The 72,089-nt window shown below is 46.3% G+C and overlaps 2 protein-coding genes and 3 non-coding genes across 5 annotated transcripts; 1 reads left to right on the forward strand and 4 right to left on the reverse strand.

Annotated features, from left to right (window-relative positions):
- The first annotated feature begins 31,205 nt into the window (after positions 1–31,205).
- TRNAS-AGA (transfer RNA serine (anticodon AGA)) lies at positions 31,206–31,287 on the forward strand. The gene has a single exon. It is a non-coding gene; the product is annotated as a tRNA-Ser (tRNA).
- Positions 31,288–31,730: 443 nt separating this feature from the next.
- On the reverse strand, positions 31,731–35,019 carry LOC123122590 (cleavage and polyadenylation specificity factor subunit 3-I). Its single transcript, XM_044542810.1, has 5 exons — positions 34,819–35,019; positions 34,636–34,733; positions 34,506–34,551; positions 34,251–34,400; positions 31,731–33,548 (listed from the first exon to the last, which is right to left on the reverse strand). Exons 1-5 carry the CDS (start codon positions 34,966–34,968, stop codon positions 31,911–31,913), a joined length of 2,082 nt encoding a protein of 693 aa, XP_044398745.1. The 5' UTR covers positions 34,969–35,019; the 3' UTR covers positions 31,731–31,910.
- A 14,579-nt stretch (positions 35,020–49,598) lies between these two features.
- Positions 49,599–49,680, reverse strand: TRNAS-AGA (transfer RNA serine (anticodon AGA)). The gene has a single exon. It is a non-coding gene; the product is annotated as a tRNA-Ser (tRNA).
- A 2,229-nt stretch (positions 49,681–51,909) lies between these two features.
- On the reverse strand, positions 51,910–51,991 carry TRNAS-AGA (transfer RNA serine (anticodon AGA)). The gene has a single exon. It is a non-coding gene; the product is annotated as a tRNA-Ser (tRNA).
- Positions 51,992–53,229: 1,238 nt separating this feature from the next.
- Positions 53,230–55,263, reverse strand: LOC123125424 (probable purine permease 5). Its single transcript, XM_044545919.1, has 2 exons — positions 55,002–55,263; positions 53,230–54,564 (listed from the first exon to the last, which is right to left on the reverse strand). Exons 1-2 carry the CDS (start codon positions 55,063–55,065, stop codon positions 53,369–53,371), a joined length of 1,260 nt encoding a protein of 419 aa, XP_044401854.1. The 5' UTR covers positions 55,066–55,263; the 3' UTR covers positions 53,230–53,368.
- Between the last annotated feature and the right edge of the window lie 16,826 nt (positions 55,264–72,089).

Here is a 72,089-nt window from a genome sequence, read left to right on the forward strand (position 1 = left end):
AAACAATTTAGTATTCAAATTACAATGCATGGATGCAATCAATAAGGAAAAACTGAATCATATAGTACATAATATGCATCGTCTCGAATAATATATAATCTCGAATACATCGTCTCGAATAATATATATAATCTCGAATACATCGTCTCGAATATTATATATTGAATACATCACTGGCTAGGTACCTAATAAAGATCAAATACTACAGAAGAATCTAGGCCACTCGCGGTTCCTGGGACGCGGGCGGTGGACACCCAAAGAGAAGGAACCATCACAGGATCATATCTCCGGTCATCTGCCCAAAGAACCTGCCAGGTATTGGAGAACCTGACGTCCATAGCAGCCATGTAGCGATGGACGTGCTCGTCCTCCTCCCTGACACGGCGACACACCACCTCCGGCAGGGTCGGCTCCCTCTGCACCGAATGTGGCCCACGCGAACGCCATCAAAGGAGATCAGGGTCGACGACGGGACCCGAGGCCGGGTTCCTCACCAAGCGGCGCGCCCCTCCAGGTAGCACCTCCCAGTGCCAGCCCGGCGGAGCCCAGTCCCGGACATGGGTCAGCCGGACGTCGTCGCGAACGGGTCGACGGCGAGGATGCGGGCCGGGCATCGTCGAGAACAAATACTATATGCCCGCAAAAAGTAACATTTTTTAAATGATTGGATGGTGATAACTAAAATTCTATATGGAAATTCTAACAATTTGACATTAATCAAATTCATGTAACTAAAACTAATTCAAAAATTTCTAACATTTCTATATATATAACTAACATTTCTAATATTTCTATAACTAAAAAACAGAAAAATTGCTAACATTTCTATAAATATTTCTATAACTAAAAACAGAAAAAAATTATAACATTTCTAATATTTCTATAACTCAAAAACAGAAAAATTTCTATAACTAAAAAACTAATGTGTGTGTGTGTGTGTGGACATGGCGGCCGTGGCAGGAGCTCACCGGCGAGGCGCGGCGACGGGGGGCGGCGACGGGGACGGAGACGGGCGGTGACGACGGGGATGGGGACGGGGCGGCGACGACGGGGACAGGCCGAGCGGGGACGACGGGGTGGGGCGCGGCGACGGGGCGGGGCGCGGCGACGGGGACGACTGGGACGGGGACGGCCGGGGCGGCGACGGGGACGGCGACGGGGACGGCGACGGGGGCGGCGATGACGGGGTAGAGGAGAAAGAAGCAGAGGGAGAGATGAGAAACTGAATTTTTTTGAAGTGCTTTCTTATATAGAACACACCTTTAGTACCGGTTGGAGCCACCAACCAGTACTAAAGGTCTGTTTTGGCCAAGCCAAGCGGCGGGAAGCGCCCCCCCTTTAGTACCGGGTGGTGGCAGCAACCGGTACTAAAGACCCACCCTTTAGTACCGGGTGGTGGCACCAACCGGTACTAAAGGGTGTGTGCTGCCAGGCGAGGGGCGCAGAAGTTTAGTCCCACCTCGCTAGTTGAGGAGCGCCAAGACTAGTTTATAAGCCCCGGCGCGGGCACTGCATTGAGCTCCTCTCAAAAGCAGGCCTTCTGGGCCTACCTCTCCTACTCTGCCTGTGGGCCTACTAGGCTTGCGGGCCTGCATCCTGGCCCAACTACAGGTTGGGTTTCTAGTCGTATGCAGGCCGCTCTGGCCCTGTAGGTGGGCTTTTTTATTTTCTTATTTTTTTTGCTTTATTTGTTTTTGGTTTATTTATTTATTTAGTTATTTTTTGCTGTATTTAGAGTTTCTTTGTGAATATTTTTTCTTTAGGTACAAAATATTACAAACTTTCTGTTAATGCCGGTAGTTTTCAAATTTGAATAGTTTAAATTTTGAATTATTTGAAATTTGTGTGAATCACTAGTTTGTGAATAACTTAACTTTGAAAATAGATTTTTCAATGATTCTTTTTTCTTATGTTTAATATTAGTGTGTTTTATCATTATATTCAATTTGGTAATGCTTAGGTTATTTAAAAAATGAAATGCCTTTGTAACAGATGAGTTTTCATCCGAAACTCTGATACTTCGAAAGAGATTGTCCATTTTGTACACGAAGTGCATCAAGTTTTTGCGGTAACCCTCTCTACTTTTCTGCACATGCTATGTGGGTGAAATTATGATACCATGCCAACTTTCAACCTTTTCTGAGTTCATTTGAAATGCTTTTCAATTTCAGGGTCATTTAGCTGAAAAAATCAGTAAATGCATGAAAGAATTTGTTTGAACATAAAATTTCTTCGCGTTTCAAATGCCAAAACATATAACTACCCTAACTATTACAAAGATTCCCTCCTGGGTGTGAAACATAGAAGAAAGTGATGATAGTGAAGCCGATCCCGTCCCAGATCTTTGGGTGTGAAACTTTTTCTTCACGTGTATCCCTTTGCGCCGTAGCCATGGAAAATCTTCATCATTTAACAGGATGCTCGGGTCAATATTCACTGTGAATGGAGCAATTTCATCAAACTTTTCATAATCTTCTCACATGTCTATCTTGTCATCCACTCCCACGATGTTTCTCTTCCCAGAAAGAACTATGTGGCGCTTTGGCTCATCGTATGATGCATTCGCTTCCTTATCTTTTCTTTTTCTCGGCTTGGTAGACATGTCCTTCACATAGAAAACCTGTGCCACATCATTGGCTAGGACGAATGGTTCGTCTGCATACGCAAGATTTTTGAGATCCACTGTTGTCATTCCGTACTGCGGGTCTTCCGTTACCCCGTCTCGTGTCATATTGACCCATTTGCACCGAAACAAAGGGACCTTCAAACCACGTCCATAGTCAAATTCTCATATGTCCTCTATGTAACCATAATATGTTTCCTTTCCCGCCTTGGTTGTTGCATCAAAGCAGACACCACTATTTTGGTTGGTGCTCTTCTTATCTTGGGCGATCGTGTAAAATGTATTGCCATTTATCTTGTACCCTTTGAAAGTCATTATATTCGAAGATGGTAACTGGGACAGCGAGTACATGTCATCTTCAATAGAGGCGTCATGCATGGTACGTGTCTGCAACCAGCCGGCGAAACTCCTGGTTTGTTCACGTGTAATCCAGTCATTAGACCGCTCCGGGTGTTTGGAGCATAGAAAATTCTTGTGTTCGTCCATATACGGAGCCACCAAGGAGGAATTCTGTAGAATTGTGTAGTGTGCTTCAGTGAGAGAATGTCCGTCCATACATATTATTTGATTCCCTCCTAGTGTGCCTTTTCCATCCAGTCTGCCCATATGCCGCGATTCAGGAACACCAATCGGCTTAAGGTCAGGAATAAAGTCAATACAAAACTCAATGACCTCTTCATTTTCATGGCCCTTGGAGATGCTTCCTTCTGGCCTAGCACGGTTATGAACATATTTCTTTAAGACTCCCATGAACCTCTCAAAGGGAAACAGCCTTCTTTGCTTCGTACGTACTCTCGGGAAATGCATGTACGTACTCTCGGGAAATGCATGTACGTACTCTGGCCTAGCATGTTAGAGGATGCAGTCATTAGGGCATGCATGTATCTTCTACACCTCTAACCCTAGAGGGCAGACAGCCTTCTTTGCTTCGTACGTACTCTCGGGAAATTCGTTGTCCTTTGGAAGCATATTCTTTATCATTACTAGCAACTTTCCAAATCCCTTGTCAGATACACCCTTCTCTGCCTTCCATTGCAGTAATTCCAGTGTGGTGCCCAACTTTTTCTTGTCAGCTTCGCAATTCGGGTACAACAATTTCTTGTGATCCTCTAACATGCACTGCAACTTCTTCTTGTCCAAATCACTTGCGCAGTTTCTCTTTGCATCGGCATTGGCCTGACCTAGATTATCAGCAGGCTCATCTGATGCCTCTTCTTCAGCTTCTTCCCGCATTGCCGGCTCAGCTTCTTCCCCCATTGTTGTATCATCGTATTCAGGGAACCCATGGCCAGGATAGCTGTCGTCGTCCTCTTCTTCTTCATTGTCTTCCATCATAACCCCTCTTTCTCCGTGCTTGGTCCAAACATTATAGTGGGGCATGAAACCGGACTTAAACATGTGGACGTGAATGGTTCTTGACGTAGAGTAATTGTGATCATTCTTACAGACAGCACATGGACAAGGCATAAAACCATCCGCCCGCTTGTTTGCCTCAGCCGCAAGCAGAAAAGTATGCACGCCATTAATGAACTCGGGAGAGCATCGGTCATCATACATCCATTGCCGGCTCATCTTCATTACACAACACCGAAAAGACCAAATTAATACAAGTTCATACATATATATAGTTCATACAACACTTAAATGCAACAAACAAATAACTCTCTAGCTAAAGCATTTAAATGCAACAACAAATGCGATCAAGATCGCAAACTAAGGTAACAATTGATCCAACAGCATAATGATACCAAGCCTCACTATCAATGGCATATTTTCTAATCTTTCTAATCTTCAAGCGCATTTTCTCCATCTTGATCTTGTGATCATCGACGACATCGGCAACATGCAACTCCAATTCCATCTTCTCCCCCTCAATTCTTTTCAATTTTTCTTTCAAATACTCGTTTTCTCTTTCAACTAAATTTAACCTCTCGACAATAGGGTCGGTTGGAATTTCCGGTTCACATACCTCCTAGATAAAAATATCTATGTCAACTTGATGGGCATAATTTGTCATAAACACGAAATGCAACAACTAGTTTTAAAAGAGAATATACCACATCCGAATCATAACAAGGACGAGGGCCGACGGGGACGGATATCAAAACCATGGCACTATGTATAACAAACAACGTACGGGTAAGATAATTATACGAGTAACTATATATCCAAATCACACAAACATCAATTTGGTAATGTAAAACATTCATGAACAAGAGGCTCACCACAAGCTAGGTGGTGCCGGCGACGGGACGGTGCGGGCGATCGACGGTGGTTACGATGGAGATTTAGAAGGCACTAAGTAAACCACACCTACATATGCAAACTAAGTGTTATTTTTGACCTCAAATTGCATATAAATCAAATACTAGCACATTTAATTCCTCCCAAATTACTAAACTCACAAATTAATCACTATACAAAGCATTGCAAGAGCTAATCTAGCAATGAGAGATGAAAGGACAAAGTTGCTAACCTTTGTGATCATTTGAATGGATGGGGGCCTTCAAATCTTGACAAATTTTGGGCAAAATGTGTGATGAGCTCGAGAGGAAGAGGGGAAGAACAGAGAGGAGAGGGGAAGGGGGAAGAACAGAGCGAGCTTGGGTGGATGAAGGGTTTATGTAGGACGACCTTTAGTATCGGTTCGTGACACAAACCGGTACTAAAGGTGCTGGAGGGGCCCCAGACTGACAACATCCTGCCACCACTCACTTTAGTATCGGTTCGTGTCACGAACCGATGCTGAAGGATCGCCACGAACTGGTACTAATGAGAGCGGCCGGCTAGCCGTTGGAACCGGCACTAATGGACACATTAGTGCCGGCTCAAAATCAAACCGGCACTAATGTGCTTCACATTTGACCCTTTTTCTACTAGTGAGCACACCTCCCCTAAGCTCTCTCTCTCTCTCTCTCTCTCTCTCTACGTGCGTGTGTGTGTGTGTGTGTGTGAAGATTTTGGGAGCTTACTTGTAGCAACATCGTGGCTAAGGCGTATGGTGGCGATGGTGTAGGCCACAACAGTGGTGCAGAAGGCGGCAACGGTGGTGCATGAGCCTATTTGAACTATGATGGCATTTGATCCACCATGTGTTGGTGGTTTTTTAAATGAACTAGCTCATTCCGTGGTTTTGGGGGGAAAAATATGGTTATGTCCAATGAGTTTGATGAACTATAATTATGCCCGTAGTTCAATTGTGATGTGATCCATTCAAATGCTCTATGTTTATGTTGAAATGTGATCAATTTATTAGAATATCAGCAATAGTCTTCAAAATTTGTGAAACCAAGACTTATAGTATAAGGGAAGTTATAGCCACCAACAGTAACTTTACTAAAAGAATTAGTAAAGTGATATACGGAGTACTTTTGTATATTTCAATATAGACTCACGCCTGAGGCAGGCATGTGAGGTTCCGCCTCTTTTTTTGGAAAAATTTCGATGTATTTATTTTCAATCATGACAGTACAACAAACACTAGAAATAATAAAAATTATTTCCAGATCCGTAAACCACCTAGTGACGATTACAAGCACCGAAGCGAGCCAAAGGCATGTCATCGTCATCGCCCCTCCCTTACCGGAGTCGAGGAAAACTTATTGTAATAGACAGTCGAGAAGTTATCGTGCTAAGGCCCCATAGGACAATTGCACCAGAACAGCAGGCACCGTCGAAGAAGAATAGCGTTGATCGGAAGGATCCAACCTAAAGACACACCGACGTAGATGAACGACACCTCCACACACCCATCGAGCAAATGCGTCAATGGAGACTCGCTGGGCACGTCCACACGTCCACCGACGATGCTAGACACATCATCGGAATGGGGGCTTTGCAGGGAGAACCTTATTGCATCTTTAGGGAGCCTCCACAGTCTCGCTTTTCTGAGCGGAACAAAACCCTAACAAAATTTGAAAAAACATCTAAAAACGAAGCTCTCCCACCAGTAACGGTTGGGATCCACCACGCTCACATGGCCCTAACACCACCGGAGATGAGGCGGGCCAACGGCGGCATCAGCGAGAGGCAGAGAAAACTTAATTTTCGTTTAGAGATGAGGAATTCCTGCCTGTGATCGATTGTTCTCTGGCCGACGTTTTTGGCCTGAAACAACCTGCATGTGTTCTAAAAGTTGAACGATCCTTGGTTATGCATCATTATGCACACAGTCACATGAGCAATATGTATTTATACATAAAGGAAATAAGAGCATCTATAGCCCGGCTTCACCAATTCGGCACCCGACCCCTCAAACGTCTGCCGGCGCGTCCGGTCAATATCCGGCTATGTCCGTTTTGAGCCCTACGTGTTTGTGTATGTAGCCATCTTTCTCATTTTCTTCTTAGGGCATTTCTAATGTGGACTCTCAAATCGTAGGTAAACGTCCGGACCGAGCTATTCAGACACATTTTGCCATCCAACATAGATCCGTAAATATCCGTGGACGCGTCCATTTATCCGAAGTCCTGTAAACCAGAAGCAAACTTGTGGGGCGTTTGTGGACGTATGGACATCCGGCTAGCCAATCAAAAGGCACCACATACCTCTCATCTTCGTCCGGACGGCGGAATCACTTCTATTTAATACCGCCACTAGTAGAAAAAGAGGCTTCCATACGCCCCCATTAGTCCCCAAAACAATCGAACCGCGACAAAAGGGGTCTTTAGTCGCGGTTCGGGAGGAGACCCGCGACCAACTATCTGGGCCCAGCGCGCTCGGTCGACAGCTGGCGGACGGGAGGGGCTTTAGTCCCGGTTGGCCTGGCCAACCGGGACTAAAGGTCCCCGAAGGCCTTTAGTCGCGGTTGGCCAGGCCAACCGGGACTAAAGGCCCATCCAGCTGGCGGACGGGAGGGGCTTTAGTCCCGGTTGGCCTGGCCAACCGGGACTAAAGGTCCCCGAAGGCCTTTAGTCGCGGTTGGCCAGGCCAACCGGGACTAAAGGCCCATCCCTATATATAGGACTCAGCTCACTTCACTTCACTCAGCTCACTTCACAATTTTCAGAAGGGGGTGGTGGGTTTGCTTTTGGTTCCTCCTATGCACACAAGGTGTTCGATGAAATGCCCGAGAGCCTGAAACAAACATGATATGAAGTGTCCGAGCCACACTTGAGCTTTCTCATTTATTTTTCCTCCGCGATCGCGGTTAGCAACTTGAACCTTTCATGTGTCATTGATAAAATATGCATGTGTGTAGTTCATTGTTTAATTTGTATTATTTCTAGCTAGTTAGTTTAACAAATGCATGATGGTTAATTATATACTTTATATAATAATAATGCAGATGAATCGGCAATGGATGTACGGTCCCCGACTCTCCGGCGAGTTCACTACGGGTTTGAAAGATTTCCTCGTAGTGGCAAATGCGAACAAGCAGCAAGGTTTTATTATCTGTCCATGTGCTGTCTGTAAGAATCAGAAGGGTTACTCCTCCTCAAGAGACGTTCACATGCACCTGCTTCGGCACGGTTTCATGCGAAGCTATAATTGTTGGACCAAGCATGGAGAAAGAGGGGTTAGAATGGAAGAAGATGAAGAAGGGGATGATATCGATGACAACTATCATGATCATTTCGGTGATACTTTCATGGAGGATGATGCTGAAGGTGGGGAAGGGTTAGGTGAAGGTGAAGAAGAGGCACATGATGAGCCCGCTGATGATCTTGGTCGGACCATTGCTGATGCACGGAGACGCTGCGAAACTGACAAGGATAGGGAGAATTTGGATCGCATGTTAGAGGATCACAAAAAGTCGTTGTATCCAGGATGCGATAATAGTCTGAAAAAGCTGGGCTGCACACTGGATTTGCTAAAATGGAAGGCACAGGAAGGTGTAGGTGACTCATCATTTGAAAATTTGCTGAAAATGTTGAAGAATATGTTTCCGAAGAATAACGAGTTGCCCGCCAGTACGTACGAAGCAAAGAAGGTTGTCTGCCCTCTAGGTTTAGAGGTTCTGAAGATACATGCATGCATTAACGACTGCATCCTCTACCGCGGTGAATACGAGAATTTGAATGAATGCCCTGTATGCACTGCATTGCGTTATAAGATCAGAGGCGATGACCCTGGTGACGATGTTGAGGGCGAGAAACCCAGGAAGAGGGTTCCCGCCAAGGTGATGTGGTATGCTCCTATAATACCACGGTTGAAACGTCTGTTCATGAACAAAAAGCATGCCAAGTCGTTGCGATGGCACAAAGAGGACCGTAAGTCCGACGGGGAGTTGAGACACACCGCTGATGGAACGCAATGGAGAAAGATCGACAGAGTGTTCAAAGATTTTGCAGCTGACGCAAGGAACATAAGATTTGGTCTAAGTACTGATGGCATGAATCCTTTTGGCGAGCAGAGCTCCAGCCATAGCACCTGGCCCGTGACTCTATGCATCTACAACCTTCCTCCTTGGTTGTGCATGAAGCGGAAGTTCATTATGATGCCAGTGCTCATCCAAGGTCCAAAGCAACCCGGGAACGACATCGATGTGTACCTAAGGCCATTAGTTGATGAACTTTTACAGTTGTGGGCCAGACCTGGTGTACGTGTCTGGGATGAGCACAAAGGAGAGGAATTTGACCTACGAGCGTTGCTTTTTGTAACCATCAACGATTGGCCTGCTCTCAGTAACCTTTCGGGACAGACAAATAAGGGATACAATGCATGCACGCACTGCTTACATGAGACTGAAAGTGTACGTTTGGTTAATTGTAAGAAGAACGTGTACCTGGGTCATCGTCGATTTCTTCCCCGAAATCATAACGTAAGAAAGAAAGGCAAGCATTTCAACGGCAAGGCAGATCACCGGCCGAAGCCTGCGGAACGTACTGGTGCTGAGATATTTGATATGGTCAAGGATTTGAAAGTCATCTTTGGAAAGGGTCCTGGCGGACAATCAGTTCCGCGGGGAGTTGACGGGCACGCACCCATCTGGAAGAAGAAATCTATATTTTGGGAGCTAGAATATTGGAAAGTCCTAGATGTCCGCTCTGCAATCGACGTGATGCATGTTACGAAGAATATTTGCGTGAACCTGCTAAGCTTCTTGGGCGTGTATGGGAAGACAAATGATACAAAGGAAGCACGGCAGGACCAGCAACTTTTGAAAGACCCAGATGACCGGCATCCGGAATGGTTTCAAGGTCGTGCCAGCTACGCTCTTACCAAAGAAGAGAAGGTCATTTTTTTTGAATGCCTGAGCAGTATGAAGGTCCCGTCTGGCTTCTCGTCGAATATAAAGGGAATAATAAACATGGCGGAGAAAAAGTTCCAAAACCTGAAGTCTCACGACTGCCACGTGATTATGACGCAATTGCTTCCGATTGCTTTGAGGGGGCTCCTACCGGAAAATGTTCGAGTAGCCATTGTGAAGCTATGTGCATTCCTCAATGCAATCTCTCAGAAGGTAATCAATCCAGAAGATCTACCACGGTTACAGAACGATGTGGTCCAATGCCTTGTCAGTTTCGAGTTGGTGTTCCCACCATCCTTCTTCGATATTATGACGCACCTCCTGCTCCACCTAGTCGAAGAGATTTCCATTCTCGGTCCTGTATTTCTACACAATATGTTCCCCTTTGAGAGGTTCATGGGAGTATTAAAGAAATATGTTCGTAACCGTGCTAGGCCAGAAGGAAGCATCGTCAAGGGCTATGGAAATGAGGAGGTAATTGAGTTCTGTATTGACTATGTTCCTGACCTTAAGCCGATTGGTATTCCTCAATCGCGGCACGAGGGGAGACTAAGTGGAAAAGGCAAGATCGGAAGGAAATCCACGATATGTATGGACGGTCATTCTATGACTGAAGCACACCACACAGTTCTGCAAAATTCCAGCTTGGTGGCTCCGTACTTCGAGCAACACAAGAATATTTTACGCTCGGACAACCCGGGGAAGCCTGAATCCTGGATTAGAAAGGCCCACATGGAGACTTTCGGCAGTTGGTTGCGAAAACATTTAATGAATGACAATGATGATGTTGGAGATCAGCTGTACATGTTGGCCAAGAAACCATCTTCGACTATAACGATTTTCCAAGGGTACGAGATAAATGGGAATACATTTTACACCATCGCCCAAGATAAAAAGAGCACCAACCAAAACAGTGGTGTCCGCTTTGATGCAGCAACCGAGAATGGGCGAAAGGTCACATATTATGGTTACATAGAGGAGATATGGGAACTTGACTATGGACCCTCCTTTAAGGTCCCTTTGTTCCGGTGCAAATGGTTCAAGCTAACAGGAGGTGGGGTAAAGGTGGACGAGCAATACGGAATGACAATGGTGGATTTCAACAATCTTGGTTACCTTGACGAACCATTCGTCCTTGCCAAAGATGTCGCTCAGGTTTTTTATTTGAAGGACATGAGTAGCAAACCGAGGAAACGGAAAGATAAGAAAACGATCAGTACATCATGCGATGATCCAAAGCGCACATTGTTCTTTCAGGGAAAAGAAACATCGTGGGAGTGGAGGACAAGACAGACATGTCAGAAGAATATAATATGTTTGGTGAAATTCCGCCCTTCAAAGTGAACACTGACCCAAGCATTAAGTTAAATGATGAGGATGCTCCATGGATACGGCACAATCGTAAGCAAGCAGGGACACAAGGAAAGAATTGATGTGTAATAATTTATTGTACCAAACTTTGTTGAATGGATCATGTGAATTTTTTTGATATATTATTTGTATTTTTAAGATTTTAAAATGAATTAGTTTTATTTTTCTGATTTTTTTGATATATTATTTGTATTTTCAAAATTTTAAAATGAATTAGTTTTATTTTTCTGATTTTTTTGATATATTATTTGTATTTTCAAGATTTTAAAATGAATTAGTTTTATTTTTCAGATTTTTTTGATATATAATTGTATTTTTAAGATTTTAAAATGAATTAGTTTTATTTTTGTGATTTTTTTGATATATTATTTGTATTTTCAAGATTTTAAAATGAATTAGTTTTATTTTTCTGATTTTTTTATATATAATTGTATTTTTAAGATTTTAAAATGAATCAGTTTTATTTTTCTGATTTTTTTGATACATAATTGTATTTTGAAGATTTTAAAATGAATTAGTTTTATTTTTCTGATTTTTTTGATATATTATTTGTATTTTCAAGATTTTAAAATGAATTAGTTTTATTTTCCTGATTTTTTTGATATATTATTTGTATTTTCAAGATTTTAAAATGAATTAGTTTTATTTTCCTGATTTTTTTGATATATTATTTGTATTTTCAAGATTTTAAAATGAATTAGTTTTATTTTTCTGATTTTTTTGATATATTATTTGTATTTTCAAGATTTTAAAATGAATTAGTTTTATTTTTCTGATTTTTTTGATATATAATTGTATTTTTAAGATTTTAAAATGAATTAGTTTTATTTTATATGAAAAAGGACCTTTAGTCACGGTTGGGGAGGCGGGCCGCGACTAAAGGTACCCTTTAGTCGCGGTTGGTGTCCCCAACCGCGACTAAAGGCTCTTTCTGCGCGGGAACGAAAGCGGCGCCAAAACCCTTTAGTCCCGGTTGGGGAGGCGGATCGCGGTCCGCCTCCCCAACCGCAACTAAAGGTCTGTCTATATATACTGCACTTAGCAATTTCCGCCACCTCCCATTCTCCTCTCGACGCCGAAGCCCTGCCCCGACGCCGATCGACGCCGAAGCCCTGCCCCGACGCCGATCGACGTCGACGCCGACGCCCTGCCCCGCCGCCGACGCCCTGCCCCCAGTGAGCTCCGCCGCCCCCACTTCCCCTGCCCTGCGCGCTGCCACCCCGCCCCCAGTGAGCGCTGCCGCCGCCCCTGCCCTGCCTAGCGCGCCGCCGCCGCCGCCCTGCCCTGCCCTGCCCGCGCCGCCGCCTGGCCCTGCCCTGCTCGCCGCGCCGCCCCTGCCCTGCCGCCGCCGCGCGCCCGCCGCCCGCTGCCCCTGCCTGCCGTCCTCCGCCTCCCGCCGCCGGAAAAGGAAGAAGAAGAAAGAAAAAGGAAGAAGAAGAAAGAAAAAGAAAGAAAAAGAAAAAGGAAGAAGAAGAAAGAAAAAGGAAGAAAAAGAAAACCAAAAAGATAAAGGAAGAAGAAAAAGAAAAAGGAAGAAGAAGAAAGAAAAAGAAAAACCAAAAGAAAACAAAACCAAATGAAAACCAAAAAGAAAAACAAAGAAAACAAAACAAAACAAAACCAAAAGGAAAAAGAAAACAAACCAAATGAAAGAAAAAGGAAGAAGAAGGAAAATGTTAATGTTAAATGTTAAATGAAGAAAGAAACCAAAAAGAAAAAGGAAGAAGAAGAAGAAAAAAGGAAGAACAAACAAAAAAGGAAGAAGAAAAAAAGAAAGAAAAATGTTAAATGTTAAATGAAGAAAAAAAGAAGAAACAAAACAAAAAACCAAAGAAAACCAAAGAGAAACAAAGAAAACAAAGAAAACAAAACAGAAAGAAAACAAAGAAAACAAACCAAAAAGAAAACAAAGAAAAACAAAACACAAAGAAAACAAACCAAAAAGAAAAACAAAGAAAAACAAAGAAAACAAAGAAAACCAAAAAAGAAGAAAAAAGGAAGAGGAAAGAAACCAAATGAAAACCAAAAAGAAAAACAAAGAAAACAAAACAAAAGAAACCAATGCAAAAGAAACCAAAACAGAAGAAAAGGAAAAATAAAATAAGAAAAGGAAAAAGAAAAGGAAGAAGAAAAGGAAGAAGAAAAGGAAGAAGAAAAGGAAAAAGATAAGGAAGAAGAAAAGGAAAAAAACAAAATAAGAAAAGGAAAAAGAAAAGGAAGAAGAAAAGGAGTGCTCAATAACCTTATTTTTTAATTCCTCCTCCTCTATGTCCCCTTAATCTTATTTTTTAATTCCTTTATACTTAAAGAATTTTTACTACATGCAGGAGTGACATATGGCGGACGATAGAGCCGAGCCGCTTAGGGATCCGGAGGCTGAACGTTATTTAATGGGCATCATCAACAACGAGATTCCTTATGTGCCGGGCTCAGAATATGAGCAAGAAGAGGATGTAGTCTCTTCTTTTCTGAACCTTGACGGTGAACAAGAATGTCGATAATCAAGAAGGTGAAGGAACGGACATTGTCGACGGAGGTCAACCGTCAACAAACGACGATCTCGAATTGCAAGTAGCAACCACCTCCGGCGAGGTATATATATACATTGAGCCTCTCGTGATACAAACTTACTGAAATGTGAATACATATGTATTAACGCGCGCGACTCTCTTTCTTTTTTTAGCCCTCGGCCGGATCGAGTACGACAAAGCGTGGCAAATCCAAGGCGATGAAAACAGGAGAAACATATGCCATTGAGTTTGTCAGTGAAACCGGCAAGCCCCTACAGCACACCTCAAAGTTTATCAACCAATGCGGAGTCGTTGTTAGAGACAACGTCCCGATCACCGTCCAGGAATGGAAGGAGCCAAAGAAGGCACGTCTTGGTTTCAGTTTTGTCGACAAGAGAACGAAAAAGGATTGCTGGAGAAAGCTTATGGAACATTTCATTCTACCTCCGGAATACAACAAAGTCGATGAATTCGGTAACGAGGTTCCGGGTGGACGTGAGAGGAGGAGGCTAGTTAAAGAGTTCGCTCTTCAGAAGATGGGCGAAGCATTCCGGAACTTCAAGAAAAATTTAACCCGTGACTATGTCAACAAGGGCAAGACTCCGGATTTCAATGGACAACATGAGAAACTGAAAGATGATTGGCCAGAATTTGTGAGGCAAAAGCAATCGGAGCATTTCAAGGAAATATCGAAAAAAAATAAGGATAATGCGAGTAAGAAAAAGTTCCATCATATTATGGGGCCAGGAGGATACCGCCTTTCGGAGCCTAGGTGGCAGAAGATGGAGGAGGACCTGAGGGTGCGAGGAATCCCTCTAGGTACAGAGGGATGGGACCCAAGGGCCAAAAGCTGGTGGTACGGGCATGGGGGATCGCTAGACCCGGAGACAGGGGTGTGTGTTCACCGGCAGAAAAAGTTTGCTCCCACCCAAGCCCTTATTGACGCAATGACCCAAGCTCAAGAGGGCTTGATCAAGTTCAACAGAGAGAAAGACGCACTGACAACAGCCCTCGGGAATGATGAACACGGAGGACGTGTACGAGGCAAAGGCAAAGTTCCGTGGAAAGTAGGGTTTTCCCAGGACAATGACCCGTACTGTTACAGAAGCCGTAAGAGAAAGACGGACCGGGATGCAGATCTTATGGCGAAGTTTGCATCGGAACTCCATGAGTTGAAGCAGACCGTGCATGAACTAGTAAAAGAAAAATCGGCTGCAGGGCCGCATGAAGATCATGAAGCGGATCGCGGAAGCCAGCAGCGGAGAAGCAGCGTGGCTTCCACGGATGCCCCGCCTGGTGCTAGTGCACCGATGATCGAGATTCGTGCACCGGAGCCTCACTACCCCGTGGATGATGTAAAGGAGATGAAAGAATGTGATCTGCATTATCCCGTGGGGAACGTTTCCACGAAGGTAGCTAGCGGCAGTGCTTTACCCTGTACACCTGGAGCACTCCACCACAACAACCCCATTGCATATGGCTATGCTCGTGTCACGGTGGAAGACATAGTCCAAGGGTTTGAGGACCTGGAGATTGACAAAGCTACACCCGAAGGGGAGAGAAGACTTGGAGATGTCAAGCGCCAGATCATTCTATGGAAAAAGAAGTACATAGTGTTTCCAGGCGAGGCGCCAAGGCTAGCAAGTCCACCCCCCTCCGATGGTGGTGGTGGTGGCGGTGGTGGCGGTGGTGGTGGTCGTGGTGGTTCACCTACACCTCCTTCACGCCATTCGACGCCGTCCCCCGATCCACAACCTCCGGCGGGTACGACGCCCCCCAATCCTCCTCCGGCGGGTACGACGCCCCCCAATCCACCTCCGGCGAAGAAGCAGAAGCAGGCGGACAGCAAGGAAACCCGCTCCTGGACTATTAACCCGGACCCTTATGTACCTAAGACCACAAGGGTACCGGAGCCATCACTGAAGCCTCTCCTCCCAAGGCCTTGGGAACTTAGTGAAGCTGAAACCAAATTGGCCGCGTCTGCTGATTATGAGAAATGGAAGGCGGATATGAAGGCGATAAAAGAGCCTGAGCCCAAGCAAGTATTCACTGAGAAGCAAAAGAAGTGGGCTAAGGATTTTTTGACGACACCGTCCCAAGCCGAGCTGAATATGCCTGACGACTATGGACATGAACTTCGTAGGCAAGCAAAAATATTGAAGGAGGAGAAAGAAGAAAGTAAAAAAAGCGGGAAACAAGTTGACCAGCTCGGGATGCAGAAGAAACAATCGATCCCCCCGCTCATAGTGAAAGCCGGTCCGGAAGAGGACCCCGAGATCATAGCAGCTGCGGCAGCACTTGGATTGACTGTAGCGAGTGCCATGAAACAAGCGTCCGAGATGGGTTTGACTCTTCGTGCCTTCTTAGGCCTTGAGGATGCGCCAGTATGTGAGATAGCATTACAATATGTGCGGAATGGGCCTCTCGTCGAGCCTGCGCGGGAAAAGAGTCTACCACCACAAATGCGAAATCTGCTACGTTGGTACAAGCAATTCATAACATGGGCCGACAAAGAATATGTTTATGCGGATGTTACAGAGGAGCATCACACCAAACGGTACTCTGTACAAGTTCATATGAGTGAATTGTTCCAGCTGTTCAATCTGCGCGACCTCGACAAATCTATGCTGAGTTGCTACGTTCTGTAAGTGATTTATTTCTACCTCATCTCGTTCTTCATTGCCTGCACTATATATATATATATATATATATATATATATATATATATATTGTCCTAACTATATTGTTGCGTACGCTATTATGCAGATTGAAGATTTGGGAATGCAAAATAAGAAACATCCATGATGTTGGGTTCATTGACCCACATATCGTTAATGGACATGTCTTACAAAATCACCCCGAAGACGTGGAGAAAGACTTGTACAAGTTTCTTAGAAAGCATCAACTCAAAAGTCATATTCTATTTCCTTACCATTTTGGGTGAGTGTTTCTCTCTTGTGCCCATTCTCTTTTGTTTACTCCATGCATGGTATGTCTAATCGATGAGTTATGCATGACTGTGCATGTAACGTGTCCGCAGGTTCCACTGGATTCTGCTAAATATTGAACTTCACACCTCCAGAGTTCTAATCATGGACTCTATGGATTCGGATCCAAAGCGTTGGGCCGACATGAGAAAAATGCTGCAAAAGTAATTATTTTCAATCATTTGAGCTCTATATCGATCGGTCTCTTTCGTTCATTTCCTAATATCAAGTAACTAATAACTCCCTTGTTCATTTAATTTTCTTTGCCCTGTAGGGTTTGGAGACGGTTCTCAGAAGAAATTGTCGGTGAATTCAAACATGAGCTAGATTTCAGAAGGTTAGTTAATGTGGATAAGCAGCCACCGGGGACCAATCTATGTGGATACTATGTTTGTGAGAACATCCGGAGACACACCTCTGAGCGGAAGGCATCGGATAGCGTGCGGAACGCGACGGATAACTTGCGGAGGAGGCTTAGTCCAGAAGCTCGCTTCCGACCAATTCAAGAAGAATTAGCAGGATTTTTCATGAGGGAAGTCATCAATCCTAAAGGAGAACACTATACCGAGGACGAAGAAATTTATATGCATACCCGAGATTGAAACTTGTTCGAAGTTGTATATGGTCATCCATCCTAATTGTGTATGGAAACTTGTTCGAAGTTGTATATGGTCACCCGAGATTGAATATATATTATATATTCCTCTTGAATTCTTCTTGTTTGAAATTTCATATGCATGTATATAGTAGCGTAGAATATGTGTACTGAAACCTCATCAAAATTAAAATAAAACACAAAATAAAATATATAAAAAATAAAACACTACAAATTAAAAAGAAACCAGGTTTAGGGGGGCTAAAACCCTAAACCTGCGGAGGAGGCCTTTAGTCCCGGTTAGCCACGAGAACCGGGACTAAAGGTCCTCCGCCCCGACGGACCCCTGGCGGCCACGTGGACGGGCCTTTAGTCCCGGTCAGCCACGAGGACCGGGACTAAAGCCTTTAGTCGCGGTTCGTAAGAGGCGCGACTAAGGGGGGGTCTTTAGTCGCGCATATTTAGTCCCGGTTGCACAGCCGGGACTAAAGGCTGTTGCGAACCGGGACTAAAGGGCTTTTTTCTACCAGTGCGCGGAAAGCACAAATTCTGGTCTATCTCTTTTCTTCTTCCTACCTATAAACATCCCTTGATGCAACAATTACTACTAAATGCATTGCTTCCGCAAAAAATTGGAACACCTTCCGCCAACGTACTTATCTCTTTTCTTTTTCTTCTTAAATACATTGCTTTAACGAAAGGTGTGCATGTTGCTTTGTTTGGCTTGACGGATGGTGCATGCAATGCATTGCTTTGTTTTATTTTTTGCTTCGGCGTAAGGTTGATTGTTTGGCAGAAGGTGTTGTTTTATTTTTATTTTCTTCAATTGACCGCTTCTAGCATGTTTGACGGAAAGTTGTTGCATGCGGACATTTGAGGTATAAATTTAGCCTGTTTCCGCATTAGTGTCCGTGGATTTGTTTGGACCGATCCGCGGACGGATACAGGGTTCATTTTGAAGATTGGCATTAGAGATGCCCTTACGTGCCATGCATGTGATTATTGCAGATGAAGAGAGAGAAAGAAAGAAAAGTAAAGAAAGAAAGAGAAAATGTGGTCACGTGGTGGGGCGTATCCGGGTGAGACCGCGAGCCCTCATTTCCTCTCTATATTTGATGTGAATATAAGAGTTTGCGGACAGGCGAAACGTATAGGACTAATAGAGGGGTCCGATTATGTCTTTTTTTTTCCTTCTCTCTTGTCCGGGTACTTACCCGGCATGTTTGTGGAGGATTTGAGAGGACCGGCCATAGATAATCTAATAATAACTTAGTGCAACACATGACCGGATCGATCTAGTACTAGCACACACGCGATGGATCGCTAAAAGCACATAAGATTACGTGCCGCTTCCTTGCCTGATTTATTATCAAAAAGAAAATCACACAGTGGATCACCTAGCTAGTAAGTAGGATTGGGAGACCTAGACAACTCGATCGGACACAATCCGTGCTCAATTCCAGTGATAATACCGCGCACAGGTACATGCATGTTACTGCTGTCCGACTCAGACTAGCTTTCTGCTGGTTCCTCTCATATGTAGGAGTACAATGGAGCACGCCACACAACCACCGATCAACGCGGGACGCAACCAGCAGCCGCTATGGGAGCAGCCTTGTCCATCTCCGCCATCGACGCACTAGCCAGAGCGATCAAGAACCACGCGCCTCAGAGGTGGTTAACTTCTCCCCATCATGGCACCGCCGATTGGTCTGGCCTGCCGGAGGACCTCCTCCTGACCGTCATGGCAGAGCTGGATGTCCCCAGCATTATCCGATCCGGCGCCGTCTGCACATCCTGGCACCACGCCTACGAGACCTTCCGCCGCCTCCGCCTCCCCTTGCCGAAACAGGCCCCTTGTCTGTTCTACTCCTGCGACGAGTACGGGCCCAACTACGCCGCCCTGTATTGCCCCTCCACCAACGCCACGTTCCGTGTCCCCTTTCAAAGGCCCCTCGAACAGAGCCGGGGATTCGTCTCCTCTTGTCACGGCTGGGTTTTCGCCACCGACGAGTCAGGGGACCCATACCTTCTCAACCCTATTATTGGCTCCCGGGCCGCACTACCACCGTCCGTGACAATCTACCACGGGGAGAGCCGCTATGACCAGGACCATAAGCGTGCCCTGAAGGCTCGACTGGAAAACAGATCCCACAACCCCATGATCACCTGGGCATGGCATTCGGGGTATATCCGGGTTGCCATCTCCACTGCCACCGAGATAGCCGCATGCACCGTGGTAATCGTGCATACCCCAGACGAGTGGAGGCTCTCCTTTGCTAGGCCCGGTGACAAGCAGTGGACATTGCTCCCTAGCGACCAAGGCTTCATAGATGTTCTTTACAATGATAAGGACGGCTTGTTCTACGCTCTAGGTTATGATAGTTCTGTTTACACGTTAGATCTCAATGGGCCTTTGCCGATGGTGACGATGATCATGCGTGGCGTGTCAGCCTGGGGCAACCCTACCAAGTATCTCGCATTCTCCCCATCAGGTGAACTCCAGCAAGTCTGGAGGATCTGGAATTGCGCAGATGTTCCAATCAAAGATATGGTCGATGAAGGCGGTGTAGATTTGGCCAACGAATATGACGACGACAAGTTCAGTGAGCTGTTTGAAGAGGATTATAAGTTCACTACGGTGAAGCTCTTCATTTTCAAGGTTGACATTGGCAGGCAGAAGCTGGTGGAGCTACGGGATATTGGAGACCACGCGCTATTCCTCGGCTACAACAATATCGTGTATGTTCCCACTAAGGACTTTTCGGCGTTCCAACCAAACCATGCTTACCTCACGGATGACCGTTTTCTATGGAAGCCAACATTGAAAGAGGACCTGGGTATTTGGAGCTTCAAGGAGAGGAGTATGCAGAAACTTCAGGATGCATGGCCATGCATGTATTCTTGGCTAGATTTACCAGCTCCGATTTGGATCACGCCAAGGTTTTAGCAACTATTTTATACTCCTGTTAAGCATAATACCGGAGAGGCAATGAAACCTGGTTACCATGGTGAGACGTCTAGTAGAAAAGGGGTCTCAACTTGTTCGACGTTTGTAAAAGTTGACATGTTATTCCTAAATTGTTAAAAGTTCATATCATACAATTTCTGAATAGTTTGTCTCGATATTCCAGATGTTCAAAATTTTGTATGAGAAAAAAAAACATGGATTTGGGGCATCGTCAAGCTCTCGCCAGCCTCTGTTATGCTGTTCCTGCCGAGATCTTCTGGCATGGCATGCTTGTCACCACCGAGCTCCACGAGACACGAGCTAGCTAGCCATGCAGACCACCATTGCGGACGATATGCACGCATGCCTTGCTGTTGCTGCTTCTTCCTCGCTCATCCGCTGACGTCGATGCGTCTCGGTCGAACATGTGAAAGGCGCCACGGTCGACAGAGTCCAGCAGCTACTGCGCGCCTCTGCCCGAGTTCGTGGCCGAGACGACACACGAACACGAGACAGACTCGGCGTTACACAAGACTTGGACATACAACTGCGCAAGCTAGGGAGGATTCAGACTTGTACTCTAGCTACTTTTACGGTTTTACCTGCCTGCCTCCCTCTACTGCTCGTCATCGATCGCGACACCTAGACTGGTACGAGAAGTCGACGACACAGACGACCCCCGGCGACGGCACCACCGAGTCTTCATCAGGTTCAGCGCGGTGGTCCGACCTCCCCGACGACCTCCTCGGCAATATCCACGTCAGGATCGCCACCCTGCACGACCACGTGCTCCTCGCCGCCGTCTGCAGGTCGTGGCGCGCAGCCACTGCGCGGCTCCCGGCGCCTCCGGCCGTCCCGCTGCTGCTCATCTCGCCGTGCAGCAACCGATCCAGTGGGAGGAAGCACCTGTGCGGGCCTGACTACGCCTGGGCCACGCGCGTCCCGAACAAGGTGGAGAACAAGTTGTTCGTCGGCTCGCACGATGGCGGCTGGATCGCCGCCTTCGACAACCGCGAGCTCACGCTCGTGAACCGTGACAACTTGGCACAAGAAGATGTTCGCGGACATCACTTTCTGCGACGGTGATCTCTACGGCCTCACATACCCGGCCCGACGAGAGCTTGGTCAAGTTTAAATTCAACACCAAGGGAGAAGGGAAGCCCGTGATCACATCTACCCACCAGCTGGCCGTCCGAAGGCGCAATGGCCCCACCATGAAGCATGACCCCAGTTCATATGGTTGTTGCATGGTTGAGCTACATGGGGAGCCATGTATGGCGATAAGGACCCGATGGTTGCCCGACCGCGAGCCTTTCTTCAAGGTCTTCATGCTAGTCGACGCAAACCCCGGCGGCATCTACTGGCACAAGTGGGCTGAGGTGAAGAGCTTTGGTGAGTATGCCTTGTTCTTGGGGCCAACAAGGTCTAAAGCGGTGCACGTGCCTGTTGGCGCCGAGCGCTGCGGTCTAGTGAGAAACCGCATCTATTACTCGAAAGCTACCCGCTCTAAAGAACATGAGTTGCGTGGCAACGAATTGTACACGGTGGAATTGGAATGTGGTGACCACATGTGTTGTAGGGAAGACCAAAGTATCGCTGATGGCCTAGAGAGGACAGGATACTACATGATGGGTTGGGACTATGCTTCAATGTGGGTACACCCTTCAGAGTTGTAACTTACATATTTGATAGCCTAGTGCCAGTATATATCCCAACACTAGAACCATGGCTTAGGTATTATCATGGTACAACTCTACTTGACTAACATTACCATGATGTTTAATCTTTACTATTTTATAAAAATTCGGGTGAAGGTACATGTTAGCCAAATCAAGGAAATTAATTCTCGCCTCCTCGGTGTTGTAGAGTCAGGAGTGCTATTGTTTCTTTTAGAAAAGGAGGTTGGAACCCCCGGGCCTGTACATTATTATGATACACACAATCCCTATTGATTATTAAGCAAAGTCAACTATGACCGAAGCATTACAAGATATGAAATTAACATTTACGACTAATTGTCTACGAATCATTACTTTGGCAGACCGAGCCTCCCGGTTTTTTAGTTGATGTACTTGCAAACAATGTATCCTTGTTTTCGCTTGACATATACACCGCATGATGGCATTTCCCTAAAAAAAAGCCAGATGTAATTGTCCATGAGCAAGAATAATTATCCCTAGGAAAAATTACCAGTAAACAAGGACTTTCCTCGGGCCAAAATGTATGTTCAGACTGAGCACATCATTGGGGATAGCGTGAGATTTTTTTTTGACAAAAGAGAGCATTCTCTCCGATTTCCATTAAAAGAAATCACCATGTCTTTACAGCAAAGCGGGAAGAAACTAAAGATGCATCATAAAACTCCACCCCCCCTACGCAGCTATCACTACCCTACTGAGGAGGGGAGGAAAGCCATCCCTTCCCTCCCAAACCACCTCAAGGCAATAACCTACAGGAGTGGTCCAAGGCCTGGATTCAGAACAAGAAACCCAGCCCTGGAATGGAAACATGTCCGTTTTTTTAAACAGAGGCATACATCATGATTAAAGTCTTATCATCATCAAAAGATCAGAGGCTGACTGAAGAACAGAAGGAAGCAAGCTAGATTGCAGTCGAAGCAGTTGTTCATCGCAGCAACAGACTCGTCCTGAAGTAGATTAGCATCACCCTAGAATTCTCCCAGTCTTCAGGCGCCATCCATGAGCTGCTTTGAACACTTCTTCCGCCACCTCGCTTACTTGTTTCACTCCAGCCTCCATCATCTTACTTCTTACAAGGTTTATCTGCAAAACATTCCAATCATTTAGATTTTTGAGAAACAGGTTAACAGGTACACAAGGGTCATTCACCCCGTTGTTATCAAAAATAATGTTGTTCCTTAGCTTCCAAATGGTCCAGTAGATCGCTGAAATGCCTATCATGACCAAACCCTTTTCATCTTTTCCAAAGGTCTTCACTCAGGTTTTCATTATTGCATCCAGGGTATCTGGAATGTTTCTCAAATTGAAAGCACATTTCAAAATGTTCCACAACAATCTAGCAACTGAACAGGATAGGAAAAGGTGATTAATATTTTCTTTACGTCCATAAAAAGGACATCTATCATCCCCTTTCCACCCCCTGCGAAGCAGATTGTCTTTGGTAAGTATACTGTTCCTAAGAGCCAACCACATGAACACCTTGATTCTGGGTGGCATTTTAATCTTCCACATGTAAAGGTGTGGATATTTGACACCATTTTCAATCAAGTGTCTGTAAAACGATTTTACAGTGTATACTCCTTTTTTGGTCAAAGACCACTTTACCTCATCTTTATCCTCATTTAGAGTCACCGAACTACAAGCTTCTTTAATATGTTCCCATAGCTCTCTAGCGTCTCCTATCAGAGTTCTTCTAAAATGCACATTATCTAAGCTGTTTTCAAACACCTCCTTAACTGTTTTCTTTTTATCAAAACAAAGCTCATAAAGTCTAGGGAAGTTTTTACTTAGTGGGGCAGAGCTAATCCACCAATCTTCCCAAAAGCGTGTTTTATCTCCATTTCCAATTCTAAACTTGCGCAGAGAGGCAAAATGATCTCTATGTTTCAGTACCTCCCTCCAAAACTGGGAATCTCCCTGTTTGGCCAGTACATTACCCAGATTTTTATTTTTAACATATTTTTTCCAAATAATATCTTGCCACAAACCCTCAGTTGTGTATAGTTTCCACCACCATTTACATAGCAATGCTTTGTTCATATACGTAAGATTTTGAATTCCCAAACCCCCCATATCTTTTGGTCTGCATACCTCAGACCACTTTACTAAATGGTATTTCCTTTTTTGGTCATTCTCCTGCCATAGAAGTCTGGCTCTAAAGAAATCCATGCGTTTTTCTACCCCAACAGGGAGCGCATAAAAGGACATCATAAAGTAGGGTATGCCCGTCAGAGACGACTAAATCAGCGTAACCCTCCCTGCGCTAGCAAGCAGTCTGCCTTGCCAGGTTTCACACTTTCTCTCCATCTTACTCTCCGGAGGTTTCCAATGTTTATTGCAAATTCTATTTTTATCTATAGGCAGTCCTAAATATTTCATAGGCAAGGCGCCCACTGGACATGTGAAATTTTTTGCATATTCATCTTTCTTATCAATGGCTTCTCCAAACAGGAAAAGCTCACTTTTATAAAAATTAATCTTCAACCTAGACATTTGCTCAAACAAGCACAGAATGTATTTCAAATTATGTGCACTTTCTATATCATCTTGTAATAGAAATATGGTATCATCTGCATATTGTAGCATATTAACCCCATTTGGAATATATTCATTTAAAACCCCTTTCACCAGCCCACTTTCTCTGGCATTATCTAACATGATTGCCAGGGCATCAACAGCCAGATCAAAGTTCAGAGGGGACAGGGAATCTCCCTGCCTTAATCCCTTGTGAGTAGGAAAATATTTCCCTAGGTTCTCATTGACTTTGACACAGACTTTCCCCCCTCTAATAGTCTCCATAACCCAATCAATCCATTTGTCTGGAAACCCTTTCATTTTCAACATTTGAAAGAGGAAAGACCATTTGACTTTGTCATATGCCTTTTCAAAATCAATTTTCAAAAGCAGAGCACTTTGCTTTTTCTTTTTTATGTTGTTCAAAGCCTCATGAAGGATCAAAACTCCTTCCATAATATATCTGCCTTTAACAAAAGCAGTCTGAACGGGAGAAATAACATCAGCAGCCACCAAGTTCAACCTGTTCATTAACACTTTTGTAATAATTTTGAAGCAAACATTCAGCAAGCAAATTGGCCTGAATTTTTGTATTTTATTAGCATCTTTTCCTTTTGGGACTAGATTTATAATCCCATAGTTTAATCTACTAATATCAATTTTCCTACTAGCAAAGTCATCAAGCAAAGCTTTTAGGTCATGTTTCACCAGTTCCCAATAGTGCTGATAAAATTCAGCAGTGAAGCCATCTGGTCAGGTGATTTATTGTGTGCCATTTTAAAGACAACCTTATTGATTTCCTCCAAAGAAAATTCTTCAATCAGAATTTTTTCATATCTCTCCTGGATCTTAGTTGGGTTATCAATATTTAATGAGACAGAGGAATTATCAGGTGGACCAAATAAGTTTTTGTAGAAAGTGGTAATATAATCTATCAGGTTTTTATCCCCTTCTATCACCCCCTCATCCTATTCTAATATGTTAATTCTGTTTCTTCTAAGTCTCCCATTTGCCTTGGCATGGAAAAATTTAGTGTTGTTGTCTCCCTCCAGAATCTCATCAATTTTTGGCTCTCTGCCTCCATTTAGTCTCCTCCTGTTTAAGGAGTCTATCAAGCTGGGCTCTCAGTTCTATCTATTCTTTTCTATCAGCAGATGTAAGGCCATTAATCTCACAATTTTTATCAATAATATCCAATTTCAGTAAGATATCCTTTTTTAGTTCTATATACCATGCATTCATATTTCTATTCCACCCTTTAAGTTTAGGTGTTAGATTTCTAAATTTCCCTAGCAATCTATCTATGTTGTCTCCTTTAATATTAGGATCATTCCAGACTTTCTGTACAATTTCATCAATTCCTTCTCTCAGGAACCAAGCATTTTCAAATCTGAAAATTGGATCAGATTTTTGGAAATCTCCAGAATCCAAGAAAAGAGGAGTGTGGTCAGATTTCTCTCTAGTTAAAGCTGTCACTTGGGTTAAGGGATATGCCTCTTCCCACTCTGTGCTACAAAGGATTCTATCTAGCTATTCAAAGGTAGGAATGTGCATATTATTCCCCCAAGTGAATTGTCTCCCATTCATGTCAAGCTCTCTCACCCCAGCTTGTTCCAGGATGGCATTGAATAGGAAACTCCAATGTCCAGGGAACCATGGTTTGTTTTTCTCACTAGTCTTTCTAATAATATTAAAATCACCTCCAATCAAAATTGGATTAACACAATTCTGGAAAACTCTGGACAACTCAGCAAGAAATAAAGTTTTTCTTTCCGGTTGTGCATCTCCATATATCACCACTAGGTCCCAAATTAACCTATTTTTAACATCTTGGACTGTCATCTTTATATGGTAGTCCCCTTCATCCTGTGAGATCACATCTAAAGTGGTATAATTAACCCCCAACAGAAGACCACCAGATTTCCCCCTAGCTGGAGTGAAATGCTAGTGAAAATCCCTCCCTGCACAAATTTGTTGTAGATCATTTCTAGAAAATTGTTGTCTCATGGTCTCTTGTAAGCCCAAGAAATCCACTTTCATGTCCATAATCATTTCTCTAAGGAATCTTATTTTGATGTCTCCCCCAAATCCTCTCATGTTCCAAAAAAATCCCCCTCATCTTTTTTTCTTGTTTTTCCTACTAGAAGATTCTAGGGTCTTGATAGCAGAGGCAATTTGTAACTCCAGAACCTCTGGTAGTTTTACCTCTTTTTTCTCTTTTTTTGATGAGAAAAACTCTTTTAGGAGTTCCCAATCTTCATTCTCTTCCTCTTCTCCCTCATTTCCCCACTATCTAATAAGTCTTCTAGAGAATGTTCTCCAGTATCAATGATATTAGGCTCCTCAGGCGGAGAGGTTTGTTTTTGATTGTTACTATAATCTACTAGCCACATATCAATCCTTGCCTGTTCGGCCATTTTTATTAACTCCAAATTATGGTTAATAATGTTAGGTTTATTTCCCAAATTAACTCCAACCCCCTCAGCAATCTGTTGCAGAAGATTATTGGATCTAGAGATAATATCAGAAGGTGTGTACTCACCATAGTTGTTCTTCTGAGCCACTCTCTCTTTAGCCAGTTCAGTGATCTTTTTGTCTTCCTTGCCTTTCAGTCTAGAGCATCTCCTCAGTTCTTCTTCCTCTTGGGATTCCAGATCCCCTTTCCCAGCCTTCTTGATTTTTGTTTCAAAGGAGTCAGTCTCCTGACTAGCAGTATAGTCCACAGGCTCCATATAGCCCAGCCCCACAGCCTGTTCAATCAACTCCAAGTGTGTCATTTCCTCCCCCTCTTCATGTTTGTCTTCTGCTGCTGCTTCCCCCTCAGTGTCCTCTTTTTCATCTTCACTTTCAATGGTTTTTTCCCCTGACTGTGACCCCCTCACCTCTTCACTTGCTTTCATATTTATTTGCAATAGTTCATGTTGTCTTTTGACCTCCTTTTCCAGGGTTTTCCTTATGATATCCATTTCTTTTCTCTTCTTTTCCTCCAACATAAGCTGTGCAGTCTGTCTGGCTGCTAGTTCCTCTGCTTTCTGTAACCTAGCCCTCAAACTTTCTTCTTCACCCTGAACATCTCCAGCTAACCCTGCCTCTGCCTTCTCCTTGGTTATTTCATTTTTTGGCACATATCTCCTGTTTTGAGCACCACTTGTTCATATTGTTTCAACCCCAGGCTCCCCAGACTGACATTTGACTTCCCAGATTCAGATTGCTTGCTCTTTTTCTGTATCTCATTCTCCCTCTGTGTTTCAGAACTTTCCAAGTCAAGATAGTCAAAGATTTTTCTTTTATTCCCTTCTTCAAACTTGTACCACCCCTGTTCTGCAATGGAATCAAACTCAAAACTAATGTCATAAAGCAGCAGGTCTTTAGTAGTTATCTCAGTGCCAGCAGGTATTTTGTGTAGGTCTCTCACTCCCACTTTCACCCTGATCTCTTCCTTGGAATATATATGTTCTATATCCACTTCAACCACCGGCCCCAAAGCTGAACCAATCTCACATGCACCCAGGTAATGTCTCAGAGTATCAGGTACCCCCCCCCCCCCCACACACACACATATCTTGATCCAAACTGAGTGAAGTTTCCCTTTTGCTTTATCATCTGGACTCCAGAAACCCACCTCCACCATGGCCCGTGTGCCAAGCAGGGTGAACTTGCCAAAGTTCTTCAGCTCCACCAGCTTGGCCTTACTAGGGAATCTCATAAGGAAAGTTTTTGGGCTCTGAAATTTGGCTCTCCAAGTCCATCCCCAGTCAAACATTTTGCTGAAACCATAGGCCACAGTGGTGTCATTTAGCTGTCCTTCCTGCACAGTAACCAAAGCCATGGGATTGATGTGTTCAGTAGCTACAATATCTTTGGTATTTTGTACCAGAAGGCATCCCAATCCCCTGGCCCCATATCCAACATACTTGGCAACCGGTTTGGTCTGTTTCAACACAGTGCATTCTTCAGTATTGTGAGATGGCCTCTGGCACACCACATAGAAGACCTTGTTTTTGCAGTCACTTTTTATGTGTCCTTATTCTTTGCATTTAACACATAAAAGCTGCTTGGGATTTCTTGTTTCCTTCTTTTTTGTTGTCTCTTTAGCTCCTTCCATTCTTGCACCTCCTTGGGTCTGCAGGATTTCCTGTTTTGGCATATTGGACAGAAGAAACTGATATTGCTGTGCCATTTGCTCTTGTGGCATGAATCCAAACTGCCCAAGCCCCATCCCCACTGGCACAATCTGAGGAAAACCACTGTTGCTCATCATTGGGAAACCCCCTGCCAACTGGACAGGTCCTCCCTGCATCCCCATCTGTTGTATATTTGTATTATTAGCCATAGACCCACTTTCCTGTCTATTCTCACTCATCCCAGCCTGAGACCTCTCTTGTTGATTTCCACCCCTGTCTGGTGCAAACCTGCCAAACTTGTTGTCTCCATCTCTACCATTTCCTGTGGAAGTCCCTTCCCCACCAGAACCACTACTGTTAGTCCCTGACCCCCCTCTGAAGCTCCCCTCTTTGTTTCTCCAACCGTATCCATCCAGCTCTCTTTCATCCTGCATGTTAAATCCTCTCCCAAAGCTCTCAGATCTGCCATAGAAGTTACCTCTTCCTCCTGGATTGGCCCCTCTTCCAGGCCTTGGCCTCCAATTCTCCTGCATGCCTGCCATGGCTTCTTCTTCTCCCCAGAGTAATTTTCTCTTCTCCGCGTCCTCTCCCCCGCTTGTCGCCGCCGAGATTTTGCTAGGGTTTGGGAGGTGGAGGAAATCAGGTTCTGGAATGGAGGGTGGGATTCCCCCTATATATAGGCCCACTCCTCCCCTCCTTTATCTGGGCCTTTTTTGCTCACCACACTCCTGGGCTAGATTTCTTCGAAGCCCACCTGATCAACCTCCCTTTTTTTTCTCACGATCCACCCATATCACTTGCATCTTTTCTGCTCTTGACTCTTGCCTTTTTTATTATTCTAACTTTCCTCCGCAGCTTCTTCCAACACGAAATTTTCTGGAATTGTGTCCACCCTAATACCTTTATCTACTGACATGTCTTTACAGAGAATCATATCTCTTTTATCAATTTGACTATCATCAATCTTAACTCCCCCACAGTCAGTATCAATATCTGATAGATACTCAGGGAATCTGGGTAGATCCCGGATTTTTGGTATCTTATCCTTGATTCTTATCAATGCCATGTCAATTTTTTCATTATGCAATCTCCCCCAATTGGGAGAATCAATGTGAATGAAGTTTTTTGAATGTTCATTTTGATTTATGTCTCTCTGTTTTTCATCGTTAGCTCCTTCATTTTTAATCAAAAGGCTTTGAACATAGGTGTTCATCCTCTTTTCCATCCTACGATTAGCTCACCTAATTCGACGTTGTGTATCCATTTGGCCCTGACTACTCTCACAATCATGAGTATGTTTCAAGTATTTGAGAACAGAAGAGCAGGTCGTACCTGTAGTGGTGAAATCCTCGTCAGAAACATCATCTGAGTCCTCATTAGCTAGCAACCAAAAGCGGTTGCCACCTAGCGAGGAATTCAGACTCTGTTTCCGGCGAGGCGTGCAGAGCGGCGAGGTTCCGGAGTCTCCGAAGTTGGGGGAGCTGTGGCGAGACGGGTAGAGCGGCGCGGTGCCCCCACCGCCACCTGCGGCGCCTAATCCACCGGATCCTCGCGAATCACGATCGGGGCCATGGCCGACCCTGGAGCAGGGAGAGCCAGGACCCCCTCGCGAGGGCGAAGCGCCGATCCCCTCATGGCGGGGGCGAGATTTGCAGTCGCGAAGATGGTGAAGGCCACCCACTTCCTCGCCACAGATCTCACCGGCGAATCTGCCTGATCCGCCGCCCACAGAAGCACCTGCAGCGGATGCTTGCGCCCGCCGCGCCCGAACAACAACCTCTCCTCCGCCTCTGTCAGATTCTCCACAATCCCTCCGCCTCCGCATACATCTCGCACTTGCTCATGTACCAGGATCCAATCTCTCTCAGGCGGATCCGCAGGCGCGCATTCCTGCCGGCGAACCTCTGCATCTTCTCCTCGTTGATCTCCACCATCTCCGCCACGAACTCGAGCAAGCAGGGCAGTGGATGAGGCGTGCGGGAGAGGAAGAGTGGAATGAGGGAGAATCTGAGCGGATTCCTTCGAATTAATTCCCCCACCCGCCTTAATTGCTCTCCCACCGGCCGCATTACCTCCATCGCCGGCTCCCGAGATGCCATCCCCGCCGATGATTTCCTCCTCGATATGCGCAACGTGGCAGGGGAACGCGACCGTAGCCCCCGGGGTCAGCACGATCCCTCCCCCCGAGCGTCTATCGACCGTACACCCCCGCTCGTCGACGAGATGTACCATCGTGGTGTGCGGGCGGAGCACCACCGCGCCCCGGTGGTACGTGGGAGACGTCACCGACTTTAGGTCGACGGCGAACCACGCCGACCACCGTAGCGTGTTGGGTTCGCCAACCGCGTCGCCAGACCCGTCACGAGGCATCCTTCGCCCCATTGACTAACCGGTCGGGCTAATGATGTCGGGATAGCGTGAGATAGAATGTCGTTGCACAAAGCGCTAAGAATAAGTTGTCATATGATGTCAGCGATAACCTGTGTTGTCATTGAAACCTGTGTAATTTCCGAGAATCCATGTAAAACGGACTACTGACAATATTTAGGCAGAGACCCCCGACAGATAGAGACGGATTTAAACGGTTTCTGTGCTCACAGCTGACTCACTAACAGAAACGCATGAGAAAATAGCAAGCAGTGGTCGTGCCGGAGTGGTTATCGGGCATGACTAGAAATCATGTGGGCTTTGCCCGCGCAGGTTCGAATCCTGCCGACCACGCTTCGAACTGTTTTTGCTTATATCCCCTTTTTTTTCTCTCTCTCTCTCTTTATGCTTTTCTGTTTTGGAAGCATGTCCACATGTTTTACTAACTGGAGCTGTTGTTTGCCCAAGTTCAGTTGTCATGCATATACCCCAAAAAGTTGTGCAGAGAATAACCCCAAAAAACTAGAAGTTACACACCAGTGACATGAATGGCCAGAAACTGATCAGGAACAGGCAAGGAAATGCGTACCTATAACACTTGACAAGAGAAGACCTCAAAAGATTTCACAAAAAATAGAAACTGGTCAGGAACAGGCAATGAGAGACTCAGGATGAAAAGCAAAAATAAACAAGAATCAACTTCAGTGGGACTTCAGCCCGTATGAGTTTCACTTCAAGTGAAGAGGATTGTTCACATAACTGCTAGGAGTGACCAAAACAGTCTAGCATCCGTAATCGACCAATTCGTTAACATACGACTGAACCACTTTTTATATTAATATAATGTTACAACTCATGTTTCACAGGCAGTATTACACTCTTTTTTTCATGTCAGCCAAGTTTGAACTTCCTACTTTGTTTACCTAGGAAACATTGAACAAGTTAAAGCATACAAGAATCTTATTTATGGCTTTTCGTCAGGATGCCGAAAGTGGGATTGGTCTCACCGCGCCCTGTATCCGGCGGAATGCAGTGCTGACCCTTTCTTTCAGTGCAGCATTTTCACACTCGACATCACCACTCCTCCCGTCCAAATGCGCGACGTCTCCATCCACGGATATAACAAGCTTCCCTTCCTCTGCGAATTTAACATCACCGAAGAGCGACACCATGAGAGCATATACTACCTTCTGCACCACCTTCTCCGTTTCTTCTTCTGTCTTTGCTGCTGCTTCGATCGGAACAGCCTTTGGGCCTTCACGGCCTATGTTCAAGATCGTGGCCACAACAGAATCGGACACCATGTCACTTATGGAATCAGAGGACCACTGCAGCGTAACATAGCTTTCTGATTCCAGGCGAATGGTCACCCTCTCGTGAACAATCAACGTTGGAACATCAGGTTCCTTGGTTGATGATTCCACACTCTCGTATATCTGCTTCAGCCTGTACTTGATGACTTCAAAAGAACCAGAATACGGGACGGAGATCCGCTGAGTAATGTTAGTAGTAGATAACTGTGTGTACACACGGAGATCCTCAGGGGCCATGATCTGATACGTGAAGCCCTTCTTGACGAGTAAGCCACTAACTGATTCTTCCGCTTCTGGTACCTTTTCTGCCAGTCTGCCAACTATCTTGGCCATTTTCTCAGAGCTGAAATACATCTCCACTGATTGGCAGTTCTTGGGAGAGACGATTTTAGTGTTTGTTCCATCAAACTGAGTAATAAGTTTCTGTTTAAGCCTCCCCATCTCATTTGCCTCTCCGTGTACAAGAATAATGTTGGGTGGACGAAGCTCATCCAAGAAGCCGCTCGTCTGTGGGAAATCAGCATGGGCTGAAAAGGAGATGTAGAAGATCTGCATATGAAGAGGAGCAGTGAGCCCATTTGCTAACGTCACTTCTCTTGGCTCGTTGATAATGGTCTTCACAAGGGAGCCTTCTACAGCAAAACCTGAAATGACGCATGCGTTCTTCTTATCTGTGCACCACTTGTCAAAGAGCTGCCTGGAGAGGCCACTTTGGAGACTACCTGGACTTGCCATCACCACGGACGGACCCACATCATGGAAGTTGTCTATGTTATTTAAAGGCTCAATATGCCTGAAATGGAAGGGATTGGATTGTGCAAACTGGTTCCTAATCCTTTCATTCATGGAGTTTATGTATGTCTGGTAGACAGCCATGCACTTCTTCGCAAGGGGGGAGGCGTAATAGATTGGAATCTTATGGAGCTCTGGGTGGTTAGACCAATACTCATCCAGGATAAGCAACAGCTCCTGTGCTCTACCAAGAGCATATGCCGGGATAAGAACACGCCCCCCTTGAGAAACAGTGTTGTGGATGGCATCCGTGAAGCGCTTCTCTCTGACATGGCGGGGTTGGTGTTGCTGCACACCATAAGTTGACTCGATAATGCAAATATCAGGGGAGAACTGGGGGACCTCAGCAGCTTTCAGGTGTCGGTCTTCTTCACGGGAGTAGTCACCAGTGTACAGAATGCGAACACCAGCAATATCCACCATGAACATGGCAGCACCAAGTACATGGCCAGCAGTATAGCACCAGAAGCGTATGCCATTAACTTCCAGTGTTTGGTGGAAGTCTATGACCTGCATGACAATTATATGTTAATACAATGTCCATTCTCCATGTGGTAAATTAAGACTTCCAATCCTCACAAGCAGAATCAGGCCTTAGCTGTGAAGGAAAAAAAATCCTGCTAATTGGAAGCAATGCCCAGATAATAATATAGGGTTATTAATTTCACCAACAGCCCAATGACATTTAAATGTTTTGACTATTCGGAATTGAACGGACACATAAGTATTCCAAAGGCGGGAGGCTGGAGCTAGCGAGATGGAGGAAACTGAATCTAAGTTCACTTTACAATATCAACTAGACACATATATTGTAGGCAACAACCAGCTACCTAAAGAACAGAGTTTGACTGAATTTGTAGGAAAAACCATCAAGAACTACGATACCAAGTTAATATCACTGGATACACAACAAAAATATATTTCCGTATTATATCTATTTAGTACTGTAGTTGTTGATGTTTTTTCCTACAAACATGATCAAATTGTGCACCATTTAACTTCAGACAAAATTTTATATGCCTTCTTTTCAGAAACAGAGTTCTTCTTTTTTTCCTCTAAAATAGTGTTTCAAATTCTGTATCGACCAGGCATTATCGGTCATCTTTGAATTAGCAACAGGCATTTCAGACCAAACGAAATGGATCAATTCATTCACTTTTGTTCCGTTTACACATGCCGAAAACAAATAGATACGCGAAAACAAGGTAGTACCTCGATCTTGTCCATGGAACGAATGATGTCCTGCTCATCAAACAGCATGTCCTCCACCGACACCTTGCTGACCTTGACGTAATCCGAGAGCAGCAGCCTGTAGATGGCCTTGGTGGCGTGGGTCATGAACACGCGGCCCTTGAACGTCGTCTGCAAACAAAAACAGAGCAGAGCAGAGCAGAGCAGATTCAAGCACCAAACAGCATAACAACATCGACCCCCGCCGCAGGTAAGAGTGACAACGTGATGACCTACCTTCTCGAGGAAGTAGGGCAGCGAGGCTGCGTGGTCCAAGTGGAAGCTGCAATTCCAATCCAAGGCCGGAAATTAGGCGTTAGGAACGCAGATATGCGCAGGTGGGGATGGAGGAGGTGCGGTTGCTTACTGGGTGACGAGGAGGACGTCGATAGCGGAGGGGTCGATCTCGTCGAAGTAGGGCAGCGCCGCCATGCCGGAGTAGGCCGGGTGGATGCCGCAGTCGAACTGGGCACCAGCGAACAGCCAGTCAGTCGGATTCCACGAACAAGGAGAGGCACGAGGGGAGAGGGAGGAGGGTTTGGATGCGAACGAGGACGGTGCGGCCCTTGAAGGACATGTGGACGCAGGAGCGGCCGACCTCGCCGCCGGCGCCCAGCGGCGTGACCACCATGTGGTCGCCCTCCCGCCCTCCCGACGCCGGCCGCTTCCCCGCCGGCGGCGCCGTCGCCACGGATGCCATCTTTTCCCCTTCTACAGCCTACAGAGAGGCAGAGAGAGTAGAGTAGATTTTTTTTTCTATTTTGGAAAACGCTCCCGTTTGGTGGGGCCATAGCCATACACCCGTAGGCTTTTTTGCGAAGTCATCTTCCTCTTCCGACCCTGAGCGCATCCCTCTTGAGTCATACACTTATCTCTCTTGCTCTACGCCCTCGCAAATGCATCTCCAATATGAATTTCAAAAAAAAAAAAACATATCCAATATCATAGTTTAAAGGGTGTGTTTGGTTGTAGAATAGAATGTACCCGGAAAAAAAAAGTAAAATAGAATGTAATGGTTCCATTCCACTAGGGAGGTGTTTGGTTCGACCAATTTGGTCGTCATCTGATTACACCGCATTCTGATACCGTTAATCGTTTTTGATTGGGCCAGCCTGTAAACGAATATGGGGTAAATATATTACGCCTAAAGTCTTGGCCGATTATGTCCAACCCAGACTGGGAACAAATCCCGTTACCACTTCATCTCCAGCGACGGTTCCGTCGATCTATCGTTCCGCCCTCAATCCCCTCCGCCTCGATTCTTGTACGTCAAATCGAGTGGCGCAGGTGGTGGCGATGAAAGCCGATCTCGGCGGTGCCATGCGAGGAGAGCACAAATGGCGGCCGTCACCGATCCCTTCTCTACTCACGGTGTCATTTCTTCTTCGGACCTCATGTTATTCTTCTCCGACGTTCTCCTCCGCTCTCTAGTTGTCATTCATCTCCCCTCTAGTTTTCAGTTGTATTCAGGTTTTATTGCACAAACAAAAGTTCTGAAGTAAATCGATACACTTACTGTCTGGAACCAAACAAAATAGCAGCTGAATTGGTTATGCACATTCTCCACTGTAACCTCATAACAGTCCCGTCTGTTGTTACCATCGTGTGAACCAAACACCACCTAGAATCAGGGCCGGTCCTGAAATTTTGGGGGGCCGGGGCGAAACTAAACTTTGGGCCTATTAATACCAGTAATAGTATGTGGCTTGCATATAACTATGCGATCATGTCTCGGCACTTAATTCATGAGTAAATTTGTAAAATATTCCCTCAAAAAAATTGTAAATATTTTTTTGGAACATTAGATTTAAAACAAAGACGAAAATAGGAAGTATAGGATACCATGACTTCTTAAATTTCAAAAGAGTTGAAAGCTCTTGAATTTGCAAGGATGTGAGTGAATATACATGCAATCACATAAGACAATTTATAAGATCTCTAAACTTAAATCTAATGAAAACAAATGTACCGAAAGTACGCAAAAGTTCCTATGAAAATATCTCATTCCAATCTAAGAAGTGTCAGCACCCAAATTCTACAATTTACTAAAGAGTAAGTGTTGCTTCATCATTAGTCCAATTAATTATTATTTTAACATAAGTGATATATATATATATATATAAATATATATATAAATAATAACAAGCATGTATACCTCACAAATGGCTGAATTTCAGAACGCTAATATGACACACCTTGGATTCACATCAGTCAATCGGTAATCCGGCGCTGGCAAGGACGCGATGTGGAGTGAACCGGCGTCTGATGGGAGGCGCTCGGCCATGCGGTCTGACCGTGCATGTGCGTGTGCGTCCGACGACTGGAGACTCCAGTCTGGCGAGCGAAGCGCGCTCGTGATTTTTTTTTCCGGGGGAAAAGGGAGGTCTCATTACTTAAGGTGGTGCATCATCCTTGCACAAGTTCACAATTTCGTCTGTATCTCCTCCTAATCACACCGCAGTCCGAGAAGTACAACGCCCGTAGGCAGCTAGACTATGACTAACTTTATTTTTGATACGGCTAATAAGAGTAACTGAGATCTTCCTATCAACTTTTAACATTTCCTGAATTTCACTCACAATGGTCATATGCCTCGACCGGTCCCGCGTGCCTGTGCTATTATGTTGGCATTGGTTACATCGTGTGTCTACCCCCGATATATATGAGAGGCCTAGGATACAGGTGTCCTATTAGGACACAACTCCTACCCTGTCTACACACGGTCCAAAACCAAGTACAACTGTAACCTACCTTGTACAATAATATTCGACACAATTCTAACAATTTTCACATCAGGGCGCTGGGTCCGGTGGATAGTGGAATTAGGGATAGTAGCGATCTTTTTCCGAGGGATAGTAGCAATCTAATTAGAAGAAAAAATTTGATTGTAGCGATCTTTGAAAAAATCTTGGTGATCCGAAAGAAAACAAGGCAAGCCTCGCGTCCTTGGGACATGGGCTATCTACGTGATTTTTTTTTTCTATTGATGAGAGAATCCCGGATGCACAGCCACGAAGCACGCCAACTGCTTGCTGGGATTTTTTTTTTCACCATCTGTGTTATGGGCTGGTGCTTACCTGGCCGGGGAGGGCCCCTGGATGATTGGGGGCCCGGGGCGGCCGCCCCGTTCCCCCCTCCCCCCTCAGGACCGGCCCTGGAATGTAATGATTCCATATTCATGTTTTTTTTAGAAAAGGAGGAATCACCCCCGGCCTCTGCATCTGGGAGATGCATGCGGCCATATTATTTATTATTCACAAAGACCTTACAAAGAAATACAACAGTAAGCCCGAGGCCACCATCTAGACGACATATGTCGCTACTCCTATCCTCTTGATGAAGGGGTGTCGAATGTCCGGACCAAATACAAAACAGACATCGCACAAAAGCCTAACATCTAACGTCGGATGCCCCATCCAAGCCACATAGGCGGGACTGGGTAACACTTCGGTCCGGCGCACTCTCAGTGAGTACCACACGCACACCCTGCAAAGGGCTGTCACCTCCGTCTTCCCTTGATCCATCCTCAAAGCATGTACTGACGCATCAACCTTGCCAGGCCTCTCTGCCATCGACGCCACCATGACTCCAGACAACATCGACCTCCTGCGCGTGTCCATGGCCACACATCTAACGCCAAGCCTCCACTGCTCCATGCCGTCGAGAACCGCCGCCATGAATATGTAGAAATAAACACCGCTCCACCGAAGAAGCCATCCGCTGGTCCCTCGAGCCCGAGTGCCTCTCCAAGAATGCCGCCCCCAAGGGGGTAATGACACATGAATGCCGCCGTCATCTGATCAGCTGATCTAGGGTTTCCCCCGGAGGTATTGGGTGGGGTTGGGAGCTTCACCTCGATGATGCCTTCATGAAGGAAACGGTAATAAGGGCATCATCATCACTGGCGCCGGCCAACGACCGAAGATCAAGTTTTCACCCGGATCCGTCCCAAGAAATCCACCAACAACCTGTGCACTGTCTCGACCACCGTCAAAGCCGCAGATCTAGCCGCCTAGATCCAAGACCAACCGCAACAGCAGTGCCACCGTAGGAGCCCTGGCGCACCGGCCACTGCCTGAGTGCACTGGAGCCTGGGAGGAGGGCTGTCACCCCACCTCGCCAAACCGCGAGAGCCGCGGAGATGATCCCGCACGCTCATCACCGTCTCTGATCTGAACCAATCCGCGGCAAAACCACGAGATCGGCGATGCAGATCTGCCTTGGATAGGGACAACACCACGCCATGCCGTCGCGGGAAGCCCGAGCTTCACCCGCCGCCACCTTCCAGGGCCGCCGCCCCGGGATCCAGCCGCCGCCGACAGGCCGAGCCGCCGGCCACCGCGACCACGGCCGCCATGACCCCACGAGCCCGTCGAACGGCCGACGCCACCAGATCTTCCTCAGAGCCTAGTAGCTCCGCCGCCCCCACCCAGCACCACGCCGCCACCTTGCTGTTGGAAATATGCCCTAGAGGCAATAATAAAATGGTTATTATTGTATTTCCTTGTTCATGATAATTGTCTGTTGTTCATGCTATAATTGTATTAACTGGAAACCGTAATACATGTGTGAATACATAGACCACAACATGTCCCTAGTAAGCCTCTAGTTGACTAGCTCGTTGATCAATAGATGGTTATGGTTTCCTGACCATGGACATTGGATGTCATTGATAACGGGATCACATCATTAGGAGAATGATGTGATGGACAAGACCCAATCCTAAGCATAGCACAAGATCGTGTAGTTCGTTTGCTAGAGCTTTTCTAATGTCAAGTATCATTTCCTTAGACCATGAGATTGTGCAACTCCCGGATACCGTAGGAATGCTTTGGGTGTACCAAACGTCACAACGTAACTGGGTGGCTATAAAGGTGCACTACAGGTATCTCCGAAAGTGTCTGTTGGGTTGGCACGAATCGAGACTGGGATTTGTCACTCCGTATGACGGAGAGGTATCTCTAGGCCCACTCGGTAATGCATCATCATAATGAGCTCAATGTGACTAAGGAGTTAGCCACGGGATCATGCGTTACGGTACGAGTAAAGTGACTTGCCGGTAACGAGATTGAACAAGGTATTGGGATACTGACGATCGAATCTCGGGCAAGTAACGTACCGATTGACAAAGGGAATTGTATACGGGATTGATTGAATCCTCGACATCGTGGTTCATCCGATGAGATCATCGTGGAACATGTGGGAGCCAACATGGGTATCCAGATCCCGCTGTTGGTTATTGACCGGAGAGTCGTCTCGGTCATGTCTGCATGTCTCCCGAACCCGTAGGGTCTACACACTTAAGGTTCGGTGACGCTAGAGTTGTAGAGATATTAGTATGCGGTTAACCGAAAGTTGTTCGGAGTCCCGGATGAGATCCCGGACGTCACGAGGAGTTCCGGAATGGTCCGGAGGTAAAGATTTATATATGGGAAGTCCTATTTTGGCCACCGGAAAATGTTCGGGATTTTTCGGTATTGTACCGGGAAGGTTCTAGAAGGTTCTGAAGTAGGGCCCACCTGCATGGGGGGACCCACATGAACGTGGGTAGTGGGGACAAGGCCCCACACCCCTGGTCAAGGCGCACCAAGATCTCACCTTAGAAGAAATAAGATCATATCCCGAAGGGATAAGATCAAGATCCCTAAAAAAGGGGGATAACAATCGGTGGGGAAGGGAAATGATGGGATTTCTTTCCCCCACCTTTGCCAACGCCCCAATGGACTTGGAGGGCAAGAAACCAGCCCCCTCCACCCCTATATATAGTGGGGAGGTGCATGGGAGCAGCACCCCAAGCCCTGGCGCCTCCCTCCCTCCCGTGACACCTCTTCCTCCCCGCTTGCGCTTGGCGAAGCCCTGCCGGGATCCCGCTACTTCCACCACCACGCCGTCGTGCTGCTGGATCTCCATCAACTTCTCCTCCCCCCTTGCTGGATCAAGAAGGAGGGTACGTCCCCGCTCCGTACGTGTGTTGAACGCGGAGGTGCCGTCCGTTCGGCGCTAGGATCATCGGTGATTTGGATCACGACGAGTACGACTCCATCAACCCCGTTCTCTTGTACGCTTCCGCTCGCGACCTACAAGGGTATGTAGATGCACTCCTTCCCTCTCGTTGCTCGCATCTCCTAGATTGATCTTGGTGACACGTAGGAAAATTTTGAATTTCTGCTACGTTCCCCAACAGTGGCATCATGAGCCAGGTCTATGCGTAGATTCTATGCACGAGTAGAACACAAAGTAGTTGTGGGCGATGATTTGTTCAATTTGCTTGCCGTTACTAGTCTTATCTTGATTCGGCGGCATTGTGGGATGAAGCGGCCCGGACCGACCTTACACGTACTCTTACGTGAGACAGGTTCCACCGACTGACATGCACTTGATGCATAAGGTGGCTAGCGGGTGTCTGTCTCTCCCACTTTAGTTGGATCAGATTCGATGAAAAGGGTCCTTATGAAGGGTAAATAGCAATTGGCATATCACCGTTGTGGCTTTTGCGTAGGTAAGAAACGTTCTTGCTAGAAACCCATAGCAGCCACGTAAAACATGCAACAACAATTAGAAGACGTCTAACTTGTTTTTGCAGGGTATGCTATGTGATGTGATATGGCCAAAAGGATGTGATGAATTATATATGTGATGTATGAGATTGATCATGTTCTTGTAATAGGAATCACGACTTGCATGTCGATGAGTATGACAACCGGCAGGAGCCATAGGAGTTGTCTTAATTTATTGTATGACCTGCGTGTCAATGAAAACGCCATGTAATTACTTTACTTTATTGCTAACCGTTAGCCATAGTAGTAGAAGTAATAGTTGGCGAGACAACTTCATGAAGACACGATGATGGAGATCATGATGATGGAGATCATGATGATGGAGATCATGGTGTCATGCCGGTGACGAAGGTGATCATGCCGCGCCTCGAAGATGGAGATCAAAGGCGCAAGATGATATTGGCCATATCATGTCACTTTATGATTTGCATGTGATGTTTGTCATGTTTACATCTTATTTGCTTAGAACGACGGTAGCATAAATAAGATGATCCCTCACTAAAATTTCAAGAGATGTGTTCCCCCTAACTGTGCACCGTTGCGAAGGTTCGTTGTTTCGAAGCACCACGTGACGATCGGGTGTGATAGATTCTAACGTTCGCATACAACGGGTGTTGACGAGCCTAGCATGTACAGACATGGCCTCGGAACACAAGCAAAACACTTAGGTTGACTTGACGAGCCTAGCATGTACAGACATGGCCTCGGAACACAAGAGACCGAAAGGTCGAACATGAGTCGTATAGTAGATATGATCAACATGGAGATGTTCACCGATGATGACTAGTCCGTCTCACGTGATGACCGGACACGGCCTAGTCGATTCGGATCATGTATCACTTAGATGACTAGAGGGATGTCTATCTAGGTGAGAGTTCATTAAATAATCAGATGAACTTAATTATCATGAACATAGTCAAAAGGTCTTTGCAAATAATGTCGTAGCTTATGCTTTAATTCTACTAAGATATGTTCCTAGAGAATTTAGTTGAAAGTTGATAGTAGCAATTATGCGGACTGGGTCCGTAAACTGAGGATTGTCCTCATTGCTGCACAGAAGGCTTATGTCCTTAATGCACCGCTCGGTGTGCTGAACCTCGAGCGTCGTCTGTAGATGTTACGAAACATCTGACATACACGTTTTGATGACTACGTGATAGTTCAGTGTGTGATGCTAACGGTTTAAAATTGTGGCACCAAAGACGGTTTTGAAACGTCGCAGAATATATGAGATGTTCCAAAGACTGAAATTGGGATTTCAGACTAATGCCCATGTCAAGAGGTATGAGACCTCTGACAAGTTTCTTAAGCCTGCAAACTAAGGGAGAAAAGCTCAATCGTTGGGCATGTGCTCAGATTGTCTGAGTACTACAATCACTTGAATCGAGTGGGAGTTAATCTTCCAGATGAGATAGTGATGGTTCTCCATAGTCACTGCCACCAAGCTATTAGAGCTTCGTGATGAACTATAACATATCAGGGATAGACATGATGATCCTTGAGCAACTCGCGATATTTGACACCGCGAAAGTAGAAATCAAGAAGGAGCATCAATTGTTGATGGTTAGTAAAACCACTAGTTTCTAGAAGGGCAAGAAGGGATACTTCATGAAACAGCAAATCAGTTGCTGCTCTAGTGAAGAAACCCAAGGTTGAACCCAAACCCGAGACTAAGTGCTTCTGAAATGAGGGGAACGGTCACTGAAGCAGAACTACCCTAGATACTTCGTAGATGAGAAGGCTGGCAAGGTTGACAGAAGTATATTGGATATACATTATATTAATGTGTACTTTACTAGTATTCCTAGTAGCACCAGGGTATTAAATACCGGTTCGGTTGCTAAGTGTTAGTAACTCGAAATAAAAGCTGCGGAATAAACGGAGACTAGCTAAAGGTGAGATGACGATATGTGTTGGAAGTGTTTCCAAGGTTGATGTGATCAAGCATCGCATGCTCCCTCTACCATCGAGATTGGTGTTAAACCTGAATAATTATTATTTGGTGTTTGCGTTGAGCATAGACATGATTGGATTATGTTTATCGCAATACGGTTATTCATTAAAGGAGAATAATGGTTACTCTGTCTATTTGAATAATACCTTCAATGGTCTTGCACCTAAAATGAATGGTTTATTGAATCTCGGTCGTAGTGATACACATGTTCATGCCAAAAGATATAAGATAGTAATGATAGTACCACATACTTGTGGCACTGCCACTTGAGTCATATTGGTATAAAACGCATGAAGAAGCTCCATGTTGATGGATCTTTGGACTCACTCGTTTTTGAAAAGATTGAGACATGCGAACCATGTCTATTAGTATATATGCATGAAGAAAGTCCATACAGATGGATCATTTGGACTCACTTGATTTTGAATCACTTGAGACATGCAAATCATACCACATGGGCAAGATGACTGAAAGGCCTCGTTTTCAGTAAGATGAAACAAGAGAGCAACTTGTTGGAAGTAATACATTTGATGTGTGCAGTCCAATGAGTGCTGAGGCACGCAGTGGATATCGTTATGTTTTTACTTCACAGATGATTTGAGTAGATGCTGAGAATATTTACTTGATGAAACACAAGTCTGAATTATTGAAAGGTTCAAGTAATTTCAGTGTGAAGTTGAAGATCGTCGTGACAAGAGGATAAAATGTCTGTGATATGATCATAGAGATGAATATCTGAGTTACGAGTTTGGCACACAATTAAGAAATTGTGGAAATTGTTTCACGACTAATACCGCCTGGAACACCATATTGTGATGGTGTGTCCAAACATCATAACTGCACCCTATTGGATATGGTGCATACCATGATGTCTCTTATCGAATTACAACTATCGTTTATGGGTTAGGCATTAGAGACAATTGCATTCACTTTAAATAGGGCACCACGCAATTCCGTTGAGACGACACCATATGAACTATGGTTTAGAGAAACCTAAGCTGTCGTTTCTTAGAAGTTTGGGGTTGCGACGCTTATGTGAAAAAGTTTCAGGCTGATAAGCTCGAACCCAAAGCGGATAAATGCATCTTCATAGAATACCCAAAACAGTTGGGTATACTTCCTATTTCATATCTGGAAGCAAAAGTGATTGTTTCTAGAAACGGGTCCTTTCTCGAGGAAAAGTTTCTCTCGAAAGAATTGAGTGGGAGGATGGTGGAGACTTGATGAGGTCATTGAACCGTCACTTCAACTAATGTGTAGCAGGGCACAGGAAGTTGTTCCTGTGGCACCTACACCAATTGAAGTGGAAGCTTATGATAGTGATCATGAAACTTCAGATCAAGTCACTACCAAACCTCATAGGACGACAAGGATGCGTACAACTTCAGAGTGGTACGTAATCCTGTCTTGGAAGTCATGTTGCTAGACAACAATGAACCTACGAGCTATGGAGAAGCGATGGTGGGCCCGGATTCCGACGAATGGCTTGAGGCCATAAAATCCGAGAGGATCCATGTATGAAAACAAAGTATAGACTTTGAAAGAACTACTTGATGGTCGTAAGGCTGTTGGGTACAGATGGATTTTAAAGGGAAGACAGACAATGATGGTAAGTGTCACCATTAAGAAAGCTCGACTTGTCGTTAAGATGTTTTCCGGCAAGTTTAAGGAGTTGACTGCGATGAGACTTTCTCACTCGTAGCGATGCTAAGAGTCTGTTAGAATTATATTAGCAGTTACTGCATTATTTATGAAATCTTGCAGACAGGATGTCAAAACATTGTTTCCTCGACGATTTTCTCGAGGAAAGGTTGTATGTGATACAACCAGAAGGTTTTGTCAATCCTGAAAGATGCTAACAAGTATGCAAAGCTCCAGCAATCCATCTAAGGATTGGAGTAAGCATCTCGGAGTTGGAATGAACGCTTTGATGAGATGATCAAAGATTTTGGGTTTATACAAGGTTCATGAGAAACTTGTATTTCCAAAGAAGTGAGTGGGAGCACTATAGAATTTTTGATGAGTATATGTTGTTAACATATTGTTGATCAGAAATGATGTAGAATTTTTGGAAAGCATCCAGGGTTATTTGAAAAGTGTTTTTTAATGGAAAACCTGGATTAAGCTACTTGAACATTGAGCATCAAGATCTATAAGGATAGATCAAAAACGCTTAATAGTACTTTCAAATGAATACATACCGTGACAAGATTTTGAAGGAGTTCAAAATAGATCAGCAAAGAAGGAGTTCTTGAAGGAAATATGCCCTAGAGGCAATAATAAAGTTATTATTTATTTCCTTATATCATGATAAATGTTTATTATTCATGCTAGAATTGTATTAACCGGAAACATAATACATGTGTGAATACATAGACAAACAGAGTGTCACTAGTATGCCTCTACTTGACTAGCTCGTTAATCAAAGATGGTTATGTTTCCTAGCCATAGACATAAGTTGTCATTTGATTAACGAGATCACCTCATTAGGAGAATGACGTGATTGACTTGACCCATTCCGTTAGCTTAGCACCCGATCGTTTAGTATGTTGCTATTGCTTTCTTCATAACTTATACATGTTCCTCTGACTATGAGATTATGCAACTCCCGTTTACCGGAGGAACACTTTGTGTGCTACCAAACGTCACAACGTAAATGGGTGATTATAAAGGTGCTCTACGGGTGTCTCCAAAGGTACTTGTTGGGTTGGCGTATTTCGAGATTAGGATTTGTCACTCCGATTGTCGGAGAGGTATCTCTGGGCCCACTCGGTAATGCACATCACTATAAGCCTTGCAAGCATTGTGACTAATGAGTTAGTTGCGGGATGATGTGTTACGGAACGAGTAAAGAGACTTGCCGGTAACGAGATTGAACTAGGTATCGAGATACCGACGATCGAATCTCGGGCAAGTAACATACCGATGACAAAGGGAACAACGTATGTTGTTATGCGGTCTGACCGATAAAGATCTTCGTAGAATATGTGGGAGCCAATATGGGCATCCAGGTCCCGCTATTGGTTATTGACCGGAGACGTGTCTCGGTCATGTCTACATAGTTCTCGAACCCGTAGGGTCCGCACGCTTAAAGTTACGATGACAGTTTTATTATGAGTTTATGTATGTTGATGTACCGAAGGAGTTCGGAGTCCCGGATGAGATTGGGGACATGACGAGGAGTCTCGAAATGGTCGAGACGTAAAGATTGATATATTGGACGACTATATTCGGACTTCGGAAAGGTTCCGAGTGATTCGGGTATTTTTCGGAGTACCGGAGAGTTACGGGAATACGTATTGAGCCTTATTGGGCCATACGGGAAAGAAGGAAAAGGGCCTCAAGGGTGGCCGCACCCCTCCCCTTGGTCTGGTCCGAATTGGACTAGGGAAGGGGGTGCCCCCTTCCTTCCTTCTCTTTTTCCCTTCCTCTTTTCCTATTCCATATGGGAGGTGGAATCCTACTAGGACTAGGGAGTCCTAGTAGGACTCCACACTTGGTGCGCCCCCTCCTAGGGCCGGCCTCCTCCTCCCTTGCTCCTTTATATACGGGGGCAAGGGGGCACCCCAGAGACACAACAATTGATCCTTGAGATCTCTTAGCCGTGTGCGGTGCCCCCCTCCACCATATTACACCTCGATAATACCGTTGCGGAGCTTAGGCGAAGCCCTGCGTCGGTGGAACATCATCATCGTCACCACGCCATCGTGCTGACGAAACTCTCCCTCAACACTCGGCTGGATCGGAGTTCGAGGGACGTCATCGAGCTAAACGTGTGTAGAACTCGGAGGTGCCGTACGTTCGGTACTTGATCGGTCGGATCGTGAAGACGTACGACTACATCAACCGCGTTGTGATAACTCTTCCGCTGTCGGTCTACGAGGGTACGTGGACAACACTCTCCCCTCTCGTTGTTATGCATCACCATGATCTTGCGTGTGCGTAGGAAATTTTTTGAAATTACTACGTTCCCCAACAGTTCTTTGTTGTGTTACAAGGTGTGAGTATTGAGTAAGACTCAAGACCTGACCACGGCAGAAGAGAGAGAAAGGACGAAGGTCGTCCCCTATGCTTTAGACGTAGGCTCTACAGTATGCTATGCTGTGTACCGCACCTGAAGTGTGCCTTGCCATGAGTTAGTCAAGGGGTACAATAGTGATGCGGGAATGGATCACATGACAGCGGTCGAACTTATCCTTAATATCTAGTGAACTAAGGATTTTCTCGATTATGGAGGTGAACTTTGAGTGTTAATCACATGGTGATGTGAACTAGATTATTGACTCTAGTGCAAGTGGGAGACTGTTGGAAATATGCCCTAGAGGCAATAATAAAATGGTTATTATTGTATTTCCTTGTTCATGATAATTGTCTGTTGTTCATGCTATAATTGTATTAACTGGAAACCGTAATACGTGTGTGAATACATAGACCACAACATGTCCCTAGTAAGCCTCTAGTTGACTAGCTCGTTGATCAATAGATGGTTGTGGTTTCCTAACCATGGACCTTGGATGTCATTGATAACGGGATCACATCATTAGGAGAATGATGTGATGGACAAGACCCAATCCTAAGCATAGCACAAGATCGTGTAGTTCGTTTGCTAGAGCTTTTCTAATGTCAAGTATCATTTCCTTAGACCATGAGATTGTGCAACTCCCGGATACCGTAGGAATGCTTTGGGTGTACCAAACGTCACAACGTAACTGGGTGGCTATAAAGGTGCACTACAGGTATCTCCGAAAGTGTCTGTTGGGTTGGCACGAATCGAGACTGGGATTTGTCACTCCATATGACGGAGAGGTATCTCTAGGCCCACTCGGTAATGCATCATCATAATGAGCTCAATGTGACTAAGGAGTTAGCCACGGGATCATGCGTTACGATACGAGTAAAGTGACTTGCCGGTAACGAGATTGAACAAGGTATTGGGATACTGACGATCGAATCTCGGGCAAGTAACGTACCGATTGACAAAGGGAATTGTATACGGGATTGATTGAATCCTCGACATCGTGGTTCATCCGATGAGATCATCGTGGAACATGTGGGAGCCAACATGGGTATCCAGATCCCGCTGTTGGTTATTGACCGGAGAGTCGTCTCGGCCATGTCTGCATGTCTCCCGAACCCGTAGGGTCTACACACTTAAGGTTCGGTGACGCTAGAGTTGTAGAGATATTAGTATGCGGTTAACCGAAAGTTGTTCGGAGTCCCGGATGAGATCCCGGACGTCACGAGGAGTTCCGGAATGGTCCGGAGGTAAAGATTTATATATGGGAAGTCCTATTTTGGCCACCGGAAAATGTTCGGGATTTTTCGGTATTGTACCGGGAAGGTTCTAGAAGGTTTCGAAGTGGGGCCCACCTGCATGGGGGACCCACATGAACGTGGGTAGTGGGGACAAGGCCCCACACCCCTGGTCAAGGCGCACCAAGATCCCACCTTAGAAGGAATAAGATCATATCCCGAAGGGATAAGATCAAGATCCCTAAAAAAGGGGGATAACAATCGGTGGGGAAGGGAAATGATGGGATTTCTTTCCCCATCTTTGCCAACGCCCCAATGGACTTGGAGGGCAAGAAACCAGCCCCCTCCACCCCTATATATAGTGGGGAGGTGCATGGGAGCAGCACCCCAAGCCCTGGCGCCTCCCTCCCTCCCGTGACACCTCTTCCTCCCCGCTTGTGCTTGGCGAAGCCCTGCCGGGATCCCGCTACTTCCACCACCACGCCGTCGTGCTGCCGGATCTCCATCAACTTCTCCTCCCCCCTTGCTGGATCAAGAAGGAGGATACGTCCCCGCTCCGTACGTGTGTTGAACGCGGAGGTGCCGTCCGTTCGGCGCTAGGATCATCGGTGATTTGGATCACGACGAGTACGACTCCATCAACCCCGTTCTCTTGAACGCTTCCGCTCGCGACCTACAAGGGTATGTAGATGCACTCCTCCCCTCTCGTTGCTAGCATCTCCTAGATTGATCTTGGTGACACGTAGGAAAATTTTGAATTTCTGCTACGTTCCCCAACACTTGCGTCGTCGCCTAGACGCGCCGCCGCGACGCAGATCGGGGGAGAGCGCCCCGGGCCATGGGTACCCGCCTCACCTGATCTGGCGCGGGAAGGAAGAGAGCCTCCGCCGCCGCCATCAGCCGCCTGGGGCTTCGCCCGGCGACCTCCTCTAGCGGCGGTGGAGGGAAGGGGGAGGATGGACGTGCCCGGCGGCGGGGGCTAGGGTTTCCACCCGAGCCGCCCTAGCGGGAGGGCGACGCGGGTGCGGACGCGGGTCTAATCTATAGGTCAAACGTCAAGTCCATATTCATGTTTGATATGGCTAATGAGATGGAGCGGAATGGTTTCACAGTGAGGATTATGATATAATATGTATCACTCAAATTCACTAAACAATACTATTTTTAAGTGTTAGTACTGGTAGCAAACATCATTTAGCAAAATATTAAATTCAAGAAATCGTTCGGTTGGAGGAGTAGAATGTAATACTATCACTCAAATCATTTATCCCGCTCACAAACCAACTCAACAAACAAAAATGCAGACTACCGGCTGCATGAACTTGAGAGCCACAGCCTAGAGAGAGAGAGAGAGAGAGTAGAGTGGGTGTTTTTTATATTTTGGAAAATGCTCCCATTCGGTGGAGCTATACACCCATAGCGCCAGCCACCACGCCCGCCCATCACATGCAGAGGGCTCTCTCAACCTTAAGGCGTCTTCAACGTTGTCTTGTCGGGCTGTAGCACTAGCACCGTTAAAAAAAATTTAAACAAAAAAATGAGAGGAAAAACGACCCCAGCAAAAAGCGTGGTCGGCAGGATTCGAACCTGCGCGGGCAAAGCCCACATGATTTCTAGTCATGCCCGATAACCACTCCGGCACGACCACTGCTTGCCATTTTTGCATTTTAGTCAAGTTGGAGTAACGAACAGTTTGAATCAGTACACTCAAAAATAGAAAAAACAGGCAGTGTATTCGGTGTGTAGCAGTTCAGCCATGTTTACCGCGATTAAGCAACCACATGAGGTTATCCGAGGAGGCCGAGCACGAGCCGCCAGAGCAGTTGGCTCGACGCCGGGAATGCCGTCAGCATCGCGCCGCCCCTGTGTGCACGGAGGAGCGCCCACGAGAAGGCGGGCTTGCTGCGGTACGCCGCCCCTGAGGACGCCGAGAAAATAAGAAGTTTAGAACTTCAGAAATGAAGAAAATGGAACTTGTGAAATTCAAATATGCTGCCTGCAACTCAAAGTTAAAACTAACTTTGAATTTATAGGTCAGTAGAGCCGAGTAGAGCAGAGCCAATTGTCCTGTACTGAGGCGGAAACATCATGAGAACATGTCTAGTTGGAGCGACAAAATTAAGTTCGGTTGTCAAACTGGACTATGAGCTGCTTGCTGAAATCGGTTTGGGCAAGGCTAAAATTCATGGGAGTTCACTAATTAGATCAAACGGTTTATAGTTTCCCCAAAATGCCCCGTGGCATTCATCGCAAAACCAAAAAAAAAAAACACCGTGGCATTGCTTCAAATTGTCATCCCATGATGAAAGAGTCAATTCATCAGCGAAAATACATAGATCTCCTTTTTTTTGTTCCTAGACTACATTGCTCACCCCCAACTATTACTGCTCATACTCCACAGTGCACAGTCTACGCGTGGCAGGCAATTAACTCTGATCAATAAATTCCACAAATCTTGAAGTAGAAGAATCTAATTACTCGGGAGCCAAATCGATTCCAAAAAAAATCTTGTTTTTGAGGGTGCCAAAAAATTGAAGTACCACTTATGCTGCAATAAATCGGGAATTTCAGTGTTCCTCCTGTGCGGCTACGATCACCACTCTCAGGAGCCCATGTCATGTCACCCCTCATTCCCTCGTTATTGCAGTGGAAAGCCCGTGCAACGCAGGCTGGGCAAGGCAATTCTTTGGTACATCCACGTTGGACATGGCGAGCTCCAGAAAGAAGTCCACATAACCCCTGGGTACGTAAACCGGCAATTTTACCCCCCCCCCCCCCCCCGCGCGAGGTCTAAAACGTGGTATTTAACCCTGATCTTTTCCAAAACCATGTGAATCACCACCTAACCCTGATTATAGTGGTTTTGGCAAGTGGTTTTGCTGATGTGGCATTGTGCACCTCGTTTCGAACCTCGACCCAACTGCATCCGGCCTCCTTCCTCACCGGGTCTCGACCATCCTCCGTTGCACCACACCGAAATGACCAGGGTACTTACTTGGATTCATCGGTAGTGGTTTTCGAAGGGGTGACGACTACGGCAACCCTAGAGGCTTATGCTTGCCAGGAAGCGCTCGTTTTGGGAGAAGATCTTGTGCGGGACAAGCTATGCATGGCAACTGACTGTCTGAGAGTCATTAACGATCTTCAAGCACCTAAACAGTCATGGGACACGGCATAATTTTGAAGGATATCTTAGCTCACATGAATAGTTTTTTGGCTTCTAATTTTGGCCATGAACGACACACTTGTAATAAGGAGGCTCATAGCGAAAGAAAAATAAACAAAGGAAAAATTCAAAAAAGTTGTGAATATTTTTTGTGGCAAACATAGACAAATGTTTTCATTGCTTGCAAAGCTTCGTCATGAAATGTCATTCATGGAAGATGTTGTAAAAAAAATCGATGTTCGAAAATGCTTTTGAAAATAACCTTTTAGAGCATCGATTGTGTTTTTTTTTTGCCACAATGTTATCCGGTGATGAAACTTTGCAAGTAGTCAAAACATTTATCTGAGTTTTTTCTATTTTCTGTGATTTAATTGTTCTTCCGAGCTTACATGAACTCGGGATCAGAAACAGCCTCGTCTGGCTCATAGGCTAGCTCGAGTGGCTACTACTCTGGAAGTTGGTCATCATGTTTGGCTAGTTAATCCACCAAACAATCTTTGTATGCCCCTAAATTGAGATATAAACAAGGTGATGTTCGCCTTTCACCTAAAAAAATGTTAATCCCATTCTTATAAATTTGTGGTCGTGTTGTAGAAGCTATCCAGCTATTGTGTTGTAAAAAGGAGAGGAAAAACACATGCAAATTTAGTTTGGGTTGGTGTTTTGGGCTTTTGGCCTTTTCAAGGAAAAAAAAGAGAACAAAAAAGAGAGCGTGGTCGGCAGGATTCGAACCTGCGCGGGCAACGCCCACATGATTTCTAGTCATGCCCGATAACCACTCCGGCACGACCACCTTCTGCTATTAAACTCTGAATTGGCGCTAGAGTCCTGACAAATTATTTTTGTCTAGGCTAGTAGGAAAACGCTGGCCATAAAACAAGCAGCCTTTCCGGTTCGGTGCCAGACAGACAGGTACAACAATTAGGCCATTTCCAACGTATGTGACAGTATAAGCTATTTAAAAAGGACGTCGATAACGGTCACGGTCACACGTGTGGCATTTAAGGGGTATCTGCCGCACGCCCTGTGTGGCATCGACAAAGGCTCGCCCGCACGTCCGGGCGCACCCCGCTACAGCCCGCACGTTCGGTGTGCGCGCGATCGCCCGCATGAGCACGTCCGCGCGAGCGACCACGCAGCCCGCACGACCCGTCTCGACCGTCGCCCCTCCCCGCCTGCGAGCCACACGCCCCGCGTGTCAGTAACCACACGTCCCGCCGCGATTGCCATGGTCCGGACCCTCTTCCATGTACGTGTAACTCCAGTTGCCATGTCGCTGAAACTGCAGTTGCCATGTCACTGAACTACAGTTGCCATGTCGGACAACTACAGTTGCCATGATTGCTCAACTGCAGTTGCCATCTCAGGTCAAGTGCCGGAGCCATTTTGGGCAACTGCAGCTGTTGCCATGTATGGTCTGGTCTACTACAGTTGCCATGATTTGAAAACTTTAGGAGTTGCCACCTACTACACTAGACAGTTGCCATGTAGCACTACGAAACATGGCAAAAAAACATGTCTGGGTAAAGAGAGAGTTGCCATCTGCTTACAAGCACACTAGGGCAGTTGCCATGTACCCTGCAAAAACACATGGCAACTGATAGCTTTTGGTATGTGGGAAAGGAGATGGGCATGTGGACTACGGTGGTGTCTTTAGGAGTTGCCACCTACTAACACTAGACAGTTGCCATGTAGCGCTACAAAAATAAACGTGGCAACAAATACATGTTCAGGATAAAAGAGAGTTATCATCTGTTTACAATCACGAACAGGGCAGTTGCCATGTAACCTGCAAAAAACATGGCAACTGGGCAGTCGTGGGAGATGGGGGACAGAAGTCATGCGGGGCGTGCGGGCGCGACGACAGTTTCACCGCACGCCCCGAGTTGCAAACGCTGACATCGGAAGGAAAACAGCGTGTGGGCGAACTCCCTCACATGTCACACACGCGAGTTGTCCTACGTGACACACAAAATCAGCCCTCTCGTGCCAAGATTCGTGCAAAAGGTACTGGGTGGCGATCGAGGCGTGTGGGCGAGTTGGCTAACGCCCACACATGTGGGCGTTAGTGTTTTCGTTTAAAAAACCCAACATATCGATCGAATGTACACTTCAATTTCAACACGAATCACGAGTCAGAACTATACTTCTCTCCAGTACAACCATAGCATCAGCTCCTAATTTGATTCTGCCGCCTATGTTGTTGTGGAGACGAACCTCTCTCTCTGGCCGTCTTCTTGGCCGACGAGTGGCCGACCATGTATGACCCGAACCCCCACACGGTGATCACCAGCGACAGGATCTTGAAGGCGCTCATGGGGTCGTGGAACCACACCACCGCCGCCACGCTCGTCAGCGGCACCCTCACCGCGTTCAGCACGCCGGCCAGCACCGTCGACCCCAGGTACACCACCCCCGTCGCCCCCAGCACCCCCAGCTGGAACGTCGCCGCCGACCACCCCACCACCATCGCGTACCCCGCCGCCCCTCCCCCCGCGGCAGTGAACCCCGCGGCCTCCCGCCGCATCGCCGCGAACCCGTCTGTCGCCGCCAGCCCCGCCGACGTGAACGCGAACGCGCTCAGCGACACGGCCGCCTGCTGCTCCAGCACCACGTGGAAGCGGGTCGCGGCGGCACCGTCTCCGCCGTTGCTGAGGTGCTTGTCGAAGACGAGCTCCGAGAGCGCGAAGATGAGGCCGTGGAGCGCCGACCCGGCCACGTCCAGCGCGAACCCGAGCGCGTACTGCCGGCCCGTGATCCCCGGGTACCGGTCGGATCCCGAGTCCAGCGCGATGATCACCACGCCGGCGGTGATCACCACGATGGCGTTCAGCGTGGACAGGCCTATCCTGTTCTTCTTCCCCACGATGAGGCGGCCGAACACGGCGGAGAAGGCGAGCGACGACGCGGCGACGAGGGACGCCGTGGACGCCGGCAGGTACTCGTAGGCCCAGGCGTACATGAGGTTGTCGGCGGCGCTGAGCAGGCCGAGCAGGGCGTACCAGAAGCAGAGCCACGGCGACGGCGGCCACGTCGGCGACGCGTCGCCGAAGAGGTAGCAGGGGAGCAGGAGCAGCGCCGGGATGGGCCAGCCGGCGACGGCGGACCAGGAGAGGATCCACTTGCTCTGACCGCCGCCGTTGTAGTAGAGCCGCGAGAGCAGGCTGGCCGCCGGGAACGCCGTGAGCATCGCGCCGCCGCTGAGCGCGAGGAGCGCCCAGAAGGAGGCGGGCTTGCTGCGGTACGCCGCCGCCGAGGAGGCCATGAGCGAAGACGCTTTCTGGCGCAGCGAGACGCTTGGTCCTCCGTTGCTGGTGATCTCCGAGTCTCCGTTGCTGGTGATCTCCGAGTCCGAGCCCTCCATTGCTGCAACTCATGGCGAACATGACACATGAAGAGAAACAGCATGTTCAGCACTTCAGATTTGGCACCAGAAACCAAAAACTAACTCTTTTTTTTTCGAATAAGTAAAAACCAACACTGAATCTGTAAGATTCATTCAGTATGGCAGAGCACAGGTACAGCAGGGCCATGTACAGTACTGTTACTGTATCGAGGCAGCAGCATATTTTCAGTAAGCAAAATAACTTAGCTAAGAGGTAGCTGTCAGTTAAAATTCATTTGGCCATCCGTGCCCACGGCCAGGAACACTCGAGAGATTCCGCCGGAGACGGAGACGGAGACGAGGAGGATTGGAGAATTCAGCCCTAGGGATATAGGATGGAGCAGAGAACGAGCCACCTTAATTCTGGTCTACAAGAAAGAAATTGGACGGAAGGGGAGTGGGGAGAACCGAATCGGACCTGTGAGCGGGAGCCGGATGGCGTGGTGGCGGAGGCCATCGCCGCCGTCGCCGTCCTTCTCCATCCTCCGTCGTGGTGTGGAGCTTGGGGGCGGAACTAGACTGGAAGACAGGGACGACTCCAGCTCATCTAATTTCTGTGGGCGAGCCTTGAAGATTGATTGATCTGTACTACGACGACGATGGTAGGTGGAGTCGCAGTCGCATCGGAGCGCGCTGAACGTGGTTTCTTTGGTCCCTTCCTGCTCTAATTTTTAGGCGGATAACGCGCGAGCGTTTTTAACGTGCGTTTGGGCCTACACAACAAACCAGGATTCTCTCCTATAAAGACAAACCAGGACACTTACGTGTGCGTCAAAGAGCTAGCAAGCTCTTGAAGAAAACGTGCGTTCTGGTTACATTGATAGGCCTTTTGGAAGGAATTTTAGGGTATTATAGGGCATCTCCCCCTCAAAACGTCCTCGTACATCCGAATTGAACTGTTTGGACGTTGGTGTGGCATCCAACACGGGCTTGTATCAGTCCGAAGGATGGTCCGGGCATGTTTTGTCCCGCAAACCGGAGGGCTTTGCGGGCGTCCAGACAGCACCCACGCCCACTTCTGACCACATTGATCCACTCAAACCGCCTTTTTCCTCGCCCGCGCTTGTTCTCGCCTGATGCCAGCTACCCGAATTCATGCCGCTGTAGAGTGTGTCCTTGCACATTGAAGACGGCTCAGGACGGATGCGACCTCTCACTGCCTCCGCCATTGAAGCGGCACACAGGCCTAGGGCGCCCCCCCCCCTGCACGCCTGGCTAAACACGTCTCCTCGTTGTATTCAAACGCCTCCATTGAACCCGCGTGGAAAGCCGAGAAACCTAATTCAGCCACACGTCGTCCGTTCACGAGCGGGCGGCATTAAACACAACGCCGGCCAAGTTCCTTCCGCTCGCCCGTTATTTAAAACTAGATAACACCCCGCGCGTTGCTGCGGAATATATGCATGGATTAAATTCATGAACTATTGGAAGCCAATTGGGAAATAATGGCAAAGATTGATCGAGAGGCTTAAGCAAATATGTAATGTTCGTTACAAATGAGTAGCAATAGACAAAAAAACACGGTTAGTAGGAAAATACCGGCACCTGGCAGTAACATAAAACGGTAGATGATACAATGCATTCACGCATGTATCATTTACACACATACAACACACTAATTGAATTTTTTTTTTGAAAGGAAATACACTATCGATTAATTGTACTTCAAGACTGAACACAATACTTCAGTATAAGCTTGTGTGTGAACAAAGGTTTAGCAAAAATACAAACTCTACAAATCTCTGAAGATTATAACATCTAATGAAAAGCTCAATACCGGAGAACAAACCTGTCAATGAAAAGCTCAACACCGATACAGAGAACAAACCTGTCAATTCCTGAACGAACATGTTCACTAACACATTTGAAAATAGGTTGTTCATGTCAATGGAATATACCAAAAGTGTCTTTTATCAATTTAGAGAAACATATAGAGTGAGGTATAACAAATCTGAAGGTGAAGAGTTGCTGCTTGGTCACGTACATTTGGAAAACCATTTCTATACTTCTTTGATCTTTCTCCTCTAGATTTCCAAAAGCAATAAATAAATAAATGATAGCAATTTGATTTCTACCAATACCGTGCAAGTGTGTAAACATTCGTTTAGGGTGACTAAACCATACCAATTCTATGTCTTGTCAACAACAGTATATGCATCTGATGAATTTGACTTATTTATTATCCAAACGTTTGTTGGTTCTTAATTTAATATCAAGGAAAAGATAAGACATATCAAGGTGGTAGGAAGGGCTACAACCAACAACATCTCTTGAAAGTAAAATATATGGCTCCTCGAAAAAAATGCAAAATACATAACGGAGATGTAAGGTTGGAAAAGGTGTATGTAACTTGTGCAAAAGACGGACCAGTTATAAGAATGCAAGATTTTATTTCCCTATGAACCCCTTCTGCAAAAACTCAGAAGTAATCACCATATCACTTTGCAGAAGGACTAACTCATTTAAAAAATTGAAAATTCTTTCAAAAGAAAAATTGAATATGTGCATAATCAATAGAATCCCAAAGGGCCAAAGCGCTTGAGTGCATAATATTATTCAAAAAATAACACACAGAACAAAGAAGAAGGAAAGACACAGATGATATGTATGTTATTACCATTCTACCAGACCTGAAAAGAAGAGATCATATGGCAGATTCTAGCTGATCCATAAAGGATTCGTAATGGTAAGCATATTTTATTGTTGCTGCCGACAGTTCATTCGATCCTTAAATTCAAGTTAGGAGATGACGACACAATGCAGTGGTGATCCAGTAGTAGAGCAAAGCAAGAAATGTAGCTTGGTGATAGTGATTACAGAACTCTGTCAATCACTATCTTATCTGGAAGATTAACTCCCACTTGATTCAAGCGATTGTAGTATCTAGACATTCTGAGTACATGCTCACTGGCTGGGCTATTCTCCTCCATCTTGTAGGCAAAGTAATTGTCAGAGGTCTCATACCTCTCGACATGGGCATGAGTCTGAAATACCAATTTCAAATCTTGGAACATCTCATATGTTCCGTGGTGTTCAAAACGTTTTTGAAATCCTGGTTCTAAGCCGTAAAGCATGGCGCACTAAACTATCAAGTAGTCATCATACCGAGCTTGTCAAACGTTCATAACGTGTGCATCTGCTCCTGCAAGTTGCTGATAACTTTTACAAAGCATGATCATCTCATACAATAATGTATGTCACATCATGTCTTGACCATACTACATCACAACATGCCCTGCAAAAATAAGTTAGACGTCCTCTACTTTGTTGTTGCAACTTTTATGTAACAGCCTGGTTTTTGGCCCTTTTTTTAATTTAATTGGTTTTTGCCCTGTTTTTTTTTGCAGTGGTTCTGTGGCCTTGTCACCTGGGAAATCATCTTCATTTTCCTCTCCCAAGTGACTCATGATCCTCGAAACCTTGCCAAGATCATGTCACTCCACTGCTTGACCAAACCCTAATTTCTTTTTCTTAGGAATATTCCTTTTTCTATTAAGGGAATAACCCTGTCTGCCCTAGGTTGTGAAGCAACCTATAATTCTGTCCATCCAAAAATTCTCAAATAATTCTCATAATTCCTATGGGTCATATGTTGCTCAAATATGCCCAAACTTTCCTATCCTAGACCAAGAATAATTCCCCAATAATTATTCTTCCTTTCTGTCCAGAGTGGCACTTTGTGAAGGAAGTGTCATTTATCTTATCTTGTTTGCTCCCAAACTTGTTGGGCATTCTTTTATGTCCAAATCATTTCCACATGCCAAAATTCAACTTTATTTGCCTAGCCAATCTTCCTCAGTGATTTTCAAAGTTTCTGTCAAACAGAAGCCACTGTGAAGGAAGTACTAGCTAGGAGCATCCAATTGAGTTGAAATTTTTCATGCCTCTTCATGTGCTCATATAATTAGCCTCCTCCAAATTTCAGTCCCATCCAATCATTTATGTGAGCACAGGGCCAAATCTTTGATTCTGGCAATATTTTCAGGTTGTGAAGCAAGTGCATTTTATATTGCTTCAAAAATCCTGATAAATTACCATATTGTGCTTCTACCCTTATAACATATCTACACCAAATTTGGCACCATTTCACCTAGCCAATATTTCTCCAAAATTCTTGCAAGATTCTGGTCAGTGAAGATAGCTGTGAAGGAAGTACCATTTTGGTGAATCCAATTGGTATGAAATTGTTACAGCTTCTTACTATGACCAAATCACTAAGCCTTGCCAAATTTGAGCTCAAGTTGATACTCCATGTGAGTGCATCATCCAAATCTTATTTCTGGACCAAAAATGCAGTTGTGAAGCAACTATATTCATTACTGGTCCAAATCTTCTCAAAGTTACCAGGATGAAAGTCCTTCTTACCCTAAACCTCGCAGACAACTCCATTGCTCCCAATCACCTTCATGTTGATCACCAGTGCTCCCCCAAGTTTACTTCAGTAAACTTCAGAGGGTGATTACCATTTAACCATATCAGTTTTCACCGAACTACCACCGCAGTTGCAACCTCCCCAGGAAGGACAAACCCCCAGACATCGTTTGGCCGGCCGTGTGGCACTGTGTGCACCAGTGCACGCGGTGATCACGAGCTTTGGCATGCAATGCGCGCGCTCTGCTGGCGTTGGCCGCGTCCAGGGCGTCTTCTAGCTCCGGCCCCTCTCCCTCTCGTCGTCTTCGCGCTCGTGAGCATGTCCAACAGCTTCACTGCGTCGTCGCCGTCCTCCTGGAGCCATCTCCCCCTCCGTAAGCCTTCCGTCAGCGCTTGTCGCCGCGCGCCCACGGGCGCACTGTGGCCGACCGAGCATTCAATGGCGTTTGGGTTCTTTCTCCACTGTTGCGTTCGGCCCCTCTTGCCCTGTGCACCTCTGTAGCTCGTCTGTTGCCTCCCTCGCCGCCTTCCCGCGCCCTCCCGTGATCGCTGGCCGTCGCCAGAGCATTGGCCGGATCCCCGCGGCGACACTCGAGCTCGGCCTCCCTCGCCAGGCTATATATAGCCATCCCCGAGACCTCCCAAGCACCTCACCAGTCTCCCCTCGCTCCACTATCCCTCGCCAGCCTCTCACATGAGCTCAAGAAGCTCTCCTGCCCTCCCTCTGCCACCATGGCCGCCGCCTCGATCCTCCTAAATTGGAGTGAACCCAAGCCCCTCCCTCGCTCCTACCACCACTAGTAGACCACCACCACTCCGGCGACCATCCCCAGGTCCTCTCCCCTTCGCCGGAGCTACTTTAGCCGCGAGCCTAGCTCCACCCGAAGACCTCCTCCACCGCATCTGGTGCCCTGCTCCTTCCCAACCTCCTTGACATCCGTGCCCTACTGGGACGGGTTCGCCTCGGCCCCCTCTACGCGTGGGTGGTCCGGGCGCTCCGAACGGTGGCCGGAGCCGGCCGGCCGGGCGCCAGAACCGCGCTCCTCCCTCTGCCCCGTCGGGCGAGCGCGAGGAAGGAGACGAAGGCCCCGCCCCAGCTGGCCAGTGGGCCCTCGGCCCCACCTATCGGCGGGCAGGTGTTGACCCCGCCTGCCTAGCTGGATAAGTGACGGGCCCCACACCCCCGTGGGACCCGCACGTCAGCGACTCCAAGCCTGGTCCCGCCTCTGCCTAGTCAGATAAGTGGACACGTATTCTGGGGAGTACGTTTTCATTTGAGGAAAGCGTATTTCTTTCCTTCTTTGGCCAGAATGCGTTTTCCCTTCTGGAAAACGTATTTTCTTCTACTGCGGCCAAGAATGTGTTTTCGCCATTCCGAAAGCATATTTCTAATTTTGCGCCTCTGCCTTATCCACTCAGGGACCCGGCTGTGAATTTTATTTTTACAAAAAGTCCCTAATCTTCTACCCCGCATAACTCTGCAATCGTAACTCCGTTTGAGGTGAATCCAATGCTCACGTCTTCATATCGTCGAGCCCTTTCTGTTGGTGTCCCTTTCATTATGTTTTGGCATACTGAAAATGACCATTTTTCCCTTGCATGTAAACAGCCCCTCCGGGAGAGGACTGTTTTCGGTGAATCTTTCCGCGGCTTCACCGCACTTCTCCCCGGTGCCTTCTTCATCCCCAGGCAAGACACAACCACCATTTGCATGATAGCCATGCAGTAGCATTGATTTTCAACTTGAATCTTTAATCACTGTATGCTTGTTCTGCTACTGCTGTCGTTATTTCGGTTATGCTTATGGGTCGATGGTTACCGTCATGCTACGTTTTCTTGCACGCTGTTATTTTGTTCTACTTGCTAGTATTACTTTCATATTGCCATGCTTGATAATAGTACATGTTGGGTTGGTTATGTTCTTCGGTGCATGACCAACGTCGGTTACCGAGTACCGTTGATATGCATTTTTCCTTTGTTGTTAATTGGTTAAGTGCTTACTCGGTTATGGTATTGATGTGTTCTTGCATGATATTCATTGTTGATGCTAGTGATCATGTTATGCTGTGAGTAGTGTTATACTTGTGATATTCATGCTCGTCATTATGCCATGCTCAGTTGGATATGATTCATTATTGATATGGAGGATAGTTATGTTGCACTTCATGCTTATGTTGACATCATACTCATGCATTGTAATTGCATCATGTTATTTTATCATGGCTCAGCATATTTGCATTCAAGTTTAACCGGATTAAATTGAACTTGAACAACAGTTGGCTGAGTCATGGTGCCACCATATCGAGCTGACCAGTGCAACCATGCTTACCTTTATGGGAAGGTCCTAACTGGGTCTATTGTCGTGCCTCTCGCCGGTGCCTCCAACGAGGGAAGGTTATGGGCGCGCGCTACCTTGATCAGGTAGGCGGACATAAGCCTTGTGTGCCCATTGTTGTTGTTGTACTCGGGTTGTCCCCGTTTGGGACCGTTTATGTTTGGCCACGACGGTGGCCGTTGGTGTCTTTGGTAGGCACGGGGCCACCCAGGACTTAGCCCAAAGGGGAGTTGGTCGAAGTGGCCGGGAGAGTGTCATGGCAGTAGGATGGTTTTGTCGGAACACTGTTGGTCCACCCGAATGGGAGTGCGAGGCCATGGGTTCCGTGGTGTGGGTACAGTGTACTAACCTCTGCAGAGTGTATATTAAATCTATCGATAGCCGCGCCCACGGATAAGGACCCAGTTCGTAGTTGGTCACACTGTGAGTCAACTATAATAGGAATAACTTGATTAATAACAACCACGGTTCGATGATGAGATAAGTTGGTTGTGATCACCGGAAAGATCACCGTTTGAGACCAAGTGTTGGTCATGGTTGTGATCGCCGGAAAGATCACCGTTTGGTTACGAGGTAACCCATTGAACCAAGAGTGGTTCCGTTCGTGATCATGAGATGATCACCGTGGTATCGAGGATACCGAGTTGTTGGATATTTGTGATGTTGTGCGAGAATCATGGGTAAAGATCAAGCTCCTTGTGGTCATTTAATTATTACTACGGTATTGTTTATACTAAGCTTGATTTGATCCTGAGATAATCGTGTGATGTCCGAGGCTAGTAAGTGCTGCATGTGATGGTTACGAGATAACCCGAGCATAATAAGTGGTGCATATAGTGTCATCTTGTTGCATGCTAGTATCGACAGAGTTATATGTTCATGCCATGCTCATATTGTTCTAGCTGTATCATGTTCATGTTGTTCATGCCATGTTATCCTGATGATCGCATGATAATCCGTGTTTAACCTGTAATTGCTATGCTGTTGTATGTCTTGAATGCTTCTGGTTATTGTGAGCTTGCAAGTACATTCAATGTACTGACTTGGCGTGTCATGCCAGTTTGCAGGTCATGCCGGATTTGATTGCTTGCTTGTCATGGTTTCCGTTCGTGCAAACTAGGATAAGCGTTCCAGCCAGGGTCCCTGCGGAGTGGAGTTCACCACCGTCATCGTTGTTCCGCTGCTAGAAGTTTTTCCGCTGCTTCGAGTTGTTCTGTTGCTTGCATAGAGCAACTGAGGATGGCGTAGTGTCGCCGTGCTGATGTTATTCATTGTAATATCAGAGAACTTGTATTCTTATTCGTGTAATAATAGAAAGATGGTTTGTTCTATGCTAAGCAGTGCCGTATTCCAGAAGACTTCTCCTCGATCTCTGGGCTGGAATACGGGGCGTTCCGGTTTCTCTGAGCCGGGGTGCCACATTTTACGTGGCTGCTACGGGCTTCTAGTAAGCTAGTAAGAACCGTTCTTACCTACGCATCAAAACCACAACGGTGATTTATCAAATTTGCTGTTTTAACCTTCAACAAGGACCGGTCGCAGTCAAATTCGATTCAACTAAAGTTGGAGAAACAGACACCCGCCAGCCACCTTTATGCAAAACTAGTTGCATGTCTGTCGGTGGAACCGGTCTCATGAACGTGGTCATGTAAGGTTGGTCCGGGCCGCTTCATCCAACAATACCGTCGAATCAAAATAAGACATTGGTGGTAAGCAGTATGATGATCACTGCCCACAACTCTTTCTGTTCTACTCGTGCATATCATCTATGCATAGACCTGACTCGGATGCCACTATTGGGCAACGTATCATGTGATTTAAAAAAAAAATCCTACGCTCACGCAAGATCTATATTGGAGATGCATAGCAACGAGAGGGGGAGAGTGTGTCCGCGTACCCTCGTAGACCGAAAGCGGAAGCGTTTGACAACGCGGTTGATGTAGTCGAACTTCTTCTCGTTACGACTGATCAAGTACCAAACGAACGACATCTCCGAGTTCTGCACACGTTCAGCTCGATGACGTCCCTCGAACTCTTGATCCAGCAAAGTGTCAAGGGAGAGTTCCGTCAGCACGACGGCGTGGTGACGGTGATGGTGAAGTGATCCGCGCAGGGCTTCTCCTAAGCACTACGTGAATATGACCGGAGGCGTAAACTGTGGAGGGGGGCGCCGCACACGGCTAACAATGTTTGATGTGTGTTCTAGCGGTGCCCCCCCTCATATATATAGGTTGGAGGGGAGGAGAGGCAGCCAAGGGGGCGCCCCAAGTAGGAGGAATCCTACTTGGGGTCCTCCCAATTCGGCCTCCCCCTTTTCCTATTCCTATTCAGATTAGGAAGGGAAGAGGGGGAAGGGGGAATCCTATTCCCTTTTTTCTTTCCTTCTTCCCCTTTGCTTCTCCAATTTGGCCAGCCCATATGGGGGGAGGGGGGCGCACCAGCCCCTTTGTGGCTGGTGTGTTTCCCCTCTTGGCCCATAAGGCCCATATCTTTTGCCGGGGGTGCCCGGAACCCCTCGGGTGACCTGATAAGTACCCGGTGCATTCCGAAACACTTCCGGTGTCTGAATACCATCGTCCTATATATCAATCTTTACATCTCGACCATTTTGAGACTCCTCGTCATGTCCGTGATCTCATCCGGGACACCGAACAACATTCGGTCACCAAATCACATAACTCATATAATACAAAATCGTCATCGAACGTTAAGCGTGCAGATCCTACGAGTTCGAGAACTATGTAGACATGACCGAGACACCTCTCCGGTCAATAACCAATAGCGGAACCTGGATGCTCATATTGGTTCCTACATATTCTACGAAGATCTTTATCGGTCGAACCGTTATGACAACATACGTTGTTCCCTTTGTCATCGGTATGTCACTTGCTCGAGATTCGATCGTCGGTATCTTCATACCTAGTTGAATCTCGTTACCGGCAAGTCCCTTTACTCATTCCGTAATACATCATCTTGAAACTAACTCATTAGTCACTTTGCTTGCAAGACTTCTTATGATGTGTATTACCGAGAGGGCCCACAGATACCTCTCCGATACTCGGAGTGACAAATCCTAATCTCGATCTATGCCAAACCAACAAACACCTTCGGAGATACCTGTAGAGCATCTTTATAATCACCCAGTTACGTTGTGACGTTTGATAGCACACAAGGTATTCCTCCGGTATCCGGGAGTTGCATAATCTCATAGTCGAAGGAATATGTATTTGATATAAAGAAAGCAATAGAAATAAAACGAAACGATCAATATGCTAAGCTAACGGATGGGTCATGTCCATCACATCATTCTCCTAATTATGTGATCCCATTCATCAATTGACAACACATGTCTATGGTTAGGAAACTTAACCATCTTTGATTAATGAGCTAGTCTAGTAGAGGCTTACTAGGGACACGGTGTTTTGTCTATGTATCCACACATGTATCAAGTTTCCGGTTAATACAACTCTAGCATGAATAATAATTTATCATGATATAAGGAAATATAAAATAACAACTTTATTATTGCCTCTAGGGCATATTTCCTTCAGGGGGGGGGTCCCTAAAGCTGGAATAAGGTTCTTCCCAAGTAGTATTGGTCCGGCGGTGTGTCTACTATCGTTGGAGGGTGTAAGGAGGTTTGTATCCGATGGATCTCAGTGGGATTCGATCAATGTTTGTCATCGATAGATCTGCTTGGGTCTGGTCTTCGTTCATCTGAGTTCGTATGTCTACATGTTAGATTATTCCGATTTATGCTTCTCTTCATCGGCGACGATTGTTGTGCTGGTGTGTTAGTCCTTTGGGGCCTTAGCATGAAGACTACCCAACCGTCTACTACAACAAACTTTGCATGACTACTGTGAAGGAGGGGCGATGATGACGGCACACCTTCTCTTCATTCCATTGCTTTGTAGTTATCGCTAGGTAGTCTACGGACATGGATGCAATTTTTCGCTATTTGTACCGCACTTTGTAGTGCCATGATGTTTGATGCCCTTACGACGAATTTTCATCTGAAAGTTGTACGATGCAGGTAAATTGTCGTGTATCAAATTGCTACGTCAGCCAGGGATCGTGGATCATATGGTCGGATGGGAATCGTACACAAAACACATGTGCATAGCAATTTCCATCCACAATAACATCTATATGGGATGGGTTCACCAACAATTTGGCTTGAACTTAATATTTGGCCAAAGGAAAATATTTTTGTTTACAAACAATTTGGGCTGGGGAAAATCATTCTGGTTCACATAAAAATTAAATATGAGGTGAGCAATACTACTCCATACTCCTCTACGGAGTCTGGTACTCCCTCTGTCCCATATTAATTGTTGAATAAATGAATTTATCTAGATACATTCATTTTCCTTAATTTGTTTAAAACCATACCTTTCACCACTAGTGCAGAGCCGGGCTATAGCACCGGTTCGTAAGGGCCTTTAGTGCCGGTTCTGTAACCGGCACTAAAGGGTGGGGACTAAAGGCCCCCCTTTTAGTACCGGTTCTGCACGAACCGCCGCTAAAGGGCCACCACGTGGCACGAGCCAGCGCCAGGGGCGGGGAGCACTTTTAGTACCGGTTGGTAACACCAACCGGTACTAAAATGTTGGGTGGGTTTTGGATTCATGATTTCTTTTTCTTTAATTTTGTGTTTTCCATTTAATTTCTTTTTTGTTTGCTGGTATTTTACGATACTACATATTGTACACGTTATGCATATATATAAATATATAGAATTTCTCGAATGTCTCACAACACCACCATTATTCACACATACACATGTATATATATATATACACAATTAGGTATATATACAATTTCTCCTACATGTTGCCTTGGTGCCTTCGGAGCACGATGGCAATTGGGAGTGGTTCATGGGGGCGGTAGCGGGTAATAGTATTCTCCTTTGGGATCTATGACCTGGTCGAGCAAAAATCCCGCTATTTCCTCTTGAAGTGCTCGTATGCGCTCCGTTGGTAGGGGCTTCTCCCGCACGTCTTTGAACTGTTAAGAAGGAGATCAATATGCATGCATGTGTATTAGTTGTGTGACTAGATATCGATAATCATGTAAAAATTGTGAATAGTGTTCTGTCAAACGTACCCATTGCTGTCTATCAGATTTGCTCCTTTCGGACGCCATCATGCGAATGTTCTCCCAAATGTAGTATGCACATACATCAGTCCCCGGCGACTGCTTCAGGGACTTTACGAGAATAGAATTTAATCAGGTAATAATTAATCAAGCATGATAATTAATTAATGGTATTGAAAGAAGAATTAAAGAGATGGTAGATAGCTAGTACTACTTAATTACTTACCTTGGGTCGACACCAAAACAGCTTTTGTCGCCATTTGCCTGGAGTCACCTTGATGAACTTTGCCAAGCCCTGCCCGCCGGCAAAGAAAATGAATAAGGGTTATTAAATAGTTGATATCAGGAAAATGACGAACTAAATAGGCCGAGATATAGTTAATAATGATTGAAATTACCTGTCGACTATCCCCTTCAAGATGGTGAAGTCACTTTCTTTTTTAAGTAGTCAGTCCAGTACTTCAACTGTTCCTTCTTCAACTTTAATGACTAACAAGATCCAGTGGTAACTGCATGCGCACACGTTTGCATGTCTTAATTAAGCGGGCATGTGCATAACACTAATCAACATCTAGCTAGCTAGTAAGCAAAAACAGAATTTGTAGTACAAGACAGTGTGACTCCCAGGAAGTTGTAAGGAAGTAGTATATCTTCATTGGTATTGAGGCGCTTCAAGAACTCTAGCATGTTTTTGTCTACATCTTCTTTACACCATTCCAATTTCCATGTGTGTTCATTAATGGTATTTGGGTCAATGAACCCAATGCCATAGCGTCCAGCTTTTTTCATTTCATACATCTTCATCCTGCATAATACCACATAAAAGAATATATAGTGAGGATAATTACAGGTAATGATCGATCAATGAGCACTACAACTAGCTTGAGACTTAAATTACAGAAAGAAATCGCTTACAGACAATAGCAACTGACGATAGATTTGTTGTGTGCATCTTGATTGAATAACTGAAATAGTTCTGAATACTCAATGGACAGAGCTTTCTTATGGAAGTAATGCTCTTCCTTGACTTGCACCATGTGGGACTCTTGATTGGAACTCTTGGTAATTTTCATGTACCAATCGTGCAATTCATACATTCTCGTTGGGAGTTTCTTGACCTCCTCGGGCTCGACCAAAGGTTCGCCGTGGACATATTTCTGTTTTATTTCCTCCTCTTTAAGGGGAGACATGGGCTCGATCTCGAGGAGTTGTCCAACAGTGATCTTGAGCATTTCAGCCTGCATTATATGCTCCTCGGTTATTACCACATTGCCCAGCTGGGGAACGTTAATGGTTTGCCCACATATATATAGGGCGCCGGTACTCTTATGTGTTGTTGGCACAACAAGCGGGGGGATCGATTGCGCCGCCTATTCTCCCAACTGGGGAACGGTTTTCCCACATTTTTGTGCCAGCTTCTTGGCTCGAGCTCGACTCCTTATGTACTCGTGCTCGATGTGCCTTCCTGATTTGGCGCTCATAATCTGAGTCAACAGGCTTGGGAGCTGGTGGTCTAGCCATATAAATAAAGTGGTCAATCTTTTCCTCAGGCACTTTCTCCCTTGGAGGCGGTGCCGGTTTCGGTCCAAAATGGGCATCCACTTGGGCCCGCACTATGGCTGTGTTTTGCTCCTCGGTCATGTCGTAAGGCCTCTGAGGAAGAGGAGTGAAGGTTGGACCATATTTATATCGCTTGCCTCCGCCTGTACCTCCTGTACTACCTCGACTCGTACCGCTACGCACCATAGCTGCGTCGGCTCTCTTCCGCGATTGCTGAGGCGGCGGAGATGGCTGACGTGGCTTAGTTGGAGCAAGAGAGTGGCCTGACGCTGTGCCGGACTTGAAGTAGGTGGAGTGGCCTCATGCGGTGTCGGACTTGAAGCAGGAGGAGTGGCCTCACGCTGTGCCGGACTTGAAGCAGGAGGAGTGGCCTCACGCGGTGTCGGACTTGAAGTAGGAGGAGTGGCCTCACGCTATGCCGGACTTGAAGTAGGAGGAGTGTCCTGCTGCTGTGCCGGACTTGGAGGAGGAGTAGCCTGACATCGAGGAGGAGTCGGATGACGATGCGGTGTCGGTGGCCTTCGAAAGATGATGCAATCCTTTCTCCATAGGATGATACGATGTATGGCCTCTCCCAGTGTGTGCTCCTCGTCACCTCCAGGAATGTCAAGCTCTAGCCCCGAATATTGGTCCACCACCTCATCAACCACGACACGAGCATAGCCGGCTGGAATCGGGTTGCAATGGAGGTTGCATCGGGGGGATTTGTATAAGCAATGGCGTCCGCCACCTTCATGGATTTGTTCTTCATTCTAAAGTGTAGCTCACAGTTAGTGCTCTCCATGATGCCATCCATAGGGTATCTATCCAGCACTGCGTCGCCCGGGGCGGAACCAACACAGCTTCTCGACATGGATGGGACGGTGCTATCCAATGCTGGATCATCCGCTAGCTGCTGCCGCTGCTGATACCCCCGTTCCTGGCTAAGTGAGTCGATCTGCTGCTGCTGCTGCCGCTGGAATTTGAGTGCCAAGTCCGCGTGCGCTGATTCTAGGCCTAGAAGGCGTTCTGCTTCCTGCTTCCTCTGCTCCTCCTCCAGCTTCCTCTTCTTCTCCTCCTCCATCTTCCTTCTTGAACGGCTTCTGTAGTCGGCGTTCCAGTCCGAAAAGCCCTCATACCACGGAACAACGCCCTTGCCTCGTGTTCTTCCCGGGTGTTCAGGATTTCCCAGGGCGCGCGTAAGCTCGTCGTTCTCTCTGTTGGACGTGAACACCCCCTTTCGAGCATCTTCTATTGCTTCAAGTAACTTTTCTTCGGCTCCTTTTAGACATGCCTTCTTCAAAACCAGGCCTGTCTTCGGGTCCAACGCCCCCCATGCGCATAGGACCAAGTTCTACACCTGGGGGGCCAGCTCCTAGTAACTGGAGTGACCCCTGCATCCACCATCTCTTGCTCAGACTTATCCCACTTAGGCATTGCCACCGCGTAGCCACCTGGCCCCAGCCTACGGAACTGCGTCTTTTTTGCGGCATTAGCCTTGTTTTTTCTCGACCGTTCCTTAGATAATTCCGTTTCCTTGAATTTCACGAAAGTGGGCCAGTGTTCTCTTTGCTTCTCCAGTGTTCCCTTGAATTCTGGAGTCTTCCTTCCTCCTTCGACGTAGTTGGCCCATACAGTTTTCTTGTGGGTGTTGAATGCAATTGCCATCTTCCTAAGAGCAGCGTCCTTGACTTTCTGCACATCTGCATCAGTGAAATGATCTGGTAGGGTGAAATGTTCCATGAGAGATTCCCAAAGCATTTTTTTGCTCTGTCGTCGACCCAAGTAACATCTGGATGTTTATTTTTTTGGCTCTTTCCATTCTTGAATGGAGATCGGGAGTTGGTCCCTCACAAGAACTCCGCACTGACGAATGAACTTGTTCGCAATGTTCTTAGGCGTGCTTGGTTCGCCATTAGCTTTGATGGCATCGATGTTGTACTTTACACCCTCCTTCAACTTTTTGCCCGGGCCTCGCTTTGTCCTGCTATTTGTAGAAGAAGATTTGCTCGATCCGGAGGGCTGAAAGAAGAAAGATCGATTCGTTAATATATCTTCAAATCAAAAAAAACATGTGATGATCACCAGATGCCTGCTTATATAAATATACCTCACCGTTCTCTGTTATTTCAAGATCAACATTATCGGCGTCATCATAATCATAATCATAGTTCATGACTTCATCAGTTCGGTCGTCGCGATCGAATATCATATCATCACCCTCCCCGGTATTGTTCAGATATTTGGAGCCGTCATAGTCTTCATTCAGATCATCTGGCCCGCGAGGGCTGCGTATGATCTCAAACAGGGTCTCTTCTCCCTCTCTGCCGGTATTGTCCTCCATAGCTTTTATTTAACTAATCCAGAAGAAATATAAAACAATTTAGTATTCAAATTACATGCATGGATGCAATAAATAAGGAAAAACTGAATCATAGTACATAATATGCATCGTCTCGAATAATCTCGAATACATCGTCTCGAATATTATATATCGAATACATATATCACTAGCTAGCTAGCTAATAAAGATCGAATACTACAGAAGAATCTAGGCCACTCGCGGTTCCTGAGGCGCGGGCGGTGGACACCCAAAGAGAAGGAACCATCACAGGATCATATCTCCGGTCATTTGCCCAAAGAACCTGCCAGGTATTGGAGAACATGACGTCCATAGCAGCCATGTAGCGACGGACGTGCTCGTCCTCCTCCCTGACACGGCGACGCACCACCTCCGGCGGGGCCGGCTCCCTCTGCACTGAATGTGGCCCACGCGAATGCCACCAAAGGAGATCAGGGTCGACGGTGGGACCCGGGGCCGGGTTCCTCACCAAGCGGCGTGCCCCTGAAGGTAGCACCTCCCAGTGCCAGCCCGGCGGAGCCCAGTCCCGGACATGGGTCCTTTGAAGCAGGACGTCGTCGCGAACAGGTCGACGGCGAGGATGCGGGCCGGGCATCGTCGAAAACAAATACTATATACCCGCAAAAAGTAACATTTTTTAAATTATTGGATTGTGATAACTAAAATTCTATATGCAAATTCTAAATTTTTTCTATAACTAAAACTATAAGAAACTAAAAAAACCTCGATCATCGTGTAACAATTTGACATTAATCTAATTCATCTAGCTAAAACTAGCATTTCTAAAATTTCTAACATTTTCTATATAACTGACATTTCTACAGCATTTCTAATATTTCTATAACTAAAAAACAGAAAAATTTCTAACATTTCTATAAATATTTCTATAACTAAAAAACATAAAAAATACTAACAATTTTACAACTAATTAACAATGTGCGTGTGTGTGTGGACATGGCGGCCGGGGCAGGAGCGCTCACCGGCGAGGCAAGGCGACGGGGGGCGGCGATGGGGGCGGCGACGACGCGGATGGCAACGACGGGGACGGGGACGGGGCGGCAACGACGGGGACAAGGACGGGGCGGGGACGAAGAGGACGTGTACGGCCGGGGCGGCGACGACGGGGCGGCGACGGGGGCGTCGACGGGGGACGTCGACGAGCAGTGGGGACGGGGGCGTCGACGGGGCCGGGAAGCGACGGGGGCCGGTAGGCGACGGGGCAGAGGAGAAGAAGCAGATGAAAACTGATGAAATTTATAAGTGCTGCTTATATAGGATGGGCCTTTAGTACCGGTTGGAGCCACCAACCGGTACTAAAGGTCAAATTTGGCCAGGCCAAGCGGTTGGAAGCGACCCCCTTTAGTACCGGGTGGTGGCTCCAACTGGTACTAAAGACCCCCCCTTTAGTATCGGTTGGAGCCACGACCCGGTACTAAAGGGTGTGCGCTGCCAGGCGAGGGGCGCATTGTTTAGTCCCACCTCGCCTAGCGAAGGGCAGCCGCACTGGTTTATAAACCAAGCTGCGGCTGCTCCTTCGAGCTCCTCTCCAAAGCAGGCCTTCTAGGCCTACCTGTTCTGTGCTGCCCTGTGGGCCTACTGGGCCTTGCGGGCCTGCATCCTGGCCCAACAACAGGTTGGGTTTCTATTCGTATGTAGGCCGCTGTGGCCCAATAGGCGGGCTTTTTTATTTTCCTATTTTTTTTGCTTTATTTATTTTCTTTTATTTATTTCTGAGTTGTTTCTTGCTGTATTTAGAGTTTCTTTGTGAATATTTTTTCTTTATGTACAAAAAATTACAA

This window comes from Triticum aestivum, chromosome 5D (assembly GCF_018294505.1).
Source record: "Triticum aestivum cultivar Chinese Spring chromosome 5D, IWGSC CS RefSeq v2.1, whole genome shotgun sequence".
Lineage (NCBI taxonomy): Eukaryota > Viridiplantae > Streptophyta > Magnoliopsida > Poales > Poaceae > Triticum > Triticum aestivum.

What these genes read in the sequence shown, in the direction of transcription:
- LOC123125424 (XM_044545919.1), bottom strand. Translation starts at nt 55,065, where the DNA reads ATGGAGAAGGACGGCGACGGCGGCGATGGCCTCCGCCACCACGCCATC. An exon ending in CATCCGGCTCCCGCTCACAG is followed by an intron (nt 54,565 to 55,001) that starts GTCCGATTCGGT and finishes CATGAGTTGCAG; the next exon opens with CAATGGAGGGCTCGGACTCG.
- LOC123122590 (XM_044542810.1), bottom strand. Translation starts at nt 34,968, where the DNA reads ATGGCATCCGTGGCGACGGCGCCGCCGGCGGGGAAGCGGCCGGCGTCG. An exon ending in TCAAGGGCCGCACCGTCCTC is followed by an intron (nt 34,734 to 34,818) that starts GTTCGCATCCAA and finishes GCTGGTGCCCAG; the next exon opens with TTCGACTGCGGCATCCACCC. An exon ending in TGCCCTACTTCCTCGAGAAG is followed by an intron (nt 34,401 to 34,505) that starts GTAGGTCATCAC and finishes TTTTGTTTGCAG; the next exon opens with ACGACGTTCAAGGGCCGCGT.